Genomic DNA, 52802 nt, shown 5'->3' on the forward strand with positions numbered 1-52802 from the left:
ATAAAAACAAAAATTTAATATATATTATTATTATTATTTAAAAAAATATGAAAATATTTTTTAAAAAATATTTTATTTAATTAAAAAAAAAAAATTATTTAAAATGATTTTATAATAAAATATAAAAAATTTTATAATATAAAAATAAATATTAATAATAATAAAAATATTTAAAATAATAATAAAAATAATAATAATAATAATAATAATAATAATTATAATAACATAAATCTATATATTATTTTAATTTGTTTTTACTTAATTATTTTATTAATTTATTTTTTAGATATACATTGATATTTAAATTAATATTTTACAAAATTTACTTTTGAAAATTTCTTTTTTAAAAAAAAACTTATTATACTTATAATTAATCTATATTTTCTTTTTTAAAAAATAAACATATCTTATATCCACAATATATATTTTTTTTTAATTTTTATTACTATTTTCCCTTAAGCTTTATTTCTTATTGTTTAATATTTATTTAATTATTATTTCTTTATTCATAATAATAAATAAATCTATATTTCTAGTATATAAATATATATAAATTAGAAATATATTTTAAAATTCAAATTTTAACTTATATAAACTTTATAAATAAACTAAATTAAAAGAATAATATAAATAATATATTGAGCAATAAATATACATAAATTTAATTTCTAATAATATTTTAAACGAAAAAGAATTACAAAATATAAATAGTAAACTTAAAATTTCTCCTCTAATAAATATTTTTTTTTTTTAAGAATCGATTGAATCGTAAAAATAATTAAAATACGCACATAACCTATTTATTATAATAATTTTGATGTAAAGTGTATAATAATGTATACAAAGACATTTATAATTATTATTATGTAAATAAATGCACTAATGATATAAATTTTGATTTACAAATACGGAATTAAGAAAAATTAATGACTAAATTATTGTATTTATTATAGACTTAATAATAAAAGCATTTGTAGAAGAAGATGATTATAGTATATTTTTAGTTAGAATTTTAGATGTTAATTTTTATTTTTTACTAAAATAATAAATTTGTATTACTATATATATATTTAATTTAATAATAATAATAACTTAGAATTTTTTCTAAAATAATTAAAAAAGCTATTCTAAAAATATAATTTTGTCAACTTTTTAAAAGAATTATAATAATCCGAAAATGAAAAACGTAAATTTACTGATTAATCATATAATATTTGACTATTAAGTAATAATTATTTATTGAAATACATTTTATTATTTTGAAATATTTTTTGTATATATATATATATTTTTATTTTGTTAATAAACTAATTTTTTTTTTTTAGCAATATATAATTTAATTTTTATTAAAAAATAAAATAAAATAAGAATAAAATAAACAACTTAAAATAATAAAAACAATGAACCAATCCACGACCCCAAAATAAAGTACATTAAAAGACTTTGAAATCCTAAAAAAAATTGGTTAAGGTTCATATGGCTCTATATATAAAGTGCGTCGTCAAACAGATTAAAAAATTTACGTTTTAAAATAAATATCAACTGCTAACCTTCCATTTTCAACCAAAAAAAAATACACAAATGAGGCTATACTTCTCCATAAGCTCCATAGCGAAAATATAGTCCGATATTACGATAGTTTTCTCGAAGACTAAAATTTGATAATAATAATGGAATATTGCGAAGGCGGAGATTTAGAGACATATATAAAGCGTTAATTCTGTTAATCAATATAAGAAAATAAAATTTGGTTTTTTTTTTTCAAATATGTAAAGGCTTACATGAATTACATAAAAGAAAAATTCTCCATAGAGATATCAAAACAAGGAACATTTTTCTCACTAAAAATAATCAAATAAGGATTGGAGACCTCGGAATTGCAAAGCAGCTTTAATAAAATCACACACATGCACACGCAATTGTCGGTACACCATATTATATGTCTCCTGAAGTAGTTTAAGATATCCCTTATAATGAAAAAAGTGATGTTTGGGCACTTGGGTGTGTTTTATATTAATTAAGTACTTTTAAAAAACCATTCGATGCCCCTAGTTATGCATTACTTGTTAGTTAAATATAAAAATAATAATATAAATAAATTCCTTCATGTTATTCAAGTCTTTTGAATGGAGTTATAAGCAGGTGCTTGATTAAAGATTATAATAAAAGACCCAGTATTGTAGATTTGGTGAGTGATTTGGAAATTCAAAATAAGGCAAAGTAAGTTGATGTGGATATTGGAAGTATTTTATTGTTAAAACAATAAAATAAAATAAGAATTCTGAAAAACAATTTCAGTGTAAATAAAATATTAAAAGAATAATAATAATAATTTAATTCAATTAAAAAATAATAAATAAATTAAAATGGTAACCAATAAATAAACCAAAGTGATAAATAATAAATAAACTAAAATGATAAATTATAAATAAACTAGAATAATAAATTATAAATAAACTAAAGTGATAAATAATAAACAAACTAAAATGATAAATAATTATAAATAATTAATAAAAAAAATTAAATGAATAATAATTTTTTTATTAATGAAAATATGTCTAATATAAACATTAAATAAAATATATTTTATTCCACTAATAAATAAAATAATACTATTAATAATGTATTCACAAGTACACCTAAATGTAAATTTCAGAAAACTAATGAGTTCACAAAAAAGATTATGGCCAAAAAAAATAGAATTTAATAATTTAATAGTTAAAAAAATATACTTACACCATCTCATAAATAAACTCTTTTATATAGTTAAGTATTTTTTATTTTTTTATTTTAATATTTATTATATTCCCAGTATGATTATTCTATTAATGAAGATCTTAATTAATCTGAATTATCTGAAAATATAAAAAATAATCCTATTTTATTTAAATTATATTAATAAAAATATGAAATGTAACTTTAAAATAAATAAATGGTTTAAAGTTGTATCAACTTATTAGGTTATGAAAGATACGAAAGAATTTCAAATGAATTAAAGATCTATTTAACTGTTAATAATATTAATTAAATATTTTATAATTATTTTTTAAAATAAAAGGAAAATGAATAATTATCTAAATAAAATTAAAAAGCAGTCCTTAATCTATTTGAAGAAGAACTAAAAGACAATAATGATTGTATTTCAAGATTTTACAACATAATTTAAAACGAGAATTCTTTATAAGAAATTTAATAGAAAATTGATTAATTTGATTATTATAAATGATTTTTTTTTTTTTTTATATACATATAACAAAAAATAAAAAATAACACTAAATCAAACAAACAAAAAAGATAAATTTATTAAATATTTAAAAGAAAGAAAAATAAAAATAAATAAAAAGGTTCTTTTATTTATAACAAAAAAAAATGTTTTCAATAATAAAATCCATATTAAAAAACTCTAAAATATATCAAAACTCTTTAATAAAAGCTAATTTTTCATAAAAAACAATACCAAAAATTAGTCGTCGTTAAACCATATATGATCAATAAGATAAAGTCGAAACTTTAGTATAATAAACAATTCCTGATTCCAATATATAAAAAAAAGATTCCATATTAACAAAATTAAAATAGCCCCCAAAAAAAATATAATAGTAATAAAAAAAGAAAAAGGAGAACAAGAATTAAACCAAGAATAAAGTGAAGATGAAGAATATGAACAAGATCAAGAAGTAAATTACGACGACCTTTAAAAAAAGAGGAAGATTATTTTAAAGAAAATAAACTAGAATCTGAATTTCAAAGCCGTGAATAGCATATATCTTACACTTTAATAAATTTGCAAAAAGCCGAATAAATCCTATTATATTATGAATAATAAACCGAAAAAATTAAACTAAAAAAAGAAGACGAATTATCTCCAGAAGAAAATACACTTTTTTTTTATTTTTTGACTTTAAAAAAAACTTTCGTTTCTGAAAATTAAATTTTCCAATAAATCCTTATTTAAATACTTCTTAATATAAATTCATTATCATCTACATCTTTGGTAACTTTCATTTGGTCTTTCGGTTCTTATTCATATGAATTCGGAACTATTTAAATCGCAGAAGTCCTTAAAAAAAAACTTGCAGATAAAATACTAGAAGAAATATAATAAATAGGCCTCCAATAGACATAAAAAGCTTCCTTTTGTTTCGCTTTGACATAAATTTTTACACTTGAAAATGATTAAGCACTATTGGTGAATATTTTTGATGCATTATTGGAAAAAGAAGACACTTTTTTGATGGAAAAAGAAGACTCATTACTTTTTTTAAATAGTTTTATGCTTGTAAAATACTCAAATATAAGTAATGTATCAAAATTTGTAGAACGATTAGTTGTAATAAAAGATTAGTTAAATGAAGAAGAAATTAATTAAATATGTGTATCATTATATTAATTAAAATATAAAAATTATTCATAAATATTATCTTTTGCTGAAGAAATTCTAATAAGAGAAAAAGGTAAAGCTTAACCAAATATAAATGTGGAAACAGTTTCAAATATAATATTATCCTTATCATAATCAAATGTAAATTACTAAAATATATAAATATATATATATAAATATATATATAAATATATATATATATATATATATATATTATTATTTATAATTTTTATATAGGAATTAAATGAGAATTTATTAAAAAAATTTATTGGCATTATTCATTCAAAATATAAATAATTAAATATTACAAATTATATGAATATATGGAAAAGTCTTTTTAATTATAAAGTTTAAAGCGAAAATTATGCTTAAACTTTTTAGTTACTCTATTAATGTTTATCTGGAAACCAATGTTTTTCAATTTAAGATTTAAATTAATAAGAACTTATAGATATAATTACATATTCTTCTTCATTAAAACTAGTCTATAAGGAATTAATTACTGATGTTTTGAATTAATTATTAATTTCTAAAAAAAAATTGACTTGCTAATAATTAGTTTAATTAGTATAAAGCAGTATTATATATGTTAAAATATGTGAGAAATAATTTATTTAAATTCATCTTATGTGTTGTAATAATTTAAACGAATTCTCTTAATAAGAAAAATATTTACTTAAACAAGTATTTAATAGGACAAGGATTCTTTTCCCTAATTCACCTTTAGTTGGAACCAGAATTTGAGTTTATTTTTTAATAATTTATAAATTGCTTTTTGTAAAAAAATAATTAATATTTTCATTGTATTAAACAATAATTTTTTTTAAATTAAATTTAATTTTTCTACTTTTAATAAATGTCTATTTATTTTTAATATGATTAACTCTTTTTTAAAAGTTATATATATATAAAAAAATTATGAAAAAATAAATATAAAATATAATTATAATCTAATATATTAATATTTATTTAATTATTTTATAAATATTGATTAATTAATTATAAATTTAATAATTAAATAATCAATAATACACTTGTTATATTTTTTTCGTATATTAAATTTTAAAATATTTTAAAAATTTTAATATAAACCATAAATAAACTCTAAATTTAACTTTAAAATATATTAATATAAAAATAGTTTAATATATATTTTAAAAAAAAAAAAAATTAATTTATAAGAACTATATATAAGAAAAAATTTAACATTAAAAATAATCCATTTTATTAAAAAAATTAAAAAAAAAAATATTTATAATTTAAAAAAAATGTTTTAAATAGTATAAGTTTTTAGAGCTAAAAATGGATTTAAAAATTAATTAAAATAATCGAAATCCTTAAGCGAAATAGAAGAATTCTAAACAACTCTAAGCAACAATGAATTTATATATAATTTTGAAAATATGGCAAAAAACGAAAGATAAAATAAAGAATTAACACCCGATAAATATTTCTTTACAAAATTAAACGAAATATTTAATTAATATTTAGGACCATGTATTAGAAGAGAATATATATACTTTTAATTAGATTAAATAACATAAGATTAACTATATTCACACCTAGATAATATAGATTAAGAAGAATTATGGGAAGTAAATATTATAATAAATAAATATTTATATATATATATATATATTTATATATATATATATATATATTTTATATTATTATATATATATATTTATATTTTTTCAAATATATTTTTTTTTTATATTAAAAGTACTCTATATAAATTTTAAGAAAAGACGTAGATAAAAGATTGTTTGAAGAAATTTTAATATTAGCGAAATTATTTTAGAATAATGAAACATTACAAACAATAAAAAAATAATAAGGTTAATTTATCTTATTTAAATGTTTAAAAAACATGAGATATAAATACTATAAAGCCGGCTCATATTTTCAAAAAGTAGGCGAATTGCAAAATAAACTATATTTATTATTAAAGGGAATATTATAAATAACTCATTTTGAATCATAATAAAATGAAATAAATAATAATTAAGTAAATAATATTAAATAAACAAAAAAAAGTTAAAAATCAGAAAATATAATCCTTGAATAATAAATATTAAATTCCAAATGTTTTTATATAAAAAGAGGCGGATCATATGGAGATTAATCAATTTTGTAAAAAAATATAGTTATATCGACACATTAAGTATATCTTTTTGATAACTGTCATTTGGCTTCTTTAGAAAAATCTAAATTTTATGATATTGTAAGATAACAAGAAAAACAATAATTATAAAATGAAATTAAATAATTCTCTTAACTAGAAATTATTAAAGTTTTTGAATAAAGAACTGCTTCTTAAATTTATTTAAAAATGTAATAAATATCTTTAAAAAGAAATAATATATTAAATAAATAAAATGAATAAGTAAATTTCGTTTATTTTATTAAAGAAGGAGAAATTAAACTTTAAAAAAAAATGATTTATAATAATAATAATAATAATAATAATAATAATAATAATAATAATAATAATATTACAAATAATATAAACAATATTAATATTGACCAAAATAATGAAATGAATAATGTTTCATTCCAAATTTCTAACAAAAATGTACTTTTTTATGATGTTGCAATTTTATCTAAAGGAGAATCTGTGGGTTTAGAAGAGTTAATAAAAGAATAAAATTACAAATATGGTTCTATAATTTATTCAAATAAAGCCATAATATACTAAATACAAAAAGATGTAAAATAAAATACAAATTTTATTTATATATATATAAATATATATATATATATATATATATATATATATATATATAGGATTTACTTTAAATATTTTAAAGAAATAGTTAAGAAATAGATAAATTAATTGATTATTTTAAAAAAAATAATAAAAAAAACGAAATAAGAAATAATAGAATTAATAATTATAATATATTTAACAAATAATAAGACTAAGAAACCCTCTAAAATATTAAATAAAAATAAAAAGAATTAGAAAAAATTTAAATAATAAATTTTGAATAAGATGCCCGAAAAGAAATCAAAAAAGGCTATGAAATAATTCAAAAATCAAATTTAGCTTATAAATCATTAAAAATAAATCCAAAAAATAGTAATTTTGATTTTTTATAATAAGAAATTAAAAACTAAAAAAAAACTTCTGATTTTAGCATTGATTTAGGAGATGGAGTTATATATAATTAATCCACAATCTAAAAATTGAGATTACTATCTGTTTAACCAAAATAATAACTTAATGTATCATCTAAAGCAAACTCTAGATAACAAAGTCTTAATAATCTTGATAAAACACTTACCACTATTCCCAATATTTGTATTCTTTCCTCACAATAAACATCATAAAGTATTAATATAAACAAAAGTTAAATGAATTAAACAGCTTATAATAGTGCAAATGTTAATATTATAAACTAATTAAATAATTGTTCTTTTGTATAAAATCAAAAATTAATAAATTAAAAAAATATTAATTAAAATAATAAAAAAAATATTAATTTTTGGTAAAAAAATTAAGGTGAATTTTAATAAAAATAAGATATCGAAAAATTTTTTTCTACCCGTCCAAATAAAAGCTTACCTTATTTAAAATCTCAAAATCAATAAAATGAAATACAAAATTAATAATTTAAAATTCTGCATTAAGTTTTAGATAAAAGATTAAACTTATGTTAAAATGATACAATATAAAAAAAATTAAATTTTAAAATATAACTTCTTTTAATAATTTAGATTAAATAAATTTAGATTAATAAAATAATTAAATTTAATAAGGTCTTAAATCTAGAAAACATATTAAATGTTCATCTTTAAAAAAAAATTAAAATAAGTTTTTAAATACATAATAGTAATTATTTTATATATTATATATGTATAAAAAAATTTATATATTTATTTCAATTTTTTGTTAAGAAATTAATAAAAAAATGAAACGAAGTATAATATTCAAATAAGGAATGCATCATACAATAATCTTGTTTGATTTTCGTAAATAATAACAAATAATGATTTATGTATATATATATATATATTTATATAAATATATATATGTGTATTTATATATATTCATATTTATATTCATATATATTATATATTATTTTATAGTTTTTTATTTATTTATAAATAAATAATTTTATGTTTTATCGATTTATTTTCTTTAAATCCTCTAGATCTTTTTTTATTGACTTTAAAAGATTTATTACTATTTTTTAAAAATATAAAAATTAACTTTAAAATGTTCGTTCATATTTTCTTATTCTTATATTGTTTTTACCATTTAAAATTAATTTTAATTAAATTGCATATTTTCTTATTATTCTAATTACGATATTTATTTCATGAATTTTACCCTATATTATACATAATGCAAACATTTGAAAAAAACGAATTCGTTCTATATTCTAGTAATATTTTTCATCTATGTCCTAAAGTTTTATTATTCCAAGTTTAACTTATAATTTAATCAAATTTTTGTATATAAATTTATAATTATTTTACAAACAAGATTTATAACTAAATAAATAATATAGTATTTATATTAAATTTTAATAAATTAATAAATAAAAACAAATTTGAATTTTTTTATGATTTTTAAACTTTCAGTAGACTTTTTAAAATAGTTTAATTTTGCTATTAAGATTATTAAATGTTTAGAGCAATATTTGCATTAAGATTAAAAGTATAAACATATTATTTTTTAAATTAGAAAAATTTAATTATTTTTATTTTTATAAATAAATAAATATATTAAAATAATATATCAAAAATAAATATTTTTCAATAAAAAATAAAACAAATAAACTAATTAAAAAAGTTTAAAAATCAAAAATGATTTTATGAAATTAATTTATAAAATCATTAAAGATATATAAATTTAATCAAATATAGTATTTAATTAATAATCTACTTAAAAATTAATAGTCATTAATAAGATATAAATTAAACAAAAACAAAAATAAAAACAAAAACAAAAATAAAACAGAAAAAAAAAAAAAAACAAAAAAAACAAAACAAAACAAAACAAAACAAAAATTAAGTATAATTATTATAAATGTTAAAAAACAAAATATAACATAATTTGTAAAAACACATTTATAATTAAAAAAAATGAATTAATTAAGAAAATAAAATAAAATATATATTGTAAAATAAATTATTATATTTATAAAAGATTTAATTATTCTATAAATATAAGAAAAATAAAATATAAATAATTTATATAAAAACAAAATTTAAAAAAAATTAAAAATATTATAAATATAATTTAATACAAAATAACTTTTACGAATAATAATAAAAAAATATATAAAAAGATAATAAAAATAAAACATTTAATAATTAAAAGAAAAAAATAAAAACAAAAAATCTTTTTTAAAATAATATATAAAAATTTATATCTAGAAAGAAAAAAAATAAATTAATGATTCAAGCTAATATTAAATATGAATAAATGTAAAATAAAAAAAAGATTTACAACAAAAATTATAAACATTATGGTTAAAAATAATATAATATATAAAATTAAATAAAATTATAACAAGAATAAATAAAAAATAAATAAAATATGAATTATTTTAAAAAACAAAATATAACTAAATTATAAGATAAATAGATATAAAAAAATATAAATATATATATATATATATATATATATATATATATATATATATATAATTTTAAATAAAAATATATATTTTCAAACATATATATATATATTCAACATATTCATTAAAATAATTTGAATTTTATTAATATATACTAAAATAATTGTATTACTTTCTTTTTCATGTTAATATTTTTCTTTTTTTTAATTTTATATAATTTTATTTTATATATAATTTTTTTGTATATCTATTTAAAAAATATAATTAATTTTTAGAAATAAAAATTATAAGATATAGTTAAAAAATTATAAATTATTTAAAAATTACAAAAACTTAATATTTTTGTTGAATAAAAAAAAAATCTTTAAAAATAATAAAAAATTAAAAAGTAATCTATTTAATTGTAAAAATAAAATAGTTAAGAAATCAAATAGCAATATTAGGTAAATTATATTCACTTATTTTTGTCTAAAATGAATTTTAAATATCTTTAAGGACATAATCATCTTCTTTAGTAGAAACAAATGAAATAATCATTCCTTTTGTTTATTATGTACTAGCTTTTCCAACTCTATGCATATAATCATCATATTTTTCCGGCATGTCAAAATTAATAACTAATTTTATCCTTTCAATATAACTGCTTCTAGCAAAAAGATCTGTGGCAACAAGAACTCTTTTTTTTCCTTATATAAATTCTGTATAGATTTAATTTCTTTTTTTATTTTTGTTTAAATAAAATACATATAAAAATATTTAAAATACCTTTTATCTAATTCAAAAGTTCTACATATAACTTAGCTTTCAATTTTTTATTTTTCAAGTAAATATTTAGAAACACATTCAGCTCTTTCAAATTTATTAACAAAAATAATGACTTAATTAAATGAAAATTAAGTCAAAAATTAAATTAACATCGAAATTTTTAATTTTTCATCCACTTTTAAATAATATTAATCTAATCCAACTAACTCTTACTTATAATTATCTTCAATAATAACTTCTAATTACTATAAAAAAAATTAACAAAAAAAATATATATTCACAAAAAAAAGTAACATTATGAGTAAATTTCCAACAAATGTATTTATTTTCAATACAAATAGTACCACTAAACATCATAACCTATTTCTATAAAGGTAATTACATGAATATTTTTTTCACAACCTTTCTCATTTTTAAACATTCCATTACTTTATCACATTCATCAACAATAAAATGCTTTACATTAATAGTTTTTATTAATTCTTTCTATTTTAGTAAAGATTAAAATTTACCCGGTGTAGTCACTAAAATATGAGGTTGTTCATTTTTTAATTTTACAGCGTCTATTTTTTCTTAAACTCCTCCAAATACAGTCTCAGTTTTAAATATAGTAAATTTTCCTAACCTTTTGAACTCGTTTTTGATATAATAGGCAGATTCACGTGTATGGCATAATACTAAACAGGAAAAAGGAGGTGAATTATCAGATAATTAATTCAATACAGAAATTACAAAAACTGCAGTTTTTCCTGTCCCTGCTTTTGCTTAGCATAAAATATCGGTTCCAAATATTGCTTTTGGAATGCATTTTTATTATACTATTTTTTTTGTTTTATTATTATTTAAGATCTTTTATTATATTTTTGCATACCTTCAAAAGGTGTTATCAAACCAGCTTCTTTTATACTTCTTAATAAATCTTCATTTAAATTAAAATCATTAAAAGTTGAATAGTTTATAACTATTTAACTACATATTTATTGTTTTTATTTTTATCTTTTCTTTTATTTTTTTACTCTGATTTTAAGATTTTTTATTCTTATTGAATGCTTTTTGTTTCGTATTCGGGATTTTAAATTCCTTCTTTATTCATTTTTTTATTTATTTTTTTAGATATAAATGTACCTTTTATTATTTTTTATATATATTCGTTTTTTTTTAAAATTAATTAAATATTTTTTATTTTTTTTTTACTAAATATTAGAAATATTTTTTTCGATAATATAATTTAATTTAATTTTTATTTTATTTTCGATAATTTAATTTTATTTAATACCGCAATTTATTTTTAAATATTTTATTCTAATTTTCATTTAAAGAAATTTGATATTTAAGAATTTTATTCCGAGAATAAATATTTTTTTAAAAAAAAAATATTAATATATAAAACAAAAATTTTATTAAAAAAAAATTATATATAATAATTTCTTTAAATTAAATTATTTGATATAATAATTATTTTATTAAATCATGTAAATAATAAAAAAAATTAAATATGTATTTTTCCTTAATTTAAATGTAAATTTTCTCCTTAAATTTTATATATTATATTAAATTAGATATAAAATAAAAGAATAATATTAATATTTTTTAATAGCATTCAATATATATACTTTATATATGATATATTAATTAAAATATTTAAAAAAATAAAAGAAATAGACATATCAATAAATAAAAAATAAATTTATATTTATTATACTTTTTTTTATAAATAACTAGAACAAAAATTAATAAAAATCAATTATCAATAATATTAGATAAATTATATATACTTAGTTTTTGTCGAAAAATTATCTTAAATATCTTTAAGAACCTATTTATTTAGTAGATATAAATGATATAGCGATCCCTTTAGTTTAAAATTTACCAGCTCTACCTACACTATGCATATAATCATCTTATTTTTAAGTATATCGAAATAAATAACAAAAATAAATTTAAGCTTTCAAAATTAATACTATTTCCAAAAATATCAGCAGAAATAAGGAATATTTATTGACTTCTTTAAATTATGTATAAAATTAAATTATTTTTAAATATTTATTTTTTTAATAAAAAAAATAAAAAAAAAAAATTATTTTTTCTTATTCAATAGTTATATAATAAAACAAATTTAAATTTTTTTATCTTCAAATAAATATAAAGAAAGATATTTAATACTTTATAATTTATTAACAAAAACAAATACTAAATTAAAAGATATTTGGCTAAATAAATAAATAATAAAAAAAAAAAATTATTACAATTTATATGAAGATAATCTAATAAATGTAAATAAAATGAGAATTATATTGAAAAAAATTTCTAATTACTAAAAAAGAAAATAATAAAATATAAAAAATATGAATATATATAAATAAAAATATATATAAATAAAAAAATATATATTAAAAATTATATAAAACCAATATATTTTTTTAAATATATTAATATTTTATAACAATTATATTTTTTTTGTTTATTATTATAAAATAAGAAAAATATATAAACATTTAATTTTTTTTTTTTAAATAAAAATTTAAATAATACTTACATCTCTATTTATTTTTTAAATCAATATTTAACTAATAAAAATATAAAAATAATTATGTAGGAGCATAAAATCTAAACTTTACATAATTTAAATACTACAAACAATCTCCATACAAAGCCAAGTGGTGATAATGACTCATGTGATGGATTAGAAGATACAAAAAAAATCAGGCATATTACTTTTCAAGAACAAAATCAATAACATAATTACGTAAATATTGTAAAAATAGTAGTTTTTACAATTACAATAAAACAAATATAACCGAATAAAACATATAATTTAATACAAATAATTCACAAGAAAAAATAAACAATAATAATTCATCAGTAATATTATTAGAATTACCTTAAAAACTTCAAAAAAACAAATTAAAAATAAATAAGAAGAATATTAAAGAAAATTAATATAAACCAAATAATTATATGAAGAAAAAAAGAGAAGCTAGCCAAGAATATCATAAAAACATAAATGGAATAATGCACTTTTACACCTAAAATAAATAACTATGCAGGAAACAGAACTTTTGATTAATTTTTTATTTACAAACTTAATTTTCTCAATATGTAGATTAAAAAAACTAAATAGTAATAAATAATTATATATAAATAATATAAATATTATAATATATTAATAAAATAAAAAAGAATAGATTATAATTAGAACAAGAATAACTAAAAGAACTTTTAGAAAAGCCATAAATTTCCTAAAAATCTAAACAATTAACATAATTCAAACATATATCAGAAATTCCAGCCTATGCTCGTTTATATTACATATAAAAAAAAGACTCTTTAAATTAAAACAATTATAATAAAGAAAACAACAGTTTTACTCCAAACATTGATGTTAAATCTAAAAAAATAAACAGAAACGAAAAAATTTAAGATATTCTATATAAAGATGCTTAAAGAAGACAATAAGTCAAATCTTAAGAAAAACAAAGATCTACATCCACTTCCTATATATAAAACTAGAAAAAAAAAATCTCATCTAAAAATGAAAATGTACTAATTTTTAAATTTTAAAGAGAATTCTAATAAGTACTTAATGATTTAAAATTAGAAAACTAAGAATATATAGAACTTGCTAATGTTTTAGAAATTTTAATAAAACTAGGTTTTATAAAATACTAATAATAAGCAAATGGAAATTTATTGTAAAGTGAAAAAAAATTAATTTTTCTATTATGGTAATTATTAGGAGGAGAAACATATCAAAAAATATATATCTAGAATTTGTAAATATTTTTCTAATGTATTTTAGGTTTATCTTTAAATTAAAATTAAAATAATAATGAAAATTTAATAAATATTTTAGAAAAAGATTAAAGGCAAGAAAATAATATTAATGATAATATAAATAATAATGATAATAAATTTAATGATAATAAAAATAATGATAACAATGATAACAACGATAAAAATGATAACAATAAAAACAATAATAATAGTAATAATAATAATAATAATAATAATAATAATATTAATATTAATAATATATATACAAATACATCCTCTACAAATAATGAAAATTTTTCTTAAATTTTAAAATCTTAAAAAAGCTCCTGCTTTTAAAAAACTAATAAAAGTATTAAATTAATGCTTGATATTCATGAAGAAAAAGAAAATTAAATTTAAAATATTGTTATAGGTTCATTTTTTAATTAAGGAAGAAATTGGATTTTGGATTTAGAAGACAAAAAATTTATTAGGCTCACTTTTGAGCCATTTTACAGGAATAGATTAACCTATGAATAATTAAAAAATAATAAATTCAATTGGGATCAATAGTTTACAATTTAAATTTCTCCTTATAACAATTATTTAGCAAATTAAAAAAGGTAAAAAATAATAAATTAGGCTTAATAAATGCTCTTAAATAACAATATTTAAATAAAACTTCCTGAAAACGGTAAAATATAGCTTTAATAATTACTTATGTTATAAAAAATAACCTAATAATAAAGCTTATTATAGAAAAAATAAGAATTTTAAGCTAAAGAAATGCAAGAATGTAGTTTCAAACCTGAATTTACATAATATACTAATAATAAATAAAATGTAATCTCTAAATTATATTAGAATTAAAAGAAACACATTTTAACGAAAAAAAATACTAATTATTTCTTCTCCAAAAAAAAAAGTGATGAAAATTTTGAAGAATGTACTTTTTTTCCAAATACTACTGTAAATATTTATATTTACAATTTATTTTGTATATATTAATATAAATTTTTATAATTTATATTGATAATATTTTATATTTATATATATATTTTATTTTATTTTTAAAAAAAAAAAATATAAATACGAAAAAAAAAAGAAATCAAAAATAAATAATAAATAAGAAATATTTGCAAAAGATATAAATAAAAGTATAGATAGAATAAGAAATGCTTATAGAGAAAAAGAAATGATTAACGAAATGATATAAAAAGGAAAACGAAGGGATTAAGTTTAAAAATAAAAATCTTCTAATTAATCATTTAATATTAATAATAATAGTAATACTAATAATAATAGTAATTATATCAATAACATTAAAAATAATTAAAGAAAAAAAACTTAATTTTCACTTGATAAAAATAAATAATAATCATATTAGTATTAAATAGAAAATCAAGTATTAGAAGTAGAAGGAGAAAATAATGATGAATAAGAAGATGAAAAATAAAATAATAAAAAAGAAAAAACTCCTTTATTATTTGTTGATGTAAATCTTGGTTAGGGAATGACTAAAAGAATAATAGTTTATGAAAACGATAGATCAGAATAACTTGCTAATAAATTTGCAGAAGAACATAGTATATAAATATGAATACATATAATATATATATATATATATATATATATATATATATATATATATATATATATATATATAATAAAAAAAATTTTTTTATATTTTATATTTAATAATTTTATATTTTTAAATATTATTTTGTTAATTATTTTAAGAGCTAGATGATATTACAAAAAAAAAATTTAAAGAATTATTAGATGAATAAATTGCAGGTCTTTTAAGCAAAATAGAAGAAGAGGTTTTATCATTCGATAGTAATATTAATGAATGAATTTTTGTAATTTTTTTTTTTTCTTTTTTATTTACATAATAATCATATATTATTATTTTATTAATTTTTTTAAATAAATAATAAATTAATATATTAAATAATTTTTAATCAAAATAATTTAAAACAATAAAATAAAAAAAATAATAATATAAATAAATAAAAAATAAAATAATTAAGAAAATATTTATATTGTCAAATATATAAAAAATATATATATATAAATTAAATTTAAGGATATATATAATATATATATATATATATTATTTATAAAATATATATATATAAATATAAATAAAAAATATAATATATATATATATATATATATTTATATATATATATAAATATATAAATATCAATATCAATATCAATATTATTTTATCTTTCTATTATATATATACAAATATTAAAACATATTATATTTAAAATATTAATTTTAATTATCATTATTTCAAATATATTTTATATATTATATATATTTCAAACATAATAAAATATTTTAATTATCTAAAATAAAATTATACGATTAGATTATTTTAATATATAAATTAAATAAAATCATATTTTTTTATTTTATATTTATATCCTTTTTAATTATCTTTTATATTAGTCTATATAAAATAAAAACTTTGTTTAAATATATCTAAATATAATAAAAATAATGATAAATAAAAATACACATTTTCTATATTTTTAAGATTTATAAGAAATTTTAAATTTTGATTTTTCTTTAAAAATAAATGGTTTAATGTTAGATTTATAAAATAAATAGGATTTAGAATTATTAAAAAATATAAAGGATTTTAATTTTCCAATTAAGAGTTTATATTTTAATATAAAAAACATAAATTAAGACTTGCTAAATCCCTTATTATAAAAATATACATTTGAAGCATTAAAATCAATAAAATATATAAATATATTGTTAAAAGAATTCTAACAAAATATAGATATTTAATATTTAAAGTCTAAATTTTTATAAATGATCAATTTAAAATAAGTATGCATAAATTTTAGTTATGATAATATCTAATATTAATAACTAATCGAACTTTTCAATTCTTTTAGTTAATTATAAATATAGTAATTTCATTTAAATTTCAAAGGCATTAGGTTAGAAAATTAATTTTATGGATTAGAATATATGAATTGTGAATTATTAACAGAATTTAAAATTAATTTATAGTAAAAAATATAGAAATATAATTTTATAAAAAAATAAAAATATTTTTATAAGATAAAATAATATCTCAAATTAAGGATGTATTTTTTTAGTATAAGCTATTTCAAAAATGGACAATTTAATTACATTAAAATTAGATTTATCGTAATTATATAAAATTTCTAAAATATATTAATTTTTATAAAACAAAGATATAATCCTATAAAAAACTAAGGCGTGTAAACATTATTAAAAGGATTAAAAATGCTTAAAAAATTATAAAAACTTAAACTATTATTAAAGTAAAAAATTTATTAAAAAAATTGTAAAAATTTTGAACATTATGATTATTATTAAATAAATATAATTATTAATAAAAAATAAATGATTTTATAAAATAATTAAAATTTAATAAAAAAAAAATTATAAAAATACTTGTAAAAAAAAAATTATTAAAATTAATAGAAATACTCAAATTAATGATTCATAAGAAATAGATTTCGAATATATATCATAAGTTTTTGCTTAAAATTTATTAATATTAATAGTTGATTTCGAGTAAAAAAATATTAAATATATATATAAATATATAAAATTTATATAATTATATATTTTTTTATTATTTATATATATTATTTTAGAAATAACTAAATTGGTGAAAGATAAATTATATCTTTTTATAAATCGATATCTAATTTTAAAAATATATAAAATTTAGATTTAAATTTTAAGTAATAAATTTTTAAATTTTTATATTAATTTTAAATAATAAAGAGGAAATTAAATTACTTAATAAATTTTAAAAGTTTAAAAATATACATTAAGCCTATTTTAATAAATAGTTGTCCTTAAAATAAACATTACAAACAAGTTTTATATTTTTTAAAAAACATATAGTTATTTTATAAATAACTTATAAAAAGATTTTTAAATACAGATTTATTAGATTTCTATAATTTTTATTTAGGTGTTTAATCTCTAAAAAATCTTTAAATTTTAGATTTATAGCTTAAAGGTATAAAATTTGCAGATTAAGGAGTATAATATATATCAAAAATATTTAACTTTAATATAAAATTAGAAAAGCTTTAGCTTAATTTATCGTAAAAAAAAAAATTAAAATAATTTAATAATAAATATAAACAAAAATTAATAAAGTTAAAACAACTTAAATGATTAAAATATATTAGAATTATCAAAAAATTTATAAAATTAAAATTAACTAAAATATCTTCATTTAGATTTAAGTTAAAATAATATATAAGATACTTAGAGTATATTAGCTTTATCTAATACTTTAAAGAAAATTTAAAGCTTAGAAAGTTTAAATATTTATTTAAAGTAAAAAAATTAAATAAATATTTTTTTTATTTAATATAATTTAAATGAAGCAATTAAAAAGGATTAGAAGAAAATCAATTTTATTTATTGATCGAAGGAATATAAAATTTAAAAAGACTTAAATATTTGAAAATAAATTTTATGTGGTGTAAACTTAAATTAGAAGGTATAAATATAATTGCTTAGGGAATAAAACATTTAGAATAATTACTTTCTTTTGAAATTAATTTAGGGTATAAATAAATATTAAAAAAAAAATATTTAAAAAGATTTATTTTATTTTTATAAAAAAAAGAGGATGTAAAATATAAGATAATCATATTGATATTCTAAAGGAAAGCTTTTTGAAATTAAAAAACCTTAAAAAAATCTCATTAAATTTTTAGTATGTAAATTTATAAAACAAAATAAATATAATTTTATAAAAAAAAGTAATAATAATTTAACAGAAAAAAGTTTACCTTTTATATGCTAATTTATATAAAATCTAAAAAATTTATAAAGTTTGACAATTGATTTAAAGTAAATATATATATATATATATATATATATATATATATATATATATATATATATATATATATATTTTTTTTTATATTAATATTTTTTTTTAAATTAAAAATTTTTTGAAAAAGTTGGAATAATATAATTGAAAAAGATACCGAATAAATTAAAAAAATTATTTAATAAAAAAAAATATAAAACTACACATAATTAAAAATTTAATATACGTAATTTAAACTTAATTATAATTTTAGAAACTATAAAAAAAAAGTAAAAATTCAAACGAAAACGACCATAAGCAAATCTTATAAGATGAAGCAGAATATAAAGAAGTAGAAGACTTTGATTCTTTTAATATAGACAAACTTCATTAAACAAAAGAAAAATATGTTTGTTGTTGTGGATAATATTTTGCTTTTAGAAAAATACACAAAAAAGAGCCTTTTATATTTGAACCTATAGTATTTTATGGAATAAATAATGCTGCTTTTTTAAGAAGTGCAATCGAATAAATTTTCGAATAAATGAATTAAAACAATTTCGTTATTAGTAATGTTTATAATCAAAATACACTTAGAAGTATAAATAGAAATACTTATAAAATTTATGATGTCAAAGGTGATTATTAACTTTAAAGAGCATTTTAGACTACTAAATTATAAACTGAAAACATCGCGTTATATAAAGAAAATAAAAAGCTTGATAAGGAACATAAAGAAATGGAAAAATACATAAAATAATTAGATGAGTAACTAAAAATGATTGAATAATAATAAAATATAACATAATAATATACATAATAATTAATATAAGAATTATAATAATTATAAAATAAAAAAGACTGATTTATTTACTTTTTTTTATAAAAAGAAAAAAAAGAAAAAAATAAAAAAAAATAGATATATATTATTTTTTTTTTAAAAAAAAAAGATATTACCACTAAAACATTATTACTTTAAAAAATATAATAAATATTTTATTATTATTAAAAAAAATGACAATTATAAGTATTATTAATATAAATCCTCATAATTATTTAAAAATTTATCAACTTTTAAAACAAATCATTAAAGGGAACATCTTTTTTATAAATTCATCATCAAATTCTTAAATAATAAACAATTTTAAATTAAACAATATTATTATTCTTTAATCACTTTCAATAGAGGATTGTTTTTAAATAATTAAAATATTAAAATAAAATTAAGAAGAATTAAATATAATAAATGAATAAATACTATATATAGGCATAAATACTAATTACATAAAAATAATTAATAAATAAAATATTTAATTTGATAACTTAATAAATGAATATGAAAATTTTAAAGAATATTATGATGAACAAAATTAAAAAATCATAGAATTTTAATTTAAAAATAGTTACTAATAATCTATATAGCTGAAATATCTTCTTAATAATTTTTAAGAATAAGATTTATTTTTATAAGGAATATTTGAATTTTTTTTAGATGATTTTGAAAACATATAGTAACAAAAATAATATATAAATATGTTTTTAGTTAATTAAGTTTATAAAAAAAAAAAAAGTGAAGAACATTTAAAAAATATAGTATGCTAAAAATAATCCAATTAAATATAAGAAAGCTAATATTTTTCTAAAATAATAATGGAGAGTTAAATTACAAACTTTACACCAAAAACTTAAAAATAGAATACATAAAGCATAATGTTAAGTCAAATTAACTTACAAAAATAAAATTAATAAATAGATATAGAATAAAAGCAAATAAAAAACAAGTAAAATATATATTTATTATAGAAAATATATCTTATTTTAAAAAAGTAAAGATAAAAATTGAATTAAAATTTTATGGAAAAATTAGATTTTAATAAAGAGCATTTTCAAACATAAAGAAAAGTGACTTTTGATGATGAAAATACTATATTAAAAGAATAGATTAACAGCTAATTTAAAAGTAATCTTTAACATAATTAAGATTATTAATAACAATTAGTGAGTAATAAAGAATTATTGATTTAAAGTTAATAAAAATTAAATTAATTAATTGATTAATAAAATAAAAAGTTGTTTGTATAATAATTAAATAAAAGGAAATTATGCTTTGATGAAGATGACGATGAACTATAATTAAAAAGTTAACCTTAAAAAAAACGCAAAAAATACAATGAAAATATTATTTTTATTTTTGAAACTATTCTTTCAATTATACTAACTTTATAATTATCAATGATTTTAATATTCAAATGATAAAATAATATTATTTATGATATTATATAGTAAAATATTTATGCTATTTATAAATTTTATGTATTTTATCATTAATTTCAAATATTATTTTATTTTTAAAAATATATTTTAAGGTTTCAAAAAATATATATTTATTTTATTTTTAAAAAAAATGTATATATAAATATAACATTATTATTTTATAAATAAATAATTCTTTTTGGGAATATAAATAGTATTTTATAACACCTTTATTTTTAATTTAAATATTATTCACTTTTATTTTTAAACTTTTTATTATATTATCTTAATTATCTTTTATCATTTTAGAAAGTATCTTCGAATCCAATTAATTAATTAGGAAAAAAAAAAAACTAAGATTTAAAGCTTAAAGCTTTTTGATTTTTAACTTTTTAAAAAATTTATTTTATTTTATTCTTTTTTTTTTCTTCTTCTTCTTATTTTATAATTATTTTCATATTTATGTTTTACAATTATATTTCGTTTTATATATCAGAAATTCTACCTAAAATAACTATAGAAACATATTCATTTTATTCAATAATTAATTTAATGTATTTCCACTTGAATATTCGAAACGAAAAGTTAATTAAAAATAATTTATTTTCTTTTTATTTATTCGGATAAATAAATAATTAAAAAAATAGTGCTTTTTTATTAATATCCTATTATATTTATTATTAAATATTTTAATAGTTTTCACGAGAAAAAATACAATTTTAGGAAAATTTGTATTTACTATTTTCTAAATGTAGATTAGTAATATTAATATGACCAAAACTATATAATTATTTAAACATTTTCGATTAGAAACAATTCTTTGAGTTTAAAACCGTCTTTTTTTTTAATTAAATTTTAAAAAAATAATATAGAAAATGAAAAAAACATACTAAAAAGCTATATTATATTAAATATATATTATTAATATATTTAATTTTCAATTTGTTAATGAAAATAATAATTTTATGAATTTTATTTATAATCTTTTATAACTGTTTCATTATTTTCTAAAAACTACATTCTGTAGTTTTTAGTTAATTAAAATCAAGTTTTTTTAATATATTTTAATTTATATAAATTTATACTTTTCCTTATAATATAAAATATAATTTATTATATTTATTTTTAATAATTTTCAATTTATAAATATTAAAAAATTTTCTATTTATATAATTTATCAATATTATTTTTTATTATTATTCAAAAAATAAAAAAACTTTTCTAGTTAAAAAATTTAGTCTCTGTATTTATAAATTTTCAATTATTGCTTGCTCTGATGTATTATTTTTTTAAAATCTCACTCAATTAATAAAAAAAGAAAAGAAAAAAAAATATGTAACGGCTTTTTATTTGCTTTATATAATTTTTTTTAAAATAAGTTATATAACAAATATAAACATCTTTTATTTATAATTTTAAATTCATATTTTTATAATTTATATGGATAATAAAAATTAAATAAATAATCTTCTATTGAAATATTTAATTATAGTTAAATAATAAAATAAAACTCTTAAAAAACTATATTTTTATACATTTATTTAATATAATATTTTTCAAACAAAAATTAAATTAGTTATTATTTATTATTCATCTTAACAAACAAATAAAAAAGTCAATTGTTTTTTATTAGTTTTTATTTTTTTAAATGCTTTGACATTAATTAAAAATTTGTAAAAATAATTAATTTACAATTTCTTAAAGTTATAAATTTATTTAATTTTTAAATATTTTTTTTTTAAATATTTTATTATAATTTAATATAAAATAATATTTAATAATTTTTTATTAATCTTTAAATTAAAATATAAATAATAAAATAACATTTTAGCGAATAAAATATAAAATATTTTTTTTTTAAAAGAATAATTAATTATTTTAAATTTTATAAAAAAAAAAAAATTACTTTAATTTGATGACTTTACTAAAATATGATGTTTTTTAAAACTTTGATATCTCTGTAAATATCAAATAATAACATTATTTTAATTATTATAAAATTTATATGTAATATTATTTTTTAATATAAAATAAATTTCATTTAAACATTTAATAACTATAAAATCGCTTTAAAATATAAAAAACTATAATAAACAAAAGAAAAAATAAAACAATAAAAATAATATTAAAAAATACTTAAAAAATAAAAATGAAAAAAATATTTTACATATTAACTAAATTAATAATAACAATATTATTAACAAAAATAACATTTGCATATATAAAACTGAATAAAGTTTTTCAATTTTTAATTAATCTTCTATTTTTAGTAGAATACTAACATATGTATGATAAAATTCCTTAAAAAGATTATTAATAATATGTATTTATACATTCTAAACTTTAAATAAAAAAAATCTCTTCATCTTATAAAAAATCAAAACTTAAAATGCTTAATTATTATAACTTAACTTTATACAGGAAGCCTTTATAAGATATTCAAAAATTAAAAAGGAAAATAATTAAATTTTAATTTAATAATCAATTTTTAGAAAATTAGCTAATTAAAAACAATATCGAGTAAAATCATCTTATATATTAAATATAATAAGTTAAAATGATTTAAGAAATACCAAAAATAAAATAATAGAATGATTATATACTAAATATAAATTATAGTTAAGATCAAATAATATTATCAAACTAAAGGGAAAATATGAACTAAGAAAATAATTATTAATAAATATATTAAACGAGTTAAAACTAATAATAAAATTTCATAACTAATTAGAATTTAAATTTAAACTAAGTTTATTATTTAAATAATATGAAATCTAATTATTTTAATAAGCTTAGTTGTTAAATTTAAAATCATTTCTTATTTAATATTTTATCTGTTAAAAATCGGGATTAAAAATATATTAATATTGAATTTATTTAAAAAAAAAAATTATATCCTGATATCATTTAAATAAATTAGTTTATTTATTCTAATTATTCTTGCCAATAAAGAAAATGTCCTTGCCTTAAAATATTGAGAATTTTTTATAGAAATACTATGAAATTTAAGTTTTTTTTAATAAAGTAGAATTACCTACTATTTATGAAGATATAGGATATTGATAAAATATAATAATATAAATAAATATATATTAATTATAAATAGATGATATTTTAATATTTAAAATTAAAAATTGATTTAATTTTAAATTTATTTTCTTGGAATTTTTATGGGAAAGGAAATAAAAGCTTAATTTTACTTTTATATAATTATACATTATAAAAGAAAAAATATTAAAGTATATAATATATAAATAACAAATATTAATTATAGAAAAATAAAATTAAGTAATTAAATATAAGTTACTATTTTATTAATAATAAAAAATGTTGGTAAGAGCATTTAAAATAATATAACAAAAAATATAAAAATAGAATATTATTCAAAAAAAATAAGAGTCTTTTAATCTATTATTTAAAAACTTAAGATGTTATAATATATTTATATAACTAAAATAAAAGTAAAAGAAAGATTATAAATAGATTAAAATAAAAATAAAGAAATATATTTAAAGTTATAATAATATTTTATTATCGAAATAAAAACGTAAATTCCAAAAAAAAATAACAACGTTTTCAATCTCGAATATAATAAATATTACATTATAATTAATTTATATATAATACATATTTATTATTTATATTAAAAACTATTACAATTAAATTATATTTATATTTATATTATTATATTTATTTTTAACATTCTAAATTTTTAACTTTTTATCTTATATCTAATTTTCTTAATTCTTAATTTTTTATTAACCAAATCGAAATTAATTTTTTTTAATTATAATAAATATATTTTTTATTTGAAAAAAAATATAAAAAAAATTTTAAATAATAAAATTGTACATTGTTTAAATTATCAAATTTTAATACATAAATATCAAATAAATATAAAATTATTATAAATCATCTTCATTTTTATTACTAAAATTTATTTTTTAGACTTAAATAATATCTCCATTAGGTCTTAAATATGCTTATAATATAATTTTAAGTTATAAAATTTTAATATAATAAATATATTCTTCATTACTAGTGTACTTCTCTTCATATATTTTCTTCCAAAAATAATTTTTCATTTCATTTTTAGTTAAATATGTGTATTTTTGATTACTTTAATGCAATTGCAATTTAAAGCTATTCTATATTTTTCTAAATAAATTGTATTTTTATTTAATTCAATATTTATATATTATTAAATTATTATACTCAAATCTCCAAAAAAATATAAATATTAAGCCTATATTTACACATATTGATTATTAACGTATAGATAGTCTTAAGCTATTATATTGTTTATTATTAAATATTTTTTATCATTAAGTTTATGTTAACTTTTTTCTTTAAATTTCTTTTTTAATATCTTAAAATGAAAATTATATATTAAAATAGTTGATAATTCTTTTATTTTTCCTTAAAAGTAAAGATAAAATTAAGTGTTTTATTTACTATTCCCCTTTGCTATTAATAACTATGTTTATTTGATATATTTTTTTATAAAACCATTCTTCTATTTTTTTTTTTTAGATAACTGTTATGTTTTAATTATCATTGGGCTACAACTTCTATATTGCCTAATATTTTTTTAATCAGTTTAAAAAAATAATTAGTCAATGGTTTAATAAATAATAAAAATATATAAAATATTAAGTTTAAATTATTAACAAAAAAGAAAGTCTTATATCTTAAATTAAATGATTTAGATTAATAAATGTTTTAATTTTTTTAAGAAAAAAATGCACTCAATTAGAAAAAATAATAATTCTTAGTTAAATATAAGGACCAATAAGAGTAATTATAACGAAAAGAATGTATAAAATATATAAAATATAAATAATAAAAGATTTTTTATTTACAGATAGTTAATCATTAATTAATAAAAAAAATACAAAAAATTAACTAATTAAAATATCAAGAATCATATCATAAATGTTATTATTAATTTATAATAGAAAATTTAGATTACTGTAAAAAATAAATTTGCATAAATAATTTAAAGTTTTAAAAGTTAAAAGAATTAAATAAGATTTGATATAAACATTAATTCGTATTTAAAAAATGAAAAATAATGGAAATAATATTATTTTATTTTTACATAGTCTATTAATTAATCCAAATAATAATAATTAAAATATATTTAATTTTTAATATTATAAAATTAATTAGAAAAAAAAGTATGAAATGAAAATATTTTAAAGCAAATAATTATTTTTTTTTAAAAAAAAAATGTAAATCAAATACAAATAAAACAAAATATATTAAGTTAATAAAATAATTAATCTAAATAAAAAAAATTAAAAATTTTAAATTGAATTTATTATGTTTATAAATATATTTTTTTTATCAAATTAATTATATTTATTTATATAACTTATATTTTTTATCTTTAATTTTATTTAAATGTATTTAATAATTTTAATTTATAATAACATTATAAATAATGCAGTATAAGAATTATTTTTAAATTATTATATTATAGTTTTAATTATAATATCATATATTTTAATTATATTCTTATTTTTAAGTAAAAATATGTACTTTATTATAAATAATTTCAAAAAGTAAAAATATTAAAATATTTTGAATTCCGTTCCGTTTCTTATTTATAAAAATATCATAGAAAAATATTAATTATCTTTAATTTTTAATTATATTATTATTATAATATATATTTTTCTTTTGAAAATTTCTTTTTAGATTATTATAAAAAAATATATGGTAAAAATATAACAAATAATTAAATAATATAAAAATATATATTTTTTTAAACTATTTATATATTTTAAAAATTCAAAATATTATGAGCTCAGGATAAGAAAAAGGTAAACGCTACAATTTTTTTAATTGAAATACTTTTAAATTTATAATATAATTAAAAAGAATTAAGTTTATCTTAAATATAAAATAATTAAAATTCGAATAATTAAATTAAAAAAATACATTTTAGCGATGATCTAACTATTCAATAACTATAATTAGTTTAGTACGATATTGAAAAAATATAAAAGGATAATGATATGTTTATAAATAAATTATAATAAAACTCAAATACTTAAAATTTAAATGTTTTTGTTTAAAATTTTAACAAAAATTATAATTCTTAATTTGATAATCCATTGTAAAAAATATAGCTGAACTTAAATGAAAACAATAAATTATAGACTAATTTTAACTCAAGATATATATCTCATTTAAACTAATATGGAGAATATAGATTTATGAATGATAGAAACTACGTCTAAAAGCTTCAATAAAATATGACTAAATGTTAAATAATAATTTATTAAAAACAAAAAAACCAAATTATTTATTTAATTTATATATATATATATTAGGCTAAACGTATAGTTAAAACAAATAAACTACATCTATTTGCAATTTTTAAGATTTATATTTGCTTAAACCTTAAAGGAGTAAATAAAATTTATTAAAAAAAATAATAATAAAAAACATTTATTATTTTTTTATAAAAAGTATATAATGAATAAGAAATATATGGATAAATAAATAAATAATATATTGTATGAATTAATTAAAAATATAATATTAGATAAAAAAAATATTATAAAATATTAATTATATTATATTATTAATTCTTAAATTTTATTAACTTTTTTTAATATAATTTTAAAAATTTATGCAAATATTATATTTTTCTATATGCCTTTTAAATATTTAATAAAATCTGTAGTGTTTTTAAATAAATCATAATAAAGATAAAGATTAAAATTTTCATATCCATATTATATTAATTTTTTATGCTTCCTTAATACTAATTTTTAATGTTATTTATTAGCTTTTCTAAAAAAATTATTTATTGATTTATTAGTTACAGATATATGCTAAAAGTAGATTAATTTAAAAATGAATTATATATAAATATTAAAATTATAAACCAAAAAATATTTTTTTTAAAATAAGTATTTTTATATTAAGTCTTAAATTTATTTTTTTTGCATTTTCTGTTTGATTTATGTCGAAAGAAATCTATTTATTAATTTTTTATACTATATATATTTTTTTTTAATTTGTTTTTTTTTTAAAATAGACATATTTAATTTTTGTGGAAAATAGATTTTCTAATAAGATATATTAAATAATTGCATTATATAAATGAATACAATTTTTTTTTTTTTTAAATAATAATAATTTTTTTTTTTCTTTTTTGATTTTTGAATAATTAATTTGTAAATTTTTGTTTTAATAAACAAAATTTTTAATAACTTTATTCTTTTATTCAAATTCCAAATGATTAAAAACATATTATTCTTCAAAATTACGTCACAATAGAATATATTAAAAAAATAATTGCACACTTAATTAAGGTGAAAATTATTCCTTAACTTTTGCTTTTATAATTATTATTTAAAAGATTGATTAAAAATAATTGTAATTAAAATATATATAAACAAAATATATATATTTTTTTTTTTATAATTACTTTTCATTATTAAAAAAAAAATAATAAAAAAAAAAAAATTAAATTTATTTTAATGATTTTAGCTTCTTCTTAATAATTAAATAATTTCACTTAAATCGAAAGAACTCTTAACTTTATATAGATAGAAAATAACCAATAAAAACTGGATTTAAATAGGAAAATAAATAAAGAAAAAATATCTTAAAAAGTTCAATAAAATCCATAAAATAGCAAAAAACTCAAATAATTGATAATTGGCTAAAAAATTGATACTGCCTAATAATCAAATTTAAATACAACCTAAGAAACAGAATTTTCTTAAGAACAAAAATATCCAAAATTAAATAAGAAAATATAAAAAAACCTTATTAAAACTCTAAAATAAGACAATATTAAAATAAATAATAAAAATAATATTAAATATGCAATCTAAAAAAGACTTAAATAGGAATAACAAATAAAAGAATTAACCGGAATTAAATATTTCGATTGCTTATAAGAAGCTGTTGAAATTAGAATTAAAAAAATTCGGCAATAAAAAGATGAAATGCTATAAAAAATAATAGATGCCAGAAGTTAATAAGAACTGACTCTAAGAAGACTTATAAATTAGAAATAATAAATACTGAACTAAAGTTATTCACAAAATAAATAAAATGATTAATAAATTTCAGAAAATTCTTTAATTAAAAATGAGCAAGAACAAAAATAACTTCAAATTAAAAATTAAAAGTAATAGAATAAACAAAACAAAAAAATATTTTTTAATATAATAAAAAAAAAAAAAATAGTAATAATAATGAAGTATAATAAGGATTTTTAAATAATGAATAAATTTTCTTTGAATCCGAAAATAAAGTAGATTACTATAATTTATTCAAAAGTTATTAATAAAACGTAGATAATAATGATATTTAAATAGAAAATTACTCAACAAACGGAAAATATGAAAATTATGATGAAAATAGTTTCTTAAATGAACCTTTATAATCATGCTATATAGATAATATTAAATGGAATGTAAAAGAAATGAATTAAAATTTCATCAATAATTAGAATAATTTCGAAGAAAATAAAATAATTCGATAAATTAGTGAGGCTACTACAAACTTATATAATAATAACTCAAGTTAATTAATTAATTGTGATTGCGAATTTAGTAGTAGTTACTTTGATTGAATAAATTTAATATTTTTTAATTTTTTTTTTAATAATTTTGATACTTTTTTTTTTTTTTTTTTTTATTATTTATGTTTTTATTTTTTTATTAAAAAAAAAAAAGAAATAAGTAATAAACTTATTTATAAAAGTTTATATATCTATTTATAATATTATCAATTATTAACGAATTCGTATTCATTTTAACTTTTTAAAATTAACAAAAAAAATCTAAATATTATTAAATTTAGTTTTATTTTGGATATTTACATATATAAAAATATATATATTTATTATTATTTTTAATATTAAATATATATAAAAATATATAATTAATTTTTTTATATAAATACAAAAAAATTAAATTTAAAAAAAATAATGCATTTTTATAAATATTATTTTGAAATTTTTATAAAATAATATCTAATCATAATTATGTTTGAAATATATTTAATTATTATAATATTATATACAAATAAATAATTTCTAGTGCTCTTTTTTCATATGAATTAAATATTTATATTTATATATGTTTTATAAATAGAATATTTAATGACAATTTATGTAAATTTAATAATTTCCATATTTTTTTCTATTTATTTTTTTATAAAGGAATTTTACTATTATTATATTAATGCATATTTTAATGAAAATGACAATATTTTAGACTTTAATTAAATACATATATATTTATGTTTATATTAAGCAAACAAAAAATATTATTTTCACAGAATAAATATTAGATTAAATTTATAATATAAATTTAAATTTTATTTAAAAATTTTTTTTTTACATAATTATTTGTATATGAGAAATAAAATATAATTTAAAAATAAAGATATAATATCCGAATAAATATTTTTAGATAAAAAAAAAAAAAAGATAAATTCATATATAATTATAATTAAATAATATGTTAAAAATAATAATATAGATATTATTGTATATAACATAAATTTAAATGATATTATTTTCATTATTTATTTAAATATAGTATTATTATTTTTTATAAAAAACTATTATATATATATTTTAATTTATAATAATCTCTTTTATATGTAGTTATAAATACTAAATAAATATTATTATATATTATAATAAAATATATTTACAATAATTACAAAAATATATATAATTTTATATTTATTAAAAATTATATAGATAACTATATTTAGTATATATATATATTATTATAATTATATATTTTACTATTTTATTTTTTATCTTTTTTTTTAATTATTTTTATTAATAAGTGAAACAATATTTATACATAACTAATAAATATTTATATTTTATTAATCTAATGATATTAATTATATTTTAATTTATTTAAAATTAATAATTTAATTAATTCAAATATTTAACATTAAAATGTTTATATAAAGTTTATTTAAAATATGTTAATTAGTTTAATTATTGAAAAAACAGTTTTTTTTTATAGTTAAATATAAATATATATATTGTATCTAATATTTTTTTGGTCTATTATATTTTCTTAAAATGAAAATTTTATAGTTTGTATAATTATTTTCAACCTTGAAAAATAATCATATAGAATTACTATTGCATAAGAAATATATATATTTATGTAAATATTAAATTAAAATAAATAATTTTTTATCAGTTTTTTTAAAATATAATAGATAATATAAATTAATAAATAAAATATAAAATAATACAACTAAAAAAATAATAACAATTTTTTAATTTAATATTAAGAAAATTAAATAATAAAAAATAAAATAAAAAGAAAATTAAAAAATGAGTAATTAAATAAATTTTTGGTTAAATGATTAGAATGAATCAATTTAATAAAATTATGATAAAAAAATCAAATGCAACCAAATATTTAAAAAACCTATTTGCAAAAAAAGTAAATAAGGATGAAAATGCTCATAAATTAATTTATTGATATTCGATAGCAAGTTATTTAATCTGACCAAATGTACAATTAAGTATAATCAAGTAACTCTATCTCTTCTGATGAACCTTAAAGATAAAATTATGATGAAAATGATTATGATATTTGTACTTCATATGATCTTGATAGTTGATTATTTTATTTATACAATTTGTAAACTACGCATTTTAATATATTTTTTCTAATTAATATGCAAAATTAGAGTTTTTTTTATATTTTTGAAAAAAAAAAAAATAAAAAACAATAAATGTAAAATTTATAAAAATTTTAAAATTTATAAATTAAAAAAGTAATATAATTTTTTTGAACAATTTTTTTTTTTTGAAAAAATATTAATTTCTTTTTTAAAAACTATATTAAAGAAATATATAATCCGAAATAAAATTTTATTTTAAAAAATAATTTAAAAATATATAAAACATTAATATTTTATATAAATTATAATAATATATTAATAGAATTATAATTTGTAGAAATTATCATATTATTTATTTTCCTAACATTTTTTAACGGTATTTTCTTATTCTATTATATAATATAAAGGTAATATTATATAATTAAAATAAATTATTTATTTGAGTGCTGCAAATATTTCGATATTAATTTTATAATTAATTAATATTTATTTTTATATGATTATATAATATATTTTTACTGTTTATATTGTTTATTTATTTATTTTTTAAATACTTAATCATAAAATATAAAAGATTTTTTACAATTTTTTTTTTTATTGAGTTTTTGAAAAAAATTATTACTAAAAGATTAAAAAAATATATATATATATTATATTATTTTTATTCATATTTATAAAAATTATGAAAAATAATATTTATTATATATTTAAAATCTTTTTTTTTTTTTATTTAAACATTGTTAATATAAATAAATTTATATATATTTTTTTTATTTAAAAATAAATATAATTATTTAAAATTATATTTTATAATCATAAATAAAAAATACAAATAATTATATAAATTATCATTTTTTTTATTTACATAATAATAAATAAAAAAATCATTATGTAATTAATCTCTAAAGCAAAAAAGTATTCAAAAATCGCATTATGAAAAAAACTATTAATAAGAGATACAGAAAATCAAATTTGATTTGATTTGTTTCATTCAAAAAAAATATTCTTATATTTTAATGTAATAAAATAAGAATAAAGAATAATATATAATTTAAAAAATATTATCAATTTAAATGTTTTTAATAAATATTTATTTTTATTAAAATTCAATAATAATTTTTTCACTAAAAAAATAATAAATTAAATAAGTTTAATTATAGAAAGATAACATATAGAATAATAGCAAGAAAAATTAAATATTGAAATATAAATTTAGAGTAAAGTCTTACTTATTAAGAAATAAAATAAAATTATTACATATGGAAAATTTTGAATATTTTAATCGAATATAAATAAATAAAGGAAAAATTAAAAATAGAAACAGTTAAAATAATAAAAAGCATTATATAATATCTTATTTAATCAAACAAAATACAATTTAAATAACTCTTTATCAAAATAATAAAATGATGTACTATTAATTTTTAAAATTTATTTTTTAAAAAAAGCAATTAGTTAATTATTTATATTTTTATATTTTCATAACATATATGTTTATTTTTTTGTTAAATTCTTAATTAATAAAAAAAAGCCATTTTTGCCTTTATTGTTGTTGTTATTGAATTTCTGAACAAAAAAATAAAAAATATAAAATATAAACAAATAATAAATAGAAAAGACATCACAAGAAATCATATAAAATAATAAATTTAAAAATATTTTAATTAAAATCATCAAAAAAGTTATCAAATAATATTAAATTTATTTATTTAATTTATATATAAAGTTTGATATTTTCTATTTAGATAAGTAGACGTATATTAAAAATTTTAATCAAAAATTGAAATGGAATATGATATATTCTCAAAATATAAATAAAATACCAAATTTTACAAATAAATAATAATAAAAATTTTGCTTTAAATAATATTTAGAAAGTAACTATTTAATGTATATTTTTATTTATTAATTTTTATGGGAAAATAAAGAGCTAATTAAATATTTATTTTAAAAAATAAAGGAAATTAAAAATATTATAATTGATAAATGATATAATAGTATTTTATAAATGCACTTAAATGTAAACAATATAATATATAAAATATATAAACATTTTAAATATTAACTTATTCATTATTTTTTTAATATTTTTTTATAAAAATTCCATCAATAAAAAAAGCTGATATATTATTTAATAATGCCACCTTTTTTTGTTACTAATATTGTTTTTAAATTAAAAAAACAGAAAAATAAAAAATATATAAGTAAGTAATATATATTATAAAAATATTTTAATAATTTTTATTTATATTTATGATTTGTATCAATTTGTATTATAATAAGTTTTTTTTTATATTTTTTCTGATTTATATCAATTTGCATTAGTATTTGTTTATGTTATTCTTGCAGAAAATGTAGTAGAATTATTTATTAGACTAGAATTTTAAAATTAAGAATTAATTTCTTTTTCAAAATAATATGCTGAAAATAGTTCTTTTAAAAAATAAAAATAATAAAATTAAAAGAAAAACCTTAAATCGAATTCCTTCGTAAAAGTAAATGATTTTATTTTAATAACTCAGGATTTGATTCTTATTTTAATAAAGATTATTTTTAATCATAATTATCAGTTTACTTTTTGTATACAAATTAAATTAAATATATATATATATATATATATATATATATTTAAAAGATAGAATTTACAATTGGTTTATAAGGAGGAATTAATTATTTATTTAATAATTTTTACCAAGGAAAATCTTTTAGCCAAGGATGTTCTTTAACTTCATCTGGCCCATTAACTCCTAATCTATTTAAAGGCTTTCTTTAGATAAGCTTTTTTATTTTTTGTTTAACAAAAGCATTAGATATATATATATATATATATTATTAATTATTTATAAAAATAATATATTTTACTTTATTTACAAAATCTGCAGATTCAAAAGACCAATCAGGTGGTATTTCCTCTTTTTTAATTTTCACTTATCTAGCGATTATTTAATCTCTTATTTCTTTTCTACTTCTTCCTAAATAAGGTCTCTTAATTTTTGAATGTATTTTTTTTTTTTTTTTAATTTTACTTTTCCGAACATGCATTCATAGGTAATTACACCCATAGCGTAATAATCAACAGAAACTCTTATTTTTAATAATATAAAAATTATGAATATATTTTTAAATAAATATACCCATGAGCTTATCTACACATTACTTCTGGTGCTTATTTTAAAATTATTTATATTTTTTATATTATATATTAAAATATATAATTACCCATATAACCTGGTGTTCCACTGGTATCTTATTAATTATCAGGTTTCCATACTCTTGCAACTCCTAAATCTGTTACTCTTAAATATCCTTATTAATCTAAAACTAAATTTTCAGGTTTTATATCTCTATGTATTATACTATTATTATGTAAATATTCTAAAGAAATCATTAAACAAGCTATAAAGAATTCTTTTTTTTAATTTTTTTTTTATTTTTATATATTTTATAATATTATATGACTTGTTTATTCTTCATTAAATTTTTGTTTTATTCCTAAATGGAATCTCAAATCGCCTCCTGTTAATAAATCCATTACTAAATACAATTTTTCAGAATCTTAAAATGCAGAAACAATATTAACTAGAAAACTTATTTATTGAAATATATAAAAAATATAAATAATACAAAAAAATTACGAATGTTATAAAGTTGTTAGTAAATGTTTTTCATTTAAAACTGAGTTAACACTTTTTTTAGATATAATTCTAAAATAAAAATAAAAGAAAAATTAATTATTAATAATTAATAAAATTATATTGAAATAATAATAATTCATTGAATTTACAAAATATTATTGTAAACAAAACAAAAAATATAAAAAACAAAAAGTTACTTCGCTTTTGACATTTCTTTTATTGCATAAAATTATTTAGTTTTTTTAAGTTCGACTTTCCATACCTAAAAAAACAATCTATACTTTGTTTTATATTTTTTAAATGATATAAATAACCTTTCCGAATCCTCCTCTTCCTATTATATGGTGAAAAACAAAATTGTTTGTCTAGATTTATTTGTTTGCTAAAAAAATAAAAAATAAATTATTTTAAGTTAAATCCTTTTTAATGGAAATAATTGAAATTTGATTAATTATTTTATATATCTTTTTATACTAATTTCATCTTAATTTGTATTAAAAGTATTCGCACAATTTCCCATTTGTACACTTTTTTTTTTTATTGCAAATATTTTTAATTAATTTGTTTATTTTTTAATATTGTATTAGTTTTTTTATTATAATTTGTATATTGAAATTAATATATATTTTAATTGTATTTTTTTTTTAAATAACTTTATTTTATTATAATTATAAATAATATTTATGTCAATATTTTTTATTGTAAATATTTTTAAAATAAACTGCCTGATTCAAAATTATTATAATATTTTTTTAAAAATTTTATTATATCTTACTTTTAGAAGGAAAAAACAAAAAACATTTACAAATCAATAATAAAGAAAAATTAAATGAAGAATAAAAATTAGCAACAAGACTTAGAAATATAAATATAAAATTAGAATTACTTTCGAATAAGTGAATCGTTTCCTCCAACATCTATCCAAAATCAAGAATATACAGCTCAAATACATTATATACTCCAAGAAATCGAAATAAGTAAAATAGACATTATAAAGGATATAAAAATTCGATAAATATAAAATCGAAACGATTTAGCTTAATTAAAAGAATTACATAACGAGTGGTTTCCAGTTTAATATGGTAATGATTTTTATAATAAAATCGAGTAAAATAAAGTAAAAAATATTGTAATAGAGCTTGATTTATAAATATTTGGAAAGGGGAAATATATAATAGGAGGACTTATATATAAATACAAAAGAACAAATATTAAGCATTATCAATGTAGCCTAAATTAATTATTTAAAGAAAAGTACAATATATATATAATGACTATTGGAGTCATAAACGAATTCAGAAATTAAAAATTAGCCTCAAAACTAATTGAAGAGTTAAAATAAGAAGCTAATAATAATAAAAAAGTTAAATATATAGCCCTTCATATGGTCTAATATAATAAAAGTGGTTATTTTTTTTATTTAAAAAATGGATTTTAATAAATTGATTATCTTAATTCTTATTACTTTATTGAAAATTAATATTTCGATGCCTATTTTTTTTGTCTTTATTTAAATGGATATTCCAAACCCATGTCTTTTTTAGAAAAGCTTAAGATTTTTTGTTCATAAATTGGATAATTACTAAGTAAAAATTCTAGAAGTTAAAATGAATTAAAATAAATTTGATTTTTTTAAAAATAAAATACAAAATAATTTATATTATTATTATTAATTTTTATTGTTAAATAAAAAAAAAAAAATTGTAAATTATACAGTATTTATTTTAAAAAAAAAATAACACTTAAAATACAAAAAATTAATAAAAAAATAAATGATGTATATAATTTAGAATAAAAGTAAAAACAAAACAAACAAAAAAGCAAATTTAGGCTACCTTTTTTTTTTTTTAAAAAAAAAAAAATATTCATTAATAGCCTTCTTCTTTTGTAAAAACTTTATAAAAAAGTTAAAGTAATTATCTTTTCGAACAAGGCTTTTCCAATACATCAAAAAATCCATTTTATATACACTAAATCTTGAATTCCTTATTACAATATCCTGAATAACATACTAAAATCACATTTTAGTCAATAAGTTTTATTTTTTTACATAATTCAATCCCATTTATATCTGGCATTTCATAATCTATGATAACTAAATCAAATTTTTTAGTATTTTATTTTAAAACTTATAGCCCAGTAATAGGTTAATTATATGTAAAAATATTATAATGTGGGCAGTTTAAGAAAAACATTTATATAGTTTATAAAATATAACTATTATCGTCAATAAACATAATATTTTTTTTCAAAATCTTCTTATCTGCCCTAACCAAATCTTAATTTACCAAATTCACATTTCTCTTTGATAATTGTCTCTAAGTTCTTCTTTATTTGTAAAAATCTTCACATTTAAACTCTAAATCAAGTCCGTTTTTATAAATCCCAATACAAGGAATATAAAGAATAAAGGCAGTTCCCTTATTTTCCTCTGAATAAAAAACTATATCTCCTTTTAGTAAATTTGCTATTGTTTTGCAAGAATAAAGCCCAACTCCTGATCCTCCATAATCTTTCGAAATTCCTAAATTCGCCTATTAGTATAATTAAAAAATATTATTTTATTCATTTTCTTTCATTCCAATACCTGTATCAATAACTTCGATTTTCAAAAAACCTTAAATATGCTTATTTTCCTAAAAACAACCTCCAAAAACAAACTCTCTGATAAACGGGTGAATATTCTGTTATTTTTTGGAAAAAATTTAGTAATATTTATGTCCTAGTTTTTCAAGTTTATGGGTTTTTTTTGTATTGGAAATATTAGTGGAAGTATTAGTTTATTTCAATAAAGTATTTTCTTTATTATTTTTGTAATTTACTTCAGAAAAAGTTTTTATTTAATGGAAAGAATTGGGAGTCTATTTCTAGTCTGTCATTAATTATTATTAATCAAAATTTTTTTCGTTTAAATATGAACAAGAAAGAAGACTATTTTCATCTATATCTTCTTCTAAAGAAAATATAGATGAAGTACTAAATGGATTTTCTATAAAATATTTAAATTTATCAAATTAATCAGTTATTTTGGTTAGTTTATTTTTTTATTCTAATAATTTTTCTTATTCCTAAAAACTTAAAATTAATTTTATTGAGCCTTTTTATGTAAATTTACATGCATTTAAAAATAAATTCTATAAAACTTAAGTTATTTCATTTTTGGGAATATTTAGAAAAGGTGGAATTGTAGATTAAACGAAAAGTTAGTAATCTACTTGATTTTTATTTTCTATTATTGCGGAATTATTTATCCAAAATTATTCTAAAAATTTATTTAGATCTACATCTTCATATATTATATCGTCCACATAATTATATTGCTATTTTTCTAATATATTATGAAAAACATTCAATGCCTTGTTTATTTATTCGTTTAATTAATTTATTCCATCCTATATTATATCATAGAAATCGAATTAGATCAACTTTAATTAATTTTTATGTAATTAAAATGTAGATTATATTTGGGATAATGGATTACGTAAATCGTGAATTATTAATGGGATATAATTTAAAACGTTTTAGTATTATTATTAAGTTAACATTTAAATTTTATTTATTTTTTTAAGATTTTTTTGTTTTGTATTTCTATTTGTATTCTAATATATGTAAAAGAAAAAATTTTTAATTTATTTTAAGAAGTAATATTATTTTTATTTAATTATTATTTTCTTTGATTTTTTTTAACTTTCTTTATTGTATTATTAAAACAAATATATATATTTGCTATTTTTACTTTTAAATGTTTTTTGTCTATTATCTGTAAACAATTCTTTTCATCTTAGTTTTAAAATTTAATTTTATCTGAATTTAACAAAATTAATTAATAATAATTAAATCTAAAAATAAATTAAATAATTAATATAAATTATTAATTTAAAATATTTTAAAATTAAAATATATTTAAATATATATTATAATATACTATTATAAAATAACAGAAATTACGAAAATAAAAGAATATTTAATTTATTACAAATCATAAATAAAATAAATTAAAGATATTTAAAATTATAATAAAAAAAAAAGAAAATGAGAAAATGTATAATAAATATAAAAAAATGATAAAAATATAAATTGAATAAAAAAAAAATCTTAAAAAATATAAACAATAATATTTAATATAAAAATTATATATGTTTATTGTTTAAAATAAAAAAAAATATAAAAAATTAATAAAAAGAGGTAAAGTTAACGCTTTCACATATTTTAATCATTATTATTATTTAATGAATTTTGTATTTACATTTAAAGCATTCCAGCTAGTCTATCCTTAATATTAAAATCAAGACCTAAAAAAATTAAAAAAAATAAAAAAAAATATAATAAAAAAAACCATGTTATTAAATAAAATTAATTGCTAATTGTTCAGGTTAATCGCCTTCATAAACAATAATCCTTTCAGTTTAATCTGCTCCTAAATTAATATCAACATAAAGAAGAGGATTTTATTAGTTAAAAAGTTAATATTATAAATCCTATTCATCAATCTAATTATTATAATCTTATTATTAATATTATTATTATTATTATTATATTATTAATATTATTATTATTATTATTTATCCATCTAATCCTAAATCATTTATTTTAGATTATTTTATCCAAATTCAGGAGAAACTTAATCCATATTGTCAACTATTTTATTTATTAATTATCTTAAATATTTTTTATTATAAATATATTACTTTATTATAATTCATCTTTACTATTTAATATTTAAACACTATGTGTATTACTAAATCCATAATCATTAGTTTATTTACCAATATATTATTTCTAAGTACCAATAAAAGGTCTTTTTAAATGTACTGGAGTATATTATTATATATTTTTTTAAATAAAATCTTATGTTTTCACAGGACTTTTTTACTAATAAAGAATTTCTCCTCTACAAGTCATTTATTAGAAATTTTATTTATCTTAATAAGCTTTTCTTAATCTTTCTATAGTTTCGTCTTTATTTTTTATATAAAGATTCTATTCACCTTATTTTATTAAAAAACATTATTTATATAAATATATATATAAAATAAAAACTATTAAAATTATTATTTTTTATTTTATTAGAAATTCCTATATCAGGAGAAAAAGTACACTAATCGCAGTATTTTTCATATTCAATTTCATAAGTTTACTTATCCCTCAACATTGACATTGGTTTAGCTAAATTATAAAGATCCAAATACCTTTTATTTTTTGTTTCTTATTCTAAAATATGATCAAAGTTATTAAAAACATCTTTTTTTGAATTAACTAAACAGGAAAAAATTTAAGGAGAAAAAGTACATTCTTGTAATTCCAATTATTCTTTTGAAGCTTTTATTTCTTGATGTTTTTTTTACTATTCTTTATTCTAACTATACAAATGTTCAACGTGTTTTAGTTGTTCTTCTAAAGTTTTTTCTTTTTTATAATCTTACTAAGTCTAAGTACAAAAGTATTTTTATTTTTGTTTTTCGCAATGTAGTTTGTTATTATATAATGGATAATAAGTTTCTTAAATTTATATAATTTCTTATTAATTTAATATAAGATTATTTTCTGAATCAAAACTACCAACATTGATATATTTTTTTCTTTAGGAAACCCATAGTTTTAAATTGTCATTTAATTCTTAATTTTTAAAATTATTATTATTATTTTTATTATTATTATTATTATTATTATTATTATTATTATTATTATTATTATTATTATTAATATATGTTTTATTACCTTCTTCTTTATTATAAATATTTTCTTCTTATTTATAATCTAAAATACTTATTCTTTCTTCAACTTCTTTTTGCATTTTAATATAACTTTATCTAGCTAAATTATTTTAGGCTTACAACTTCAATTTTTCCATTTCTTCTACAATGGCTCCGTCTACATCTCTTAAAAGTGGAAATGCAACATCTTTTGAGAAATTTAACAAAAGATCATTTTCTTAACCTTTTATAAATTTTGGTAATTCAACATCAAGTCCCATAATAGCATAAATAAAAAGCAATAAATTCCTATAAGTACATTTATTCTCATTTCCATGCAAAGTTATCCAAATATCATTCAATAAAGATCTTTCTGTAACAAAGTTTTAGCTTTCAACTTTATCAGTAAAACTAACAAGTCCCATATATTTAAGAATTTCAGAAAATCTATTTTTTAAAAAATATATAAATGTTAATATAATTATATAATTACTAAATATAATCTAAAATATATTATTATTTATCAATATCATGTATAATTATATTAACTATATTTTAATATTCTTTTATTATTTTTTAAGCAACATTAATCTAAGAATTTTTCGAACAATAAGTAATATTTTATTTTTTTTATTTATTATCATCATTTAATGAATTATGTGAATTTTATTTTGCTTAGATAAAAATTTTCCCTTCCCTTTTTGACTATTATTTTTATTTTCCTAATATATAAAGTCTTTCAATTGTTTAATGATTCTACTTATAATTCTTTTAATTTTATTTCTAATTATTTTAATCAGTATCTTCATTCTTCGTTTCTTTGTTTTTCTTAATTTAATGCAAATCAAAAAGTCTTTTATATACTGGTTAATGATTTCCTTTTTTTCCCTAATTTTTTTATTTTTTAGATATATTTACCACCTCAGAAAATAATAAAACAGACGGCTAATAAGTACATTCTTTTATTTCATTTTTTTCTAAAAAAAGTTTCATTTTTTCTACTTTTTCATCTTTTTTTTTCAAAAAAACCTCCTATTATTCTAAAAACTAATCCAAACTTCGTAAATTATTTTTTTGTTTTTTTTTCCAATTTAAGGCTAAAAAGTACATTCTTGTAATTCTTTTTATTCATAAAAATCCATTGTTAATTAATTTCTGATTTCCTTCTCTTTTCCTTTTTCTAATAATCTATCTACTACATTTTATTAATCTTATTTTTACTGACTCTTTTTTTATTTGAATATAAGATTTCGTTAATTATTTATTATTTTCGAGAATCTTATTTATTCCAACTCTCCATTGTAGTCCCAAAAGTGTTATTTAAATTATTATTTTTTTGTATTCTTTTCACCTATTCTTGAATATATCGCTGTCTTTGGGCTAATTCATCTTATTCATTGAGTTTTTCTTACTCTAATTCATCTTCTTGTTATAATTATTTGGATTAGTTTACACTAAAGCTACCTGAAAACATCGGGGATTATTCATTTTGATAATTTTTGTGTTACTTAATGCGATCTAAATTGTCTATTTATTTAGATTCTAAAATTTCTATATTATTTTCGTTTAAGGAAGATTCTTAGATGCTTTAATTTTAGTTTTATTATAATACTTATTTAGACTATTCTTAACCCATATTTTTTTATTTATTTTATTTTTTATTATTTTTATTTTTAGTGAATAAATATTTTATATTAATTAATTATTTTTATTAATACTTTATTTTTATATTTTTTAATAGATTTAAATTAATTTTATTTTATTATTTTATATTGTTTAATTTAATTTTATTTTATTAAATTTATAAAAAAAAAAATTTCAATTATTTAATTATTCATTATAAACATTAAATTTTTCATAATACTATAAATTTTATTTTTCTTCTTTTTTTATATTATTTATAATATTTTCGATTTTAAAAAATTCATCATTATTATCAATATAATCTTAATATTTTTCTTAAAAAATATTATTATCATTATTTTAAAAATTATTTATATTTTTTTTTTTAAATTATTTTTTATATTCAAAATCTTCTTTTTCCAAAAAAAAATCATTTTATTTTTCTTCTTTGCTTAATAATTCTTCATACTTATTAATTTAATCTTATGTAAAATTAATATTTAAAATTTAACGTAAATAGTTATTTTCTAATTATAATTAATTTATATATTCGATATTTTCTTAAAATTCCTAAATTTAATCCTAAACTACTTCCTTTATATTTATTATCAAACCTTAATATTTATTTTTCCAAAATATAATTTATTTTTATAAAAATTAAATTTATTTCTATTTATTTAAATAACAAAAAAAATAAAATAAAAAAAAAATACTTCCTTTTATTAATTAATTTACACTTATTTTGAAAACTCTAATTTTAATAAATTATATGTTTAATTTATTATAGTTTATTATTCTTTTATTTTTTTCTATAAAACTTTAATAACCTTTAAACTATCCTAAAAGTTATTATATATAATATGATTATCTTTACATTATATATCAATAGTTTCTTTCATCCATTTTATATACATTTTATCAAAGGTTTTATTAATCTATTGTTCATTCGAAAATTAAAAAAAAAAATCCTTTTAATTTCTTATTTAAAATACTTAACTACTTGTTTATAATATTTATTAATTTTATAATGCATTTCTGACTTTTTATAATTCTTTTATAAAACTATAACTCTACATAATTTATTTAACTGTTTATTTTTTTTAAATATTCAATTTAATTTTAATTAAAACATAAAATACAATAATAATAATTAAAATTTATTCAATTTTTTTATTTATATTTAAAAAAATAATGTCCTTAAGAATCTGGATTATCATAAATTAACTATTTATCAAAAAATTAATCAATAAAGGTATAAGCTTATTTAATTTTCTAATTAAAAAATCTCCATTCATCAACTTTAACAAATCTATTTTTACATTTAACAAAGAAATTCTTCCTACAACTCTGAATAATCCATAAAGAACCCGGTAGAGCATTTTTATATTAATTCAACTATTCAATTTATTTTTAATTTGGTAAACTAATTTTATCCAAAATAACTTCTTTATCAACAAAAATAGTCCTCACAGAAACAAAGTTAGTTCCTTTAAAACATCTAAACCTATTATAAATTTCCACCTCATCAAATTAGCAATAATCTAAGAAACTATCTTAAACTTGAAATTTAGGAGCTTTAGAAACTTCACTTTCATTTTAATTAACAGCATTCTATTTATAAAAATTTAAATTTTATAAAATATTAACAAGACATTAACTTGCTATATTTAAACAAAAATATATAAAAAATATTTATTTTAAAAAAATAAAAAAATATACATAAATCAGATAACTTTTCACTTAATTCTGTATAAGTAAATTCTTCTGGAATTGAAATTTTACTTTATTTAAGTATTTTTCCAGCATCAAATTTTTATTTACTAATCTCAATAATTGAAACTCCAGTCTCCTTATCTCCATTTAACAAAGCTTATTAAATTGGAGAAGCGCCTCTATATTTGGGAAGTAAACTAGGATGAATAACAAACATTCCTTATTAGAAACAATCAATTATTTCATTTGGGATCATATATCCATATGAACATACTACCCCAATGTCAAATTTTGTATTTTCAAAAACACCGCTTTAAATAAATTCTTGCCATTCAATTTGAGTATTTTTGGATGTTTTACCTAATGGTTGGTATACTTATAGGTTGTTTTGTATTGCATATTATTATATAAGATTTTTATGTTTAGATTTTTATTCTGGGGGTTGATAATTTGTAACTAAATGAAGATTGGATGTTATTTTGGGATCAATTTTAGTATGTATGGTTTTGAAAGTTGCTAAAGGAAAATTGTCACTGCCAAAAAAAAGAATATTATATGTAAATTTTTATATTGGAATTTTTGATTTTTAGAACATTTTTTGATTTTAGATATGATTTTTTTTTTAAAAAAAAATATAAACTAATTGATTATTTATAAAAAAATAATATTTTTATTTTTTTACATAATTTTTTTTTATTCATTAAAAAAAAAAAAAAAAAAGTATATTATTTTGTGGTAAAATATTATATTTATAATTAAAAAAAAAAAATATTTAAAGCCACAAACAAACAAAAATTAATAATTCCATATAAATAAGCAAATTATTAAAAAAAAAAATAAGTAATAAAAAAAATATACATTAAATATAAAAAAAAAAATATCCCTTCATTACTTACAATCTAAAAAAAAAGAAAACCAATAAAAAAAAGAAAAAATGGATAAAATATATCACTTTAAAGGAAACTCTGCATAATAATCTCATTTAATACATTTAAATTAAGATCAAGTTGGCTTTTATTCAGAAGAAGAAGTAGAATCTCCTGTTTTAAGATAATAGCCATAAGTAGGAAAAAGGAACACATTTTAACAAAAACGTACATATTTAAAAATAATTTATTTTAATTTTTACAAAAAAAGCAATTGAATAAAAAGTTATCTAATTCTAACCACAGAATTAGCAATAATTTAAACCAGAAACAAGACAAAAAGGAATAACAGTAATAGAATCTGATATAAACTAAAGAAAAATAGCTTAATAAAGAGATAAACAAAAAGAATTAGATAATCATCCTTATAGACATTTGATTTTTTCCGAATAAATAAATGATGGTAAAAAAATAAATAAAAAAATATAAATAAAAAAAATAGAAACTTTTAAAAAGCACCTTTAATTAACCTATAGGGGATTAGTTTATGCTAAAAAATGCTTAAAAGGACCCTCTGATAAATTCATATAAACTAAAATGGTAACAGTAAAAGACGCAAAAGGTAAAATAAAAAATTCTACTAATTAGGCATTTTTTTTAAAAAAATAATTAAAATAAAAAAGTTCCAAAAGGAAGAACTCTCTTACTTGATTTAGACGAGACACTAATACATAGTTGTGGTTTGAGAGAAAATCCTGATCATGTAATAAATGCATATGAAAACGGATAAAGTGTAATTTTTCTTAAAAAAAAAAATATTTAAAAATAATTAAATCATATAGAGTTATTAAATTGGATTCAGAGTAAGACCTTATTGTAAAGAATTTTTAGAAACAATGGTTTAATATTGGGATATTTATGTTTTTACAGCTTCATCTCCTTCTTATGCTTCGGCTATTGTCAAGTTTTTGGATTCTGAAGGAAAATATATTAATGGAATTTTGAATAGAAGTAATTGTATGGAAACTAAAAATGGGTTTTTTATTAAAGACCTAAGAATTCTTAAAGGTAAAGATCTTAAAAAAATGGTCATTGTAGATAATTTGGCTCATTCTTTTGGATTTTAAATTGAAAATGGAATACCTATTTTAGAGTGGTTTTAGGATAAAAAAGATACAGAATTAAAATGCTTAATGAATTATTTAATTGAAGCATCATAAGCAAATGATGTGAGATAATTTAATACTGAAAGACTTTAATTATCTTAATTAGCTGAATATAATTTTGAATAATTATGAAAAAATTAATTAATTTATTGATAAAATATAAAATTTATTTTATAATTATAAAAATAGTAAAGGTTAAAGTAAAAATTAAATAAATATTAATTAAAAAATAAGAAAAAAAGAAAAGAACTAATTTATATTATAAAGCTTATAATATCATCTTTTCTTTATTTTGTTAATATTTATTTTCTTTTATCCTTTTACTTTTTAATAATTTACTTTATATATAGTACAAACTCTAAATTTATTAAATTAATAAAAAATTATTAATCATATAATTCTATATATAAAATATATATAAAAAAAAATAACATAAAATTATATTAAATATATAATTACAAATAAAAATAAATTAATATTTCATTTTTAAACATAAAATCATATAAAATATTATTAATAATCATTATTACATATAAATTAAATAATTTTTAAATATGTTTTTTACTATTTTTTTTTATAATTATAAATAATAATTATATTATTTAATATTTTATTACATTATTAATGCTTTTTATATTTATATCAATCATAATTTTAAAAATATTTTATTTTTGATTTTATTTATAAAATATATATTGAAAAAACATTATAAATATAAAATTAATGATATGAATTAAAAAATCTAATAATATATTATTAAATAGGATATTAATTATTTAAATGCTTAATATAATTAAGTGAATATTAAAGTAATTTCGGATACTAATTTTTAGTGATAATTTATTTTCATTAAAAAAAAATACGAGCTTATAATAATCATAAGATTCGCTGTCACAAGGTCAAAAAGAATTACCTTTTTTTCTATTAATTACCCAGAAGATACTTATATATATTAAAGCACTAAACTTCTTTTTAAATCAATCACTATTCTAGTTATAAACCTAATTGTGAGTAAAACCTATATATTAATAACTTAAGTCAAAATAATGATTATTATATAGATAATATCTATGACTAAAAGGCTTTTTTACTTAAAAATATTAATAATGCATAAATAATAGTACCAAAAATAACACTCGATTTAAGAGTGAGTTAAAAATGGACTTTTAATTTTTCGAAACTATAAAAGACTTTAAATATAGCTTTACTGGTTAATAAAAGAATTACTATAGATAAAAAACCACAAACACAAAGAAAAGATACATATTCTTTTAAGAAGTATTATATTTTCTTGGGTTTAAAAGAAGAAATTTATATAAAATAATTTTTATGTTTTAGAATAAAATATTTTATTAATATAAAAATGACAAAAGATTTATATTTAAGAATAAACAATATTTATATATTTTATAAATATATTTATTATAAATATATATATAATAAAATATATATTATTTTAATTAAATAAAAAAAAAATATTTTAAAATAAATTTAAAATTTAAGATTTTTTTAAAAAAAGTAAAAAAATAATGTGAATATAAAATTTTGATTGTAATTTTTAAATATTTAATATAAGAATAATTTTATTATATTAAAGATAATATAATTTTTAATATAAAAAAATTTATATAAATGTATAATTGAGTTTTAAATTATTTAAACTATTTTTTAAAAAATATTTAATATAATTAAATCAAAAATTATAATTAATATATTATAAATCTTTAAAAAAGCTAATTTTAAAAAATTAAATTAAATTGTATTATGATTTTTATATTAATTTTTTTAATTAATAATATAAAAATTTATTTATTTATAATTAATATACAAATAATAAATATTTATGATATTTATATTAATTTTGTTATTTTTTGTTCTTCTCTTTATATATCTATTATTTAATTTAATAATATTACCATATAGAAGATATAAATCATATTTAAAATATGGAAAGGGTTAATTTTTTCCTTTGTTAGGCACTTTTTACTTTTAATAGTAATCCTTATAAAAATACAAAAATTGTTTATATCATCACCAACATGTATTTGATGATGGAAATCAACCTAAAATTTTAGTTGAGAACATAAGTAATAGAGTCATTTTATTATTATTAGATATTGATTTAATTAAAGAATTCTATAAATAATAGTCTAGAACATATGAAAAATATAAATTTCCATTAGAACCATTGAAATTAATACTCTAATCTTTTGCATTTGTATAATATGATCAATGGAAAGAATAAAGGTAAATATACTCTGGTTATTTCAACTTTGATTATCTTCAAAAAAGAGTTCCAAATATGAAAGAGTAGACTATAAATCTTTTTAAATAAATAATTTAAAACAATTAATTATAAAAACAAGATGTTATTCACTTAATTACAAAAATAACTTCTAAAGTAATAATTCATAGTTTGGTAAGTAAAAATGCAGATAATTAGCTTTTTTATGGAATAACTTTGTCAGATTCAATAATATATTTTTTCCTTAAATTTTACTAATAGATTAAAACTCCATAATATATACTTTTCGGAATTAAATATTTTGATCTAGGTTTAACTAAACAAGATAGAATTTTTAATAAACAAATAAGTGAATTTGAATAATTATTTAAATAAATAATAACAGAAAGGATATAAGAAGAAAAACTTTAGAATAAGAAGGAAAGAATAGTGAAAAGGAAGATATTATAAATTATTTAATAAAAAATAAACTCCTTGAAAAAATCGATATTCAAAATATTGCTTAAGATTTTATCGCATTCTATATAGCAGGTATTGAAACTACAAGCCATTTAACTGGAATGATTATTTATTATTTAACTTAATATAAAGAAGTTAAAGAAAAACTTATAAAAGAAATAAATGGAGCATAATTTGAATAAATTTAAACTCTAGTCTATTTAAATGCCGTAATAAAAGAATGTTTAAGATTTTATACGTCAGCTAATTAACTTGGTTATAGAGAAGCAACAAAGGATCATTATTTATAAAATATTTTTATTCCAAAAGGAACTTTAGTCACACCTTTAATTATTGGTATCCATAGAAATCCATTATATTATGAAAATCCTCATGTATTTGATCCTGAAAGATGGTTAAAAGATATAAAATATCCTCCATATTCATATATTCCTTTTAGTGCTGGTAAAAGAAATTGCCTTGGATAACATATGGCTAGTATTGAAGCAAAAATAATATTATATTATTTTTTAAAAACATTTGATTTTGAATGTGATGAAGGATTTGAATTAAAAATGTAAAATAGTTTTTTATATCACCCATTAGATCCACTATAAATAAACTTAAAAGTTAAAAATAATGAATTTATTTGAGTTTTTTAAAATATTAATTGATTTTTTATATTTTATGATTGTTTTATTCAATAATATTTTATTTAAATATAATTTTATTTAATTATAAATTGATATATTATATTTATTATTTTTTATTAAAGGATTAATAATTTAATTTATTTTAATTATAAATACTTTTACAAAATCTATTTATTTATGCATATTATTCAAAATTTTAAAATTATCGGATATTTTTTTTTTTTTTTTTTTTTCTCTTATTAAGAAAATATATAATTTTACATTTAATTTTATATTAAGATTAAAAATTTATATCCATATTTATATATATATTACTTTAGTATTAAATTATTTTAAATTTATATATATATATTTTTTTTTTAATAATCTTATTTTTGCTTCTTATCTATTTTACTTGATTATATTTGTATATTTTTTTCAATTAAATGATTGATCACATCTTATATTTTTGTTATAAGTATTTAAAACAAAATAAAAAATAAAAAAATAGTAAAACCTTATAAACAAAAATAATAATAATATCTATTTATTATATATATATGTTAGACTATTACTTTTTTAATTAATTTTTTTTAAAAATAATAAATAAGAAATATATATTTCTTTTAATTTATTAAAAAAATTATTTAGCTTTTTTAGAATCTCCATAGAAAAAAATTAAAAATATCATTTTAATAATTAATTTTTTTCTGAACCAGTATTTTATAATTATCAATAGGTATTATTAAGTTTTTTTTAAAAAAAATTAAAAACAAAATAAAATAATTTATTTTTAAAAAAATATATATATATAATATAGATTCTTTATAAGTAATAGATTTTTTAAATTTTATATATAATTTTTGTTTTGAATACTTTTTTTTTTAATTTTAAATTTTTATTTTAATTTAAAAAAAATTAAATTAGTATGCTATTAATACAATATTTTAAAAATATTATTATAAATTTACCAAATAAGAAAAGGTGGTGGATATTTTACTTTTTAATATTTTTTTATTTTTTTTAGATTTTTTTTAAAATAAATCTAATAACAAAAAAAAAAACGAGAAAGTAAATGTATTAATCTTCTTTCTATGTTTAATTGAGTTTTTAAATATAAATAAAGAAATAAAGAAAAAAAAAAAACAATGCCAAAAATTAATATTTAAAAATTACAGTTTCATATTTTATTTTAAATCTTCAGAAATGCTACATTCATTTTTCTTCTTTCTTTTAAATCTACAATTAATATTAAAAAATAAATATAAATAATTTATTTAAATAAAACTTAAATAAAATAAAATAAATTAAATTCAAAAATATTAATCAAAAAAAAAAAAAAAAAAAAAAAAACATGAGCAGCTAAAGTAGCGAAAGTGAGGCAGATGAACCAACGCAAGTATCTTTAAAAACTTAGAGAAAAGGAATTTTACCTACTCCTTAAGATTAAAATAAGCCTGGTTAAGCTATAATAAAAACAACTGTTGTAGTTCCAAATGCGCCTAAAATCGATAAAAAGCTTCCAAATTAACCAAGATAAAGTTGGAGAAGTGGTACAAATGGTTTATTAGAATTATTTGCAGCAAAAGATGAAGAAATAGATTATTGGAAAAGTATGTGTGAATAATAAGAGTATACAATTACTGAATAAATATAATTAATGGAAAATGATAAAAAAATTTAGAAATTTAAAAATAGGAAGAATTTGAAAATTTAAGAAAAATGTATTTTGTTATTTAATTTTAAATATTAACAAAAAATATATAAAAAAGATTAGACCAAACAAATGCAGAAAAGGAATAAAAAGAAAAAGAATTATAAGAAACCCTTTAAGAATTAGAAAAAAATAAAAATTAAGTAGAAGATTTATAAAATTTGAAAATTTAATATGAATTAGATTAAGAAAATTTTAAAAAAGAATAAAAAGAAATTAAAAAATAATAAGAATAATTACAAAAAGGTTATTAATAAAATATTGAAGAAAAAGAAAGAATTTAATAAGCGTAAAAAAATATTTGATAGTTTATCGATAATATATATATTTAAATATTTAAAAAAAAATACAGAAAAAATGAATTATAATAACTTTTAAGTGAAAAGGAAAATGAACTTGATTAATTTAAAAAAAGGTATTTTTTTTTTTAAAAAAAAAAAAATAGATTATAAAAAATATTATATAATTAATTAAAAGTAAATATATTGATGATTAGTAAAAAGAAAGTGAATTAAACCAATTAAATTAATTAGGATAATAAAAAGATTAAAAAGTTCAAGAATTAAATTAAGATGTTTAAAAAAAAAACATGGAAATTAATAATCTTAAGAAAAAGTATAATTAAAATATTTATTTTTAGATTTATATTAAATTTTTTTAAATATAAAAAAAGCATTGATGATATTAAAATGGAAAATGAAAAAAATATTTAAGATTTACAAAAATAAAATGAAGAAGCAAAAAAGCAATTTAATATTTAAAAATAAGAATTTTAAATGGAAACAGCCAAAAAACAAGATATAATTGATCAAATGAAACAATAGTAAAATATATAAATAAATATATATATATG

The 52802-nt window shown here is 14.8% G+C and overlaps 8 protein-coding genes across 8 annotated transcripts, besides 86 other annotated features; 4 read left to right on the forward strand and 4 right to left on the reverse strand. All coding sequences in view use genetic code 6, as the record gives it.

The window, feature by feature from the left end:
- Window positions 1–106: 106 nt before the first annotated feature.
- Window positions 107–149: a microsatellite.
- Window positions 111–224: a microsatellite.
- Window positions 134–224: a microsatellite.
- Window positions 225–2347: 2123 nt separating this feature from the next.
- Window positions 2348–2498: a microsatellite.
- Window positions 2394–2477: a microsatellite.
- Window positions 2499–4535: 2037 nt separating the features above from the next.
- Window positions 4536–4595: a microsatellite.
- Window positions 4596–5307: 712 nt separating this feature from the next.
- Window positions 5308–5399: a microsatellite.
- Window positions 5328–5388: a microsatellite.
- A 597-nt stretch (window positions 5400–5996) lies between the features above and the next one.
- Window positions 5997–6071: a microsatellite.
- Window positions 6072–6363: 292 nt separating this feature from the next.
- Window positions 6364–6408: a microsatellite.
- Window positions 6373–6408: a microsatellite.
- A 298-nt stretch (window positions 6409–6706) lies between these two features.
- Window positions 6707–6747: a microsatellite.
- Window positions 6748–6825: 78 nt separating this feature from the next.
- Window positions 6826–6876: a microsatellite.
- Window positions 6877–7115: 239 nt separating this feature from the next.
- Window positions 7116–7167: a microsatellite.
- Window positions 7168–8089: 922 nt separating this feature from the next.
- Window positions 8090–8125: a microsatellite.
- A 258-nt stretch (window positions 8126–8383) lies between these two features.
- Window positions 8384–8463: a microsatellite.
- Window positions 8384–8472: a microsatellite.
- An 837-nt stretch (window positions 8473–9309) lies between these two features.
- Window positions 9310–9399: a microsatellite.
- Window positions 9310–9400: a microsatellite.
- Window positions 9314–9400: a microsatellite.
- Window positions 9315–9401: a microsatellite.
- A 92-nt stretch (window positions 9402–9493) lies between these two features.
- Window positions 9494–9531: a microsatellite.
- A 459-nt stretch (window positions 9532–9990) lies between these two features.
- Window positions 9991–10041: a microsatellite.
- A 132-nt stretch (window positions 10042–10173) lies between these two features.
- Window positions 10174–10219: a microsatellite.
- Window positions 10220–10250: 31 nt separating this feature from the next.
- Window positions 10251–10298: a microsatellite.
- A 100-nt stretch (window positions 10299–10398) lies between these two features.
- Window positions 10399–11830, reverse strand: IMG5_196470 (hypothetical protein; the record flags this gene model as incomplete). The annotated part of the gene is made up of 5 exons (XM_004024212.1): window positions 10399–10687; window positions 10738–10975; window positions 11052–11555; window positions 11609–11706; window positions 11754–11830. 5 exons carry the CDS (start codon window positions 11828–11830, stop codon window positions 10399–10401), a joined length of 1206 nt encoding a protein of 401 aa, XP_004024261.1.
- Window positions 11831–13069: 1239 nt separating this feature from the next.
- Window positions 13070–13132: a microsatellite.
- Window positions 13086–13143: a microsatellite.
- Window positions 13091–13139: a microsatellite.
- A 1467-nt stretch (window positions 13144–14610) lies between the features above and the next one.
- Window positions 14611–14770: a microsatellite.
- Window positions 14619–14675: a microsatellite.
- A 664-nt stretch (window positions 14771–15434) lies between the features above and the next one.
- IMG5_196480 (hypothetical protein) lies at window positions 15435–16346 on the forward strand (the record flags this gene model as incomplete). The annotated part of the gene is made up of 3 exons (XM_004024213.1): window positions 15435–15459; window positions 15897–16076; window positions 16231–16346. The coding sequence occupies 3 exons, from the start codon at window positions 15435–15437 to the stop codon at window positions 16344–16346; spliced, it is 321 nt and encodes a 106-aa protein (XP_004024262.1).
- Window positions 15491–15558: a microsatellite.
- Window positions 15567–15623: a microsatellite.
- Window positions 15760–15799: a microsatellite.
- Window positions 16095–16156: a microsatellite.
- A 120-nt stretch (window positions 16347–16466) lies between the features above and the next one.
- Window positions 16467–16529: a microsatellite.
- Window positions 16472–16518: a microsatellite.
- A 51-nt stretch (window positions 16530–16580) lies between the features above and the next one.
- Window positions 16581–16699: a microsatellite.
- Window positions 16700–16760: 61 nt separating this feature from the next.
- Window positions 16761–16834: a microsatellite.
- A 680-nt stretch (window positions 16835–17514) lies between these two features.
- Window positions 17515–17589: a microsatellite.
- A 286-nt stretch (window positions 17590–17875) lies between these two features.
- Window positions 17876–17929: a microsatellite.
- A 140-nt stretch (window positions 17930–18069) lies between these two features.
- Window positions 18070–18116: a microsatellite.
- A 265-nt stretch (window positions 18117–18381) lies between these two features.
- Window positions 18382–18423: a microsatellite.
- Window positions 18424–19240: 817 nt separating this feature from the next.
- Window positions 19241–19290: a microsatellite.
- An 82-nt stretch (window positions 19291–19372) lies between these two features.
- Window positions 19373–19432: a microsatellite.
- Window positions 19429–19465: a microsatellite.
- Window positions 19433–19474: a microsatellite.
- Window positions 19475–20122: 648 nt separating this feature from the next.
- Window positions 20123–20154: a microsatellite.
- A 958-nt stretch (window positions 20155–21112) lies between these two features.
- Window positions 21113–21155: a microsatellite.
- Window positions 21113–21156: a microsatellite.
- Window positions 21157–23303: 2147 nt separating this feature from the next.
- Window positions 23304–23332: a microsatellite.
- A 1313-nt stretch (window positions 23333–24645) lies between these two features.
- Window positions 24646–24702: a microsatellite.
- A 1176-nt stretch (window positions 24703–25878) lies between these two features.
- Window positions 25879–25912: a microsatellite.
- A 1135-nt stretch (window positions 25913–27047) lies between these two features.
- Window positions 27048–27100: a microsatellite.
- A 1599-nt stretch (window positions 27101–28699) lies between these two features.
- Window positions 28700–28749: a microsatellite.
- Window positions 28750–29038: 289 nt separating this feature from the next.
- Window positions 29039–29073: a microsatellite.
- A 1114-nt stretch (window positions 29074–30187) lies between these two features.
- Window positions 30188–30249: a microsatellite.
- Window positions 30188–30250: a microsatellite.
- Window positions 30194–30242: a microsatellite.
- Window positions 30233–30278: a microsatellite.
- Window positions 30279–31797: 1519 nt separating this feature from the next.
- Window positions 31798–31860: a microsatellite.
- A 12-nt stretch (window positions 31861–31872) lies between these two features.
- Window positions 31873–31944: a microsatellite.
- Window positions 31945–32510: 566 nt separating this feature from the next.
- Window positions 32511–32555: a microsatellite.
- Window positions 32556–32614: 59 nt separating this feature from the next.
- Window positions 32615–32659: a microsatellite.
- A 1876-nt stretch (window positions 32660–34535) lies between these two features.
- On the reverse strand, window positions 34536–36379 carry IMG5_196490 (protein kinase domain protein; the record flags this gene model as incomplete). Its single annotated transcript, XM_004024214.1, has 9 exons — window positions 34536–34657; window positions 34696–34798; window positions 34871–35002; window positions 35087–35209; window positions 35251–35308; window positions 35359–35389; window positions 35444–35632; window positions 35684–35928; window positions 36057–36379. The coding sequence occupies 9 exons, from the start codon at window positions 36377–36379 to the stop codon at window positions 34536–34538; spliced, it is 1326 nt and encodes a 441-aa protein (XP_004024263.1).
- Window positions 34823–34852: a microsatellite.
- Window positions 36380–39735: 3356 nt separating the features above from the next.
- Window positions 39736–39767: a microsatellite.
- Window positions 39751–39792: a microsatellite.
- A 104-nt stretch (window positions 39793–39896) lies between these two features.
- Window positions 39897–39936: a microsatellite.
- Window positions 39937–40153: 217 nt separating this feature from the next.
- Window positions 40154–40192: a microsatellite.
- A 160-nt stretch (window positions 40193–40352) lies between these two features.
- Window positions 40353–40425: a microsatellite.
- Window positions 40365–40422: a microsatellite.
- Window positions 40426–41231: 806 nt separating the features above from the next.
- On the reverse strand, window positions 41232–41833 carry IMG5_196500 (hypothetical protein; the record flags this gene model as incomplete). Its single annotated transcript, XM_004024215.1, has 2 exons — window positions 41232–41287; window positions 41578–41833. 2 exons carry the CDS (start codon window positions 41831–41833, stop codon window positions 41232–41234), a joined length of 312 nt encoding a protein of 103 aa, XP_004024264.1.
- Window positions 41351–41395: a microsatellite.
- Window positions 41489–41561: a microsatellite.
- A 620-nt stretch (window positions 41834–42453) lies between the features above and the next one.
- On the forward strand, window positions 42454–43107 carry IMG5_196510 (hypothetical protein; the record flags this gene model as incomplete). Its single annotated transcript, XM_004024216.1, has 1 exon — window positions 42454–43107. A coding segment is annotated over one exon (459 nt), but the record flags the coding sequence as incomplete, so codon positions are not given.
- An 80-nt stretch (window positions 43108–43187) lies between these two features.
- Window positions 43188–43225: a microsatellite.
- Window positions 43188–43227: a microsatellite.
- Window positions 43191–43227: a microsatellite.
- Window positions 43220–43281: a microsatellite.
- Window positions 43282–43316: 35 nt separating this feature from the next.
- Window positions 43317–43356: a microsatellite.
- A 159-nt stretch (window positions 43357–43515) lies between these two features.
- Window positions 43516–43558: a microsatellite.
- Window positions 43559–43790: 232 nt separating this feature from the next.
- Window positions 43791–43844: a microsatellite.
- Window positions 43845–43854: 10 nt separating this feature from the next.
- Window positions 43855–43887: a microsatellite.
- A 449-nt stretch (window positions 43888–44336) lies between these two features.
- IMG5_196520 (methionyl-tRNA formyltransferase, putative) lies at window positions 44337–45483 on the reverse strand (the record flags this gene model as incomplete). The annotated part of the gene is made up of 2 exons (XM_004024217.1): window positions 44337–44836; window positions 44895–45483. The coding sequence occupies 2 exons, from the start codon at window positions 45481–45483 to the stop codon at window positions 44337–44339; spliced, it is 1089 nt and encodes a 362-aa protein (XP_004024266.1).
- A 312-nt stretch (window positions 45484–45795) lies between these two features.
- On the forward strand, window positions 45796–47052 carry IMG5_196530 (NLI interacting factor-like phosphatase family protein, putative; the record flags this gene model as incomplete). Its single annotated transcript, XM_004024218.1, has 5 exons — window positions 45796–45982; window positions 46026–46217; window positions 46257–46376; window positions 46438–46547; window positions 46597–47052. The coding sequence occupies exons 1-5, from the start codon at window positions 45823–45825 to the stop codon at window positions 47050–47052; spliced, it is 1038 nt and encodes a 345-aa protein (XP_004024267.1). The 5' UTR covers window positions 45796–45822.
- Window positions 46219–46252: a microsatellite.
- Window positions 46220–46253: a microsatellite.
- Window positions 47053–48319: 1267 nt separating the features above from the next.
- Window positions 48320–48375: a microsatellite.
- Window positions 48376–49222: 847 nt separating this feature from the next.
- IMG5_196540 (hypothetical protein) lies at window positions 49223–50256 on the forward strand (the record flags this gene model as incomplete). The annotated part of the gene is made up of 2 exons (XM_004024219.1): window positions 49223–49230; window positions 49551–50256. 2 exons carry the CDS (start codon window positions 49223–49225, stop codon window positions 50254–50256), a joined length of 714 nt encoding a protein of 237 aa, XP_004024268.1.
- Window positions 50257–50311: 55 nt separating this feature from the next.
- Window positions 50312–50344: a microsatellite.
- An 891-nt stretch (window positions 50345–51235) lies between these two features.
- Window positions 51236–51273: a microsatellite.
- A 290-nt stretch (window positions 51274–51563) lies between these two features.
- Window positions 51564–51588: a microsatellite.
- Window positions 51589–52802: the final 1214 nt, after the last annotated feature.

The sequence above is a fragment of the Ichthyophthirius multifiliis genome (genome assembly GCF_000220395.1).
Source record: "Ichthyophthirius multifiliis unplaced genomic scaffold scaff_1120509251400, whole genome shotgun sequence".
Lineage (NCBI taxonomy): Eukaryota > Ciliophora > Oligohymenophorea > Hymenostomatida > Ichthyophthirius > Ichthyophthirius multifiliis.